At 38.5% G+C, this 69,833-nt stretch overlaps 1 long non-coding RNA gene across 1 annotated transcript; it reads right to left on the bottom strand.

Annotated features, from left to right (window-relative positions):
* Positions 1-27,718: 27,718 nt before the first annotated feature.
* LOC306651405 lies at positions 27,719-31,276 on the bottom strand. The gene is made up of 3 exons (XR_013761143.1): positions 31,200-31,276; positions 28,791-28,834; positions 27,719-27,781 (listed from the first exon to the last, which is right to left on the bottom strand). It is a non-coding gene; the product is annotated as an uncharacterized lncRNA (long non-coding RNA).
* Positions 31,277-69,833: the final 38,557 nt, after the last annotated feature.

A 69,833-nucleotide genomic window follows, 5' to 3' on the forward strand; every position in this document is an offset into this window, starting at 1 on the left:
TTAACATCTACAATTTTATAGTTTCCCCTCCCTTTTAATTTGGCTCCTTATTCGTACCAGAAGTCAGCCTCATACCCTATCTGTCCTAGATGTGATGGCTTATTGTCTCTAAATGACTCAGGTTATTCTATTAGAAGCAGTAATTCTGTAACAACACTAACAGGCAATGGCAAGTTTGACAAGGTATACACAAAATGAAATTAATAAGAGCAAAAAACATATTTAGTTAGTACAATAGCTTGAACCCAGAAACACAATTTTTATAATTGCTAAACCTTTTAAGTTAGGCATTCCATCCAATGTTTCTTTGGAGATCCCAGTCAACTTTACAATCAACAAATCGAACTTCAGGTAGGAGACAAAGGAGTTATTGTTGTTCAGTACACAGACTGTCAGATTTACTCCTTAGAAAGTAAAAAAGAGTTTGGCACAGATGTTTACAATATGACTTAGACATTCAGTGAGCCTGAGCAGCTGGCGACATTAGGAAGAGGGTCTGTCATCCATGGGATGCTGAAATCACAGGTTCAGGTGGTCACTCATCTTCCATGGGGGCAGATCCACTCCGACAATTACCACTGGTTATTCTCCCTGCTTGGGACTCTTTGAAGGAAAAGATCTATTTCCTTTTCTAGAGTATTTGAGAGTTTACCCTTGAATAACTGGCCTCTAAATAAAAGCCAGAGAAAGGAAAGCAGGGGGCAAGAAACTCCAGTTAGACAAAACATGACTCATTGATGCAGGACCAAAGATAAATTCATCAGAAACCTTGAGCTTGGAATAAGATAAAGACTTTGAAAAAAAATGACACAACTGTATTTATTCTAGAAAAGTAGCACATAGAACAACTTTATCAGAACAAAGTGTACTTTTGGATCAGAATGAAGTCAGCCCAGATATTTAAGGAATGTGGAATCCCATGAAGTGCTCGGAAAAAATGTGTTCAAGAAAGAGAAACCTTGTACCTATGGGACCTTTCCTGTTTTCTTCCCTGTGCCCATCAGAAGAGAAGAGAAAACGATTGAGGAAGGAACTTATTGAGAGAAAGACGCCAGGGTGCAAGAAAGGAGATAACAGTCTTTTATGTCCCACAGCAGCTTGGATTTAAAAGTGACACTTTTTTGGTCCCTCTCATCTTGAATCGGTTTGAGCACTTGTTTATGCAGCTTACAATTCAGATGGGTATTAGACAGGCAGCTAAAGAGAAGGGAAAGTTGATGTTTTGGGCAGGGGAGGCAAAAACATATCCATAGAGCACTTTTGAACAGTTTTCCCCTTTGTAAAACAAGTTTAGTTGTAAGATGGCAGTATAGTTTATGCTTTCCTCTGGTTACCACGTTTCCATCCCCCAGCTGTCCATGAGACCAGGTTTGGGTGCAGAAAATATCAAGTGTTTCCTTTTCCATATCTGCAGATTGAATTGATCCCAATTTTTCAAAAGACAGTCCAAGGTTGTATCAGCTGTAGAGGAAGTATTTCCCATCTCTAAAGACAAACAGGAGAACCCGGCATTCCTGCCATCTCCCTTGCCTCATCTGTGCCAGGGTGTCCCCTGTTATTCCTTCCTCTCTCATAGGCAGCCCTACGAAAGGTACAAGCCTCCAGACTTATCCATCCTTAACAGTGTGACTTGTAATACTGTGAAAGTGGGAACCCTTGGATGCCTTTCTGATCTCTTGCAATAAAAACTGGTCTGTCTTCGCTGACTCTACCATTAGTCAAAAAAAAAAAAAAAAAAAAGAAAGAAAAAGAAAAAAAACTTCAGGGAAGGGAACTGGGTCTCAATCAGAATGAAGGGACTCACTTATTGATAACTATTTGATTTAAGGGAGGACATCTGCCAACAGCTGTGCCTTTCAAAATTGTCTTAAACATTCCTTTGTCCTTTTGAGTTCTAATACACATAGGACTGCGTTTCTTAATATGTCCCCAATATAGTGAAGAAGCGCCTGTTAGTGCTCTTGGTGACATTCCCAATCGAGAAAATTAAGTCACTGTGCTCCCTGAAGTAGGACTAGTAGTAGGGTAGCGTACTCTAATTAACTGAGACAGAACTTCTGGTCTTTTCCCCTGCAGGATAAGGGTGAGTACGAAAAAAAAAAAAGGAAAAAGGTGTTTTGGGAGAGTCAAGAGAGTTTGCCTAATTTTAAAGCTAGGGGAGCTCTGTCTTGGTCATCCTTCTCAATGGGTACCTTATCAGAGGTGGATATCAGCAAGAGACTTGGGGTTTGAGTGTCAGAATGCATTCAGAAGCTTGGAGTTCCCTAGAATCATATTATGCACTTGAAGAGGAGAGGAAGGTATAAGAATCGAGGGGGGCGGAAGTAAGTAGTTGGAGCAGCCTGCACACGTGGCATACGAGTGGATAGGGAGAGAGACTCCTCAGTTCAGGCTGTGCGGATAATGGGTCACCTGTTTCCCACAGACCTCAGATCATACTCTAAGACTCCATCTCAGGGTCCAGAGTCATAGCTGGGTGCCCCCCACATTTTAGGACAAGCTCGTCAGAAACAGAAGCAAGATAGTTGTCAAATTTTGGTACCACTGGTCTCTGTGGGTCGGACTCCCGACAAGAGACTGTCATCCAGCACCAGGGCACTACTTGGGTCAACTGGCTGGCAGTCGTCTCAAGTGTTCCTATATCATAGCCCCAGCTTTCTCCCACAGAAAGGAACTGAAGCCAGTCAGGAACCAATGTGGACCAAAGTCCACACAAATGGATCCACCCACCTGTCCAGCAAGCCTGCTCACTGAGTGTTGTAGACCAGAATTCCTGCTATTTGCTCTTTAGTGGCTGAGAGAAGACCAAGGTTTTGTTTGAGAGAGAGAGGATTAAACATTTGAATGGAACTGAAGGCTACTGGAAAAGACATTGGTCCATTTACTCACTCATCTCTAGACTCCAGATGAGGCCCCGACAGTGTACCATGGAGAAGAGGTTGGGTTCTTGAAAGAATGAAATCCACCACTCAAGGGGGGGGGGGGCAAAGGCACAGAATTTACTCAAGTAGAAGGAAGGAAGGGAGGGAGGGAGGGAGGGAGGGGGGGGGGGGGAGGGAGGGAGGGAGGAAGGAAGGAAGGAAGGAAGGAAGGAAGGAAGGAAGGAAGGAAGGAAGGAAGGAAGGAAGGAAGGAAGGAAGAAAACAGAGCCCCCAAAAAGACGGCTCACAAAATAGGGATGCCAGAGGGTGGCTATTGTCTAGGAGTTGATACAGATGTCCAGGGATAAGGGAGTTAGCCCCCCACCCAGTCACGGGTAAGGCACTCAATGTCCACGTGCTCCTCACGCACCCTTTGGTCTAATCAGGCCACCCTGCCGTAATTGGTGGGGTTCCGGGTAGCTGGCAGTAGATGTCTCCCTATCAGTTAGTTCTTCTCTTTTCTTTTGTTCTCTGCTTACACAGGAATTGTCCTAACCTTGATGAGGCCTGACTTGGACCCTTAGTTTCTCAGCTCTTGCTGCAGAGAGACCTGCTCTCAAAGGAACCCAAGTTCCCTGCCTACTCATTTCAACCATTTCTCCTGCCTCAGTTTAATAAGCACCACTGAATAATTTTTCTGTCTAACACTACAAGCTGAGGAGCAATAAACATATTCAGAAATACACCTGACACTGGAAGAGACAAAAGAAGCCCTCCCTAATAATTTTCAGAGGGAGCATGGCCCTGTATGTACCTTAATTCCGGATATCTGCACTCCAGAACTGTAAGATCACTTCTTTCTCTTCGGTAACACAGTTTGTAGTACTTCATTACAACAGTCCTGGGAAATGAAAACATCTGACTGTCTCTTTAGGAAAAACATTCATTTCTCCCTAGTCACCTTGCTCATGACAGCCAGAGAACTATGAGAGGACTATTGTGAATTTGAAACTGAGGGCAATCATGGAGAAATAAGTACTTGCATCAGGGGAAGTGACCAAAGAATGTGAGTGTGGCATTTGGAACATTTGGTTCTAAGACCACCAAGATGGTGGGAGCTTCCATAGGCCAGGGATAGGGGTGAGGATCAGAGGCAAACTGACTGGCTTTGAGCACCTCAGGGCCCTCTTCTGAGTCGGGCCCTTCATTATCTTGCCCAGGGACTTCTCAGTCTGAGAGCCCTGTTCTCACCTCAGTAACAAACACCACATCCAAAACCAAAGTCTGAGCTCTCCCTCTACAGGCAGCAAAGCCCATGGCCCCAAATGTCTGGGTTTTGCCTACTCCTGTGCCTCTCTTTCTGCTCAATTCTTTCTCTTGAGGGAAACCTCAGCACATTTGAGTCCTATTTCTGCTGGGTTGGGAAAGGAAGGTCTGGTTCCAACTCACCCCATGAGTGCAGGAAAGGGAGGGCAAGTTTTAGGGGAGGAAGCATCCTCCACAGGCCTGTGGGAGGGTGCCTGGGCCCACCATCAGGTCGACAGGGCCCTTAAAGATGGGGTCTGGATTTCATTAAAAACTACACATCGCTGTTTCCTTCATGATCTTTTTAGAAGAGGAAGGTGTTTCTTTCATTTTTGTTTTTCTGTAGGTTGGCGAGTATCTGGATTTCCCCTAGAGGAGTGAGAAGCATTCCTTTCCTGTGTGGCACCCCGAAGCCTACACACTCGCACCTACAAACACCAATACGCATATACACACGCATGCAGGTGTCAGCCCTAAAACTGTGAATGCTCCAAGCATGCTGTTTACCAATTCAAGAAAAAGAGCTAGAGGACTCAGCAGAGAGTGTTTGGACAGTTTATTACTCACGTGCTCCTTGATGGCAGCTGGCCGACATGCAATGTAAGACCACTGCATGCGTACAAACGGAGAATATGTATAAATATGTAAGATAACATAATATAACATAATGTAATATACACACACATATTCAGATGAATTTGTTTAGATGTTCTGAATATTCTTTTAGTTTACAACCTAGGTCACTCTGTTTTGAGTCTCACCCAGAGACTGCAGATAGGGGAAGGGGACAGTTTCCCCTCAGCATTTCCTTTCTTACAGCATTCTTTAGGGGCCTTATCTTATTGCAAGCTTTCCTAGGCACTGAAGAGTGTTTTAGCTGGGAGCAGTCGTATAGGCGTACACAGGCCCATTGCAGCCCTACCCCAACTGACACAGATACATACTCCATGACATATGCATGCACACACCCACACGTACATAAATCTCATAAGCACACTCAACATGCAGGCTCAGACATACATGCAGAAACATCATCCATGACTGGGTCTCACCTCTGAGGCTACAGGGCTTGGAGGAAACCAGGAGAGGATCCAGGAGAAGCCTCGGTTGGAACCAGGCAATGGCGGGATGTAGAAGAACTCACATTTCCCAGGAGGATAGGGTTCCCCCTTCCCTGATCCAAGTCTGTGCTGAGACCTAGGTTTCTCTGTGTGGGACATGAATTGATTCTCCAATGGGCTAACCACGGGACTCCAGGGTTGTGACTTTCTGGGGACTGAATTCCTGTGGAGTCTTCAGCTTAGGGTAGGAGTTCTCTCTGCCTCCTGGACCTTCTGCCTTCAGTGATAAAGGGGGAAATATGGCACATGACTTGAACTTGGACATGTACAGAGACAGATTTTCTTCTTAAAGGATGCCAGGTAAACGAGGTGCTCATATGGGAAAACAAGGGGATCATGTGGGAGAACTAGGGGATCACTTGTGGCTTCTCCCAGAACTGAACATCTACTGAATTTTAAAGATCGTTTCCCCACTTTTCTACTGCATCCCTTGTCACAAGGTGGAACATTTGCTGAATCAGTTAATTCTGGTCTCTGCACTGTAGAGGAATATGAGGGCTCGGTAGACTTTCTCTGATACACACATGGAGCTGGGGAGTGCAGTCTGTCTCCAGGTTTGCCCAGTGCTTGTTGAGATGCGGTTCCATCAGTGAGGACTTACTCACCCTTCCCGCAAACATAGACCCCAAGCCCTACCCTCATCCACTTCAGTCAAAGCTGTGCACGTGTGCATTCTGCGTGGAGCCTGTCTCACACTCCGTACAAGCCCAGGGCTTCTCCCCATGTGTCCCTTCTGCCTAGGATGAGGTTTGACTCTTGACTACTTCCTTGCCCACATTTCTTGAACACATGTGGCCCCTCTCCTGTGTACACCTCCTTTTCAATTTTTTTTTGGTGGGCACAGATACTAGAAATTGAACTCGTGCACTCAATCACTGAGCCACGCCCTCGGCCCTACTTTGTATTTTATTTAGAGGCAGGATTTCACTGAGTTGCATAGTGCCTTGCCATTGCTGAGGCTGGCTTTGAACTCCTGATCCTCCTGTCTCAGCCTCCCAAGCTACTGGGATTGCAGGTGTGTGCCACCTCACCCGACCATTTCCATTTTTGATAAAAAAAAAAACATGCAGACGTTCTCAACATCTATCTCATCTGCATCACTCTGTGCTGCTTTGCTACCGTGGGAAATATTCAGTGTGAGGGGCAGACATTGCGGCCATCTGCCTACACCATCTATGTCAACCTGTGTTCTCACTACGTGCTTCTGCAAAGTTGACAGCGTCCTCTGCCATGTGCCAGAACCTCTGGTACCCGACTGTCCTTAGAGTGCTAGCTGGCCATTGAGTTCCTTTTCTGGTGGCACTATTTAGTGCCTGGCCACTCCTAAACCCCTGGGTCTCCTGGTGGCATTGTGACCCATGATTATACCCTGAATGACCCATTTGTGGGTCTGCTTTGTTCCAACAGGCCAGGTGCATGCAAGAGCCTGGGGGAAGGTCTCATTAGACCTTCCATGCTGGTTTCCCACTACATAGACTTCCATTCCATGCTCCCTGGGCAGGGCATTTTGAGGGGAAGAAAAGTGTCTGTGGGTGATCTCTCCTCCAAGGTCTGCCCTCTTGGTGTCCCTATGCCTCCCTCTACTCTGTTGGAAGGGGCAGCCCCTTCATCATGTGGCTGCAGTTTAATGAGCTGAACACATTTTTTCAATCAATGGGGATTCTATTTTGTTTGATTGCTCTCTGAAAATATATTTTGGGGTGTAAAAGTGGGCACCTGGTACTTGAGAAAGACCCCCTCTTCCCTGAAGGCCTTGTAACAACTGTCAAGAGGCTGAGCAGGGAGTAAATAGGCTGAGCAGCACAAAGGGTTGGGATGGCTCCCTGAATTGTCTTCCTAGTTACAGGCACCCAGCCCTTCTATACATAAACATCACACCTGCCAGTGTTTATCCAGACTTGGAAGTGACGCTGTGGTGTCCTGGTCATCTCTGTGGAAAGCACTTCAATGACAGGGTTATGGTGTGTGCAGTGCCTTCGGTGGGGGCTCATGATCCCAAAGAAGGTTCAGTTTCCTTTGGAGGGGCGTCTCCTATGGCCCCACAGGGTGCCTCGATTACCTCTCCTGTCTTCTGTGGGTGAAGTGGGTTCAGGCAGGAGGTTCCTGTTTTCTGTTGCTGTTAGAAGACACCAGGCAGCTTGCTGTGAGGGATTGGTTTTATCCTGGGCATTGATCATCCATCATCTTTACTCTACCTAAGGCTCCCATGACCAGCGTACCATGGAGTTGAGGAGGAGTGAATGGTCTGAAGGGACTCAGGATCCTGTGCTGAAGCTAGACTCACGGAGCTGAGGAAGAAGGATTGTTTGGGGTCTACATGGTACTTCAAGCTCAAACTCAAATTTAAAGTCAAATTCCTAGTTGAGTTCATGGTTAAATTCAAAATCAAGTTCAACCTAACATACAAAATAAAGACAGAATTTTCAAGGCTGTGAGAGAAAAGAACCAAATTACATTCAGGGGGAAACCAATACGCATATCAGCAGATTTTTCAATCCAGACCCTAAAAGCTAGAAGGTCCTGGAACAACATTTTTCAAACCCTGAAAGAAAATGGATGCCAACCAAGAATCTTATACCCAGCAAAACTTACCTTCAAATTTGACGATGAAATAAAATCCTTCCATGATAAACAAAAGCTAAAAGAATTTACAAAAAGAAAGCCAGCATTACAGAACATTCTCAACAAAATATTCCATGAGGAAGAGATGAAAAACAAAGAAGCAAATCAGCAAAGGGAGGAATTATCCTAAAGGAATTGTCAAATAAAGGAGGAAACAAGTTGTGTCAAACAAATAAATAAACAAAATTTTAAAAATGAACCAAATGACCGGGAAACCAAATCATTTCTCTATAATAACCCTGAACGTTAATGGCCTGAATTCATCAATCAAAAGACATAGACTGGCAGACTGGATTAAAAAGAAAGATCCAACAATATGTTGCCTGCAAGAGACTCACCTCATAGAAAAAGATACCCATAGATTAAAGGTGAAAGGATGGGGAAAAACATACCATGCACATGGACTCAGCAAAAGAGCTGGAGTATCCATCCTCATTTCCGATAATGTGGACTTCAAGCCAAAGTTAGTCAGAAGGGATAAAGAAGGTCATTTCATACTGCTTAAGGGAAGCATAAATCAGCAAGATATAACAATCATAAACATCTATGCCCCAAACAGTGGCTCATCCATGTATGTCAAACAAATCCTTCTCAATTTCAGAAACCAAATAGACCACAACACAATAATACTAGGTGATTTTAACACGCCTCTCTCACCACTGGACAGATCTTCCAGACAAAAATTGAACAAAGAAACCATAGATCTCAATAACACAATCAATAATTTAGACTTAATGGACATTTATAGAATATACCATCCAACCAAGAGCGAATACACTTTCTTCTCAGCAGCACATGGATCCTTCTCTAAAATAGACCATATATTATGCCACAAAGCTAATGTTAGCAAATACAAGAAGATAGAGCCACTAGCATGTATTCTATCAGATCATAATGGATTGAAGTTAGAAATAAATGAAAGAGTAAAACACAGAAACTATTCCAACATCTGGAGATTAAACAATATGCTATTATATGATGAATGGATAACAGAAGATATTAGGAAGGAAATTAAAAAATTCTTAGAGGTAAATGAGAACAAAGAAACATCATATCAAAATCTTTGGGACACTATGAAAGCAGTACTTAGAGGGAAATTTATTTCATGGAGCGCATTTAATAAAAGAAGTAAAACTCAACAAATAAACAACCTAACACTACAGCTCAAAGCCCTAGAAAAAGAAGAACAGAACAGCACCAAAAGTAGTAGAAGACAGGAAATAGTTAAACTCAGAGCTGAAATCAATGAAATTGAAACAAAAGAAACAATACAAAAAATTGACAAAATAAATAGTTGGTTCTTCAAAAAAATAAACAAAATTGATAAACCTTTAGCCACACTAACAAAGAGAAGACGAGAGAAAACCCAAATCACTAAAATTCGGAATGAACAAGGAAATATCACAACAGACAGGATTGAAATACAAAACATAATTAGAAGCTATTTTGAAAATCTATACTCCAACAAAATAGAAAATTTTGAAGACATCAACAGGTTTCTAGAGACATATGAATTGCCTAAACTGAATGAGGAGGACATAAACAATTTAAATAGACCAATTTCAAGTACTGAAATAGAAGAAGTCATCAAAAGCCTAACAACAAAGAAAAGTCCGGGACCAGATGGGTTCTCAGCCGAGTTCTACAAAACCTTTAAAGAAGAGCTCATTCCAATACTTCTCAAAGTATTCCATAAAATAGAAGAGGAGGGAATCCTCCCAAACTCATTCTATGAAGCCAATGTCACACTGATACCTAAACCAGACAGAGACTCATCAAGGAAAGAAAATTTCAGACCAATATCCTTAATGAACATCGATGCAAAAATTCTCAACAAAATTTTAGCAAATCGCATACAAAAACATATTAAAAAGATAGTGCACCATGATCAAGTGGGTTTCATCCCAGGGATGCAAGGTTGGTTCAACATCAGGAAATCAATAAACATAATTCATCATATTAATAGACTTAAAGTCAAGAATCACATGATTATTTAATAGATGCAGAAAAAGCATTTGATAAAATACAGCACTCCTTCCTGCTCAAAACACTAGAAAAAATAGGGATAGTGGGAACATTCCTTAACATTGTAAAGGCCATTTATGCTAAGCCCATGGCTAATATCATTCTAAATGGTGAAAAACTGAAAGCATTCCCCCTAAAAACTGGAACAAGGCAGGGATGCCCTCTTTCACCACTTCTATTCAACATCGTTCTTGAGACTCTGGCCAGAGCAATTAGACAAACCAAAGAAATTAAAGGGATACGAATTGGAAAAGAAGAACTCAAAGTATCCCTGTTCGCTGATGACATGATTATATATTTAGAGGAACCTGGAAATTCCACCAGAAAACTCTTAGAACTCATAAGTGATTTCAGTAAAGTAGCAGGTTACAAGATCAATGCCCATAAATCCAACGCATTTTTATACATAAGTGATGAATCTTCAGAAAGAGAAATTAGGAAAACTACCCCATTCACAATAGCCTCGAAAAAAATAAAATACTTGGGAATCAATCTCACAAAAGAGGTGAAAGACCTCTACAATGAGAACTATACAACACTAAAGAAAGAAATTAAAGAACACCTTAGAAGATGGAAAGATCTTCCATGTTCTTGGATAGGCAGAATTAATATTGTCAAAATGGCCATACTACCTAAAGTGCTATACAAATTCAATGCAATTCCAATTAAAATCCCATTGTGTACCTTACAGAAATAGAGCAAGCAATTATGAAATTCATCTGGAAGAATAAGAAACCCAGAATAGCTAAAGCAATCCTTAGCAGGAAGAGTGAAACAGGGGGTATTGCAATACCAGATCTTCAACTCTACTACAAAGCAATAGTAACAAAAACGGCATGGTATTGGTACCAAAATAGAAAGGTAGATCAATGGTACAGAATAGAGGACACGGACACAAACCCAAATAAATACAATTTTCACATACTAGACAAAGGTGCCAAAAATATGCAATGGAGAAAAGATAGCCTCTTCAACAAATGGTGCTGGGAGAATTGGAAATCCATATGCAACAGAATGAAACTAAACCCATATCTCTCACCATGCACGAAACTAAACTCAAAATGGATTAAGGACCTCGGAATCAGACCAGAGACCCTGCAGATTATAGAAGAAAAAGTAGGTCCAAATCTTCACCTTGTTGGTCTAGGACCAGACTTCCTTAACAGGACTCCCATAGCACAAGAAATAAAAGCTAGAATCAACCACTGGGATAGATTCAAACTAAAAAGCTTTCTCTCAGCAAAGGAAACTATCAGCAATGCGAAGAAAGAGCCTACAGAGTGGGAGAATATCTTTGCCAATCATACTTCAGATAGAGCACTAATCTCCAGAATCTATAAAGAACTCAAAAAACTCTACTCCAAGAATTCAAATAGTCCAGTCAACAAATGGGCTAAGGAAATGAATAGACACTTCACAGAAGAAGATCTACAAGCAATCAACAAACATATGGAAAAATGTTCAACATCTCTAGTAATAAGAGAAATGCAAATCAAAACCACCCTAAGATTCCATCTCACCCCAATTAGAATGGCGATTATCAAGAATACGAGCAACAACAGGTGTTGGCGAGGATGTGGGGAGAAAGGTACACTCATACACTGCTGGTGGGGGCTGCAAATTAGTGCAGCCACTCTGGAAAGCAGTGTGGAGATTCCTTAGAAAACTTGGAATGGAACCACCATTTGACCCAGCTATCCCACTCCTTGGCCTATACCCAAAGGACTTAAAATCTGCATACTACAGAAATACAGCCACATCAATGTTCATAGCTGCTCAATTCACAATAGCCAGACTGTGGAACCAACCTAGATGCCCTTCAATTGATGAGTGGATAAAGAAACTGTGGTATATATATACAATGGAATATTACTCAGCCATAAAGAATGATAAAATTATGACATTTGCAGGCAAATGGATGAAATTGGAGAATATCATGCTAAGTGAGATAGGCCGATCTCAAAAAGCCAAAGGACGAATGATATCGCTGATAAGTGGAGGATGACACATAATGGGGGGGAGGGAAGGGTTAGAGTTAGGGTTAGGGAGGGGGGCAAGTATGGAGGAAGGAACTACTGTATAGAGGGTAAAGAGGGGTGGGAGGGGTGGGGGGAAGGGAAAAAATAACAGAATGAATCAAACAACATTGCTCTATGTAAATTTATGATTACACAAATGGTATGCCTTTACGCCATGTACGAACAGAGAAACAACATGTATCCCATTTGTTTACAATAAAAAAAAAAATCAAGTTCAAAATAAAGTCCAAGTTCACATTCTGTTGAATCCTAGGATTTTCAACTCTCAGGAGCCTCCACGGTGAGGGCTGCCTGTTCAGAGAGCTGGATTCCTCTGCCCAGAATCCCAGGGAATCTCAGGTAAGTGTATATCCTGATGTTCCATGGAGCCTTCTAGGTGAGGGCTGTGCAAGCAGAGTGTCTGATTCCACCACCTGGTGGCAGGACCTCGGCTCTCAGAAGCCTATGCACGGCTGTTCTATTCCTCACTTTCTCATATTCTTTGCGAGATTTATTCTAAAAACACATCCCTTCCCTGAGACTTTGATGACTCATATAGTGACTCTATCTTTTTTCCTTGGGAAATCATGGTACAGAGGAAGGGGAAACATTGAGACAGCTGTGAGTGTCTCAATGCTTATACATCTGGGGCCTTCCAGGAAACTGAGTCAGTGTAAGAGCCCCCTTATCAAACCCGATTCTTGGGCAAGTTAGATAGATTTCAAACATGTCACTCAGAGTAATAGGACTGCATTGATTGAAGGGATTGGAAAAGGAAGTGGGGAGACTCTCAAGGGAGAAAGTGTCTCATCTCAGGAGAGGGACAGTGCACCTCTCCTGCACTGCAGTTCTATTGGAGATCCCAGAGCGTCCTGTCCATGTCCAACTCTTGACTTTTGACTGACAGCAGGGTGACATCGTGCTTTCAAATACCTGTCACCATGACAAATCTGTGTCACCTTGGCCTATGCTGACAGGGTCTAATTGGATTCTCAGTTATGTATTCTTGCATGTTTCAGGTTTAGGAGGAATTATCCTTTCCTTCTGGCATATGGCCTATTAAAAGTTTCACAAAAGTATCTCCCTTCAAAGTAACTTGGGTTCTTCTTATGCAGGTAATTTCCTGCCTGCCTTTCCTTGCAGATAACAGGACTGTGACATATCCTGTCCACTTAGGCCAGGTAGGGCTGCAGGTAAATTGTTTTTTGGCAAAGAAAACATATGGGGATCAGCACAGTGGGCCTATTTTATAGAAGTATTCTCTTAACCTTGTGTTCCCAACATTTACATCTTTCTGTTCCCTAACAGTTCGTGGGAAAGTTGTGATGAGCACCAAAGTGTCAGCTCTCAGGCCCACGAACAAGATCCCATGCACAGGAGGAGGGGCCACCCAGCAAGAGGCTTTGGTGCAGTGTGAGGGTCCCTGGCCCAGGCAGTAGTTCCGGACCCCAGGGAACATCACAGAGGAGGGCTTCCCAGAGAGAGTCTCACTCGCAGGGCGAGGCTCCCTGGCCCAGAAGGTAGGTCCATACCCCCGGAAACATCAAAGAGGAGGGCTCCCTAGCCCAGGTGGTAGTTCTGGATTGAAGGAAACTTCTCGGAGGAGAGGTGCCCAGTGACACTTCTCCATTGGGTGAGTCATCCCGCCAGGCGAGGCTTTCCCACCAGGGTGGTACAACCAGAGACACAGGCCCAGACTAGCCATGCCCCAGCCCGGAACCTAGTCCGCATTTTGACTGACCATCAGTCAACAAGTGGAGGTGCCTCTTCACCAGCAGAAAATATACCCCACCTGAAGGCCACCACCCCTAGAGGGGCAGCTTCCTTGTGGAGGACTGCATTATCAAGTTCCTCCAAGACTTCAGACTACTGAAGACTAGGAAGTTAATTATTGGAAATCTACAGGGACAGTATAAGACAATAGAGGAAATCTGCAATATCTCAGAGTTTCACTACCAGAGGGGTAGATACCTGAGCAATATGAGAAAACAAGGGAAGAAAATGTCCCAAACAAACCTAGATGCTACATCAATAAAATCCAGTGACAGCAAGGCAGAAGAAATGTCAGAAAGGGAGTTCAGAATGTACATAATTAAAATGATCAGAGAAGCAATAGATGAGATGAAAAAGCAAATGCAGGCTTTGAATGATTGTACCTCTCAACAATTAACAGAGCAAATGTGGAAGGCAAAAGATCACTTCAATAAAGAATTACAGATACTGAAAAAATACCAAACAGAAATCCTTGAAATGAAGGAAACAATAAACTAAATTAAAAACTCCCTAGAAAGCATAACCATTAGGATAGAACACCTGGAAGACAGAACCTCAGACACCAAAGACAAAATATTTGATCTTGAAAACAAAGTTGACCAAACAGAGAAGATGGCAAGAAATCATAAACAGAATGTACAAGAATTATGTGATATCATGAAAAGACAAAATTTAAGAATTATTGGGACTGAGGAAGGCTTAGAGAAGCAAACCAAAGGAATGAAGAACCTATTCAATGAAATAATATCAGAAAATTTCCCAAACCTGAAGAATGAAATGGAAAATTAAATACAAGAGGCTTATAGGACTCCAAATATACAAAATTAAAACAGACCCACACCAAGGCACATTATTATGAAAATATCTAACATACAAAATAAAAAACAGAATTTTAAAGGCTGCGAGAGAAAAGAATAAAATTACATTCAGGGGGAAACCAAGACAGTATTAGCACATTTCTCAACCCAAAACCTAAAAGCTAGAAGGGCCTGGAACAATATTTTTCAAGCTTTGAAAGAAAATGGATGTCAACCAAGAATCTTATACCCAGCAAAACTTACTTTCAGATTTGATGATGAAATAAAATCCTTCCATGATAAACAAAAGCTAAAAGAATTTACAAAAAGAGGGCTGGCACTACAGAACATTCTCAGCAAAATATTTCATGAGGAAGAGATGAAAAACAATGATGTAAATCATCAAAGGAAGGAACTACCCTAAAGGAACAACCCTAAAGGAGAAACCAAGTCATGTCAAAAAACAAAAATGAGCCAAATGACCAGGAATACAAATCACATATCAATAATAACCCTGAATGTCAATGGCCTGATCTCATCAATCAAAAGACATAGACTGGCAGGTTGGATTAAATGAAAGATCCAACAATAGGCTGCCTGCAAGAGACTCATCTCATAGAAAGAGATACCCACAGACTAAAGGTGAAAGGATGGGAAAAACATACCATGCACATGAACTCAACAAAAAAGCAGGGGTATACATCCTCATATCAGATAATGTGGACTTCAAGCCAAAGTTAGTCAGAAGGGATAAAGAAGGATATTTCATACTGCTTAAGGGAAACATAAACCAGCAAGGCATAACAATCATAAATATCTATGCCCCAAACATTGGCTCATCCATGTACATCTAACAAATCCTTCTCAATTCCTGAAATCAAATAGACCACAACACAATAATACTAGGTGATTTTAACATACCTCTCTCCCCACTGGACAGATCTTCCAAACAAAAATTGAAGAAACCATAGATCTTAATAACACAATCAATAATTTAAGCTTAACAGACATTTATGCAATATACCATCCAACAAAGAGTGAATACACTTTCTTCTCAGCAGCACATGGATCCTTCTCTAAAATAGACCATATGTGATGCCACAAAGCTACTCTTACCACATACGAAAAGATAGAGATACCACCTTGTATTTTATCAGATCATAATGGAATGAAATTAGTTATAAATGACAGAATAAAAAACAGAAACTACTCCAACACCTGGAGATTAAATAATATAATATTGAATGATGAATGGATAACAGAAGACATCAGGGCGGAAATAAAAAAATTCTTAGAGGTAAAGGAGAAAAAAGATACAACATATCAAAATCTCTGGGACACTATGAAAGCAATTCTTGGAGGAAAATTTATTTCATGGAGAGCATTCAATAAAAGAAGGAAAACATCAACAAATAAATGACCTAATACTACAGTTCAAAGTCCTAGAAAAAGAAGAACAGAGCAACACCCAAAGTAGTAGAAGACAGGAAATAGTTAAAATCAGACCGGAAATCAATGAAATTGAAACAAAAGAAACAATTGAAAAAATTGACTAAATAAAAATTGGTTCTTGGAAAAAATAAACAAAATTGATAAACCCTTAGCCACACTAACAAAGAGAAGAAGAGAGAAAACTCAAATTACTAAAATTTGGGATGAAAAAGGAAATATGACAGACACCATTGAAATACAAAATATAATTAGAAACTATTTTGAAAATCTACACTCCAAAAACATAGAAAATGTCAAAGACATCAACAGGTTTCTAGAGACATGAATTTCCTAAACTGAACCAGGAGGACATACACAATTTAAATAGACTAATTTCAAGTAATGAAATAGAAGAAGTCATCAAAAGTCTACCAACAAAGAAAAGTCCGGGGCCAGATGGGTTCTCAGCCGAGTTCTACAAAACCTTTAAAGAAGAGCTCATTCCAATACTTCTCAAAGTAATTCATGAAATAGAAGAGGAGGGAACCCTTCCAAACTCATTCTTTGAAGCCAATATCACCCTGATACCTAAACCAGACAGAGACACATTGAGGAAAGAAAATTTCAGACCAATATCCTTAATGAACATCGACCCAAAAATTTTCAAAAAAATTTAAGAAATCATATACAAAAATATATTAAAAGGATAGTGCACCACAATCAAGTGGGTTTTATCCCAAGGATGCTAGGTTGGTTCAACATCTGGAAATCAATAAATGTAATTCACCATATCAACAGACTTAAAGTCAAGAATCACATGATTGTTTCGATAGATGCAGAAAAAGCATTTGATAAAATAGAGCATCCCTTCATGCTCAAAATAGGGATAGTGGGAACATTCCTTAACATTGTAAAGATCATCTATGCTAAGCCCATGGCCAATATCATTCTAAATGGTGAAAAACTGAAAGCTTTCCCCCTAAAAACTCAAAGAAGACAGGAATGCCCTCTTTCACCACTTCTATTCAACATTGTCCTAGAAACTCTAGCCAGAGCAATTAGACAAACCAAAGAAATTAAAGGGATACGAATAGGAAAACAAGAACTCAAACTATCCCTGTTTGCTGATGACATGATTATATATTTAGAGGAACCAGGAAATTCCACCAGAAAACTTTTAGAACTCATAAGTGAATTCAGTAAAGTAGCAGGATATAAGATCAATGCTCATAAATCTAATGCATTTTTCTACATAACTGATGAACCTTCAGAAAGGGAAGTCAGGAAAACTACCCCATTCACAATAGCCTCAAAAAAAGTAAAATACTTGGGAATCAATCTAAAAAAAGAGGTAAAATACCTCTACAATGAGAAGTACAGAACACTGAAGAAAGAAATTAAAGAAAACCTTAGAAGATGGAAAGATCTCCCATGTTCTTGGATAGGCAGAATTAATATTGTCAAAATGGCCATACTACCAAAAATGCTATACAGATTCAATGCAATTCCCATTAAAATTCCAATGACATTCTTCATAGAAATAGAAAAATCTATCATGAAATTCATCTGGAAGAATAAGAAATCCAGAATAGCTAAAGCAATCCTTAGCAGGAAGAATGAAACAAGGGGTATCGCAATACCAGAACTTCAACTATACTACAAAGCAATTGTAACAAAAACGGCATGGTATTGTTACCAAAATATACAGGTGTATCAATGGTACAGAATAGACGACAGACACAAACCCAAATAAATACAATTTTCTCATACTAGACAAAGGTGCCAAAAATATGCAATGGAGAAAAGATAGCCTCTTCAAAAAATTGTGCTGGGAAAACTGGAAATCCATATGTAGCAGAATGAAACTAAACCCTATCTCTCACCCAGCACAAAACTCAACTCACAATGGATCAAGGACCTTGGAATCCGATCAGAGACCCTGCATGTTATAGAAGAAAAAGTAGATCCAAATCTTCAACATGTCAGCTTAGGATCAGACTTCCTTAATAGGACTCCCATAGCACAAGAAATAAAAGCAAGAATCAATACCTGTGATAGAGTCAAACTAAAATGCTTTCTCTCAGGAAAGGAAACAACAACATTAAGAGAGAACCTACAGAGTGGGAGAAAATCTTTGCCACTTATACTTCAGATAGAGCAGTAATTTCCAGATTCCATAAAGAACTCAAAAAATTCTACAGGAAGAATACAAATAACCCAGTCAACAAATGGGCTAAGGAAATGAACATTCATAGAAGAAGATCTTCAAGCAATCAACAAATATATGAAAAAATGTTCAACATCTCTAGTAATAAGAGAAATGCAAATCAAATCTACCCTAAGATTCCATCTCACCCCAATTAGAATGGCGATTATCAAGAATACAAGCAACAATAGATGTTGGCGAGGAGTGGGGAGAAATGTACTCTCATACATTGCTGGTGGGCCTGCAAATTGGTGCAGTCACTCTGGAAAGCAGTGTGGAGATTCTTTAGAAAACTTGGAATGGAACCACCATTTAACCCAGCTATCCCACTCCTTGGCCTATACCCAAAGGACTTAAAAGCAGCATATTACAGATATGCAGCCACATCAATGTTTATAACTGCCCAATTCACAATAGCCAGATTGTGGAACCAACCTAGATGTCTGTCAATTGATGAATGGATAAAGACACCGTGGTGCATATATATACAATGGAATATTACTCAGCCATAAAGAATAATGAAAATATGGCATTTGCAGAGAAATGGATGAAATTGGAGAATATCATGCTAAGTGAGATGAGCCAATCTCTAAAAACCAAAGGACGAATGATCTCACTGATAAGTGGATGATGACACATAATTGGGGGGTGGGAAGGAGGGAGGCAAGAATGGAGGAAGGAGGGACTGTATAGAGGGAAAGGAGGGGTGGAAGTGGTGGGGGGGGAGGGAAAAAAAGAATGAATCAAACACCCTTACCCTCTCTAAATGTATGATTACACAAATGGTATGAATCTACTTTATGTACAGAGAAACAAGTTGTATCCAATTTGTTTACAATAAAAATAAATTTAAAAAATAAAAAAGAGGGAAGAAATATTTGCAAGAAAAAAAAAGAACCTATGCACAGCTTTAGAAGATTTTCCCTGGATTTTAATGGTTTGGTTGTTTACAGGGTTAAAGCAGGAGAAAAAAATTTGAAAGTCTAAAAAGTAGGTTTAGTAAAGGTCTCAGGGATTTTAATATATTCTTTCTTCCTTCCAAAGCCAGAATTTATTAAAAGTTTATTCTCTGGCTTTCACAGAAGGAAAACCATCATCAGTGTTTTCTGTTGAGAAAGTCACAGTTCAGTTAGCAGTGTGTTTGTAAAGAGCACACCACATGGGGTCTGTTGCATGCACACTGACTGACATTTCACATCAAGTGAAATGTCTTGACTCTATCAGGCTTTGATACGTCTACCAAGAAATAATCGAGGAAGGACACTTCTCTGTTCCTTCTAGATTATGACCATTTTAAATAAAAACAAAACTTGTTACAGGTCAGGTAACATGCAGGTGAGGAAACCCTATGCCCCTAGGGCGTTTTTGAATACAAGGTCTCTAAGCATCCTTCCAAGTGTTCCTCTGCTAATTGTGTTGCCAGAATCCTTACTCTTGGGTTCCCATAAACCTGTTCTAGCCACTGGCCCTGACAACCAAGAAGCAGAAATGGTAGTGGTGAAAAGCAGGAAGATCGCTTGAATCAATATGGCCATATTGGAAAGGCAAAGTGAGATCAAGCCTCTCAGCCCTGTCTTTAGGAATCTGGCATGAGCCATGGGTTTAGAGGGAGAGCTGGGTCAGTGAGAGAGAGGTATTCATAATTAAACAGTCTTGATCAAACTGTGGTCAAGTTGATCTTTATTTCAGTTCTGGTTCTCTGAGGTGCCTCTGGAAGCAGTCCCTATCTCTCCAATGGACAATCTCCATTTTGCTGCTCAGATTGTTTACCTCCAGACTCCTGATCCTGGAAGAGAGAAATCCAGGCTCCAGAAGATGCTTGTTTCTGCTTAGGGAGAGGGTATCATCTGGTGTGATGTGCCTGCAAGGCTCCATTTTTCCTGGATGGTGTGGGGCAATGAATGGAGACTTCTAAAAGCGCCATTCCAGAAGCCTGAAACAGAATGCTCTAAATACCCTGACACTCTTGCCTCGGTCTTGAAAGGAGGAGACAGGTTCAGGTAAAGTGAGGGCTAATACACCTTGCATTACTAGTTTGTAGAACAACACTATTTACAGGTTCAACATACCTGCACACAGAGCTGAGCAAGTCACAAGAACCTGAAGGTAATAAAGGAGACAGGCACAAAACAAAGACAGGGATGCCAAGTTTTGCCCTGCTTTTAGTTCCAAATCAGGCATCTTTGGACCTAAATGAAGAGTCACTCTTTACAGCAAAGCAGCCTCTCCAAGTCCCTGATAAAGTTTCTGTTTGTAGTTTCCTTCCTTTAGAGTCCTTAAGGTGTGTGTTCACAAGGCGATCACCTGTATCCTCTGGGTTTCCACTTGGATGCAATAGGTTTCTCATGGGTGACTCTCAATTTCCCCTCACTTTCTAGTTTTCTACAGAATTCTGAATCCTTTCTATGTCTGCTACTTTTCATTATGATATTTTAATAATATACTTCTTGGTTTACCTTCTTTTTCAAGGAGAGAATTGTTTGAGAGTGACTTATAATCTTTTAAGTGATTTTTCATTATTTTTTGCACAATCACATGTCTTCGAGGGCTTGGGCTGTAGCTCAGTGGTAGAGCACTTGCCTACCACACAGGAGGCTCCAGTTTGAAAATGAGAAAACAAAAAGATGCTTTTGAAAGTACCCAACTGTGAGGGGCATTCTTTTAAGAGCTTAAGTCGTTATATATAGACACAAACCCCCCGACCTCTTCCAAATTTGGATAAGATTCCTCTATACGAAATTTCCAAATGGGACTAAAATAGAAATAGGATGGTGATGTTTTTCATTCCAACTATTGATATTTTGTGATGCCTTGAATCATTTGGAATGAAATTTCTTCAAGACTCAAATCATTAGAATATGTAAGAGACTACTGAGTAGCTGATTTTTGTAAATCAAATACATTTATTAGCAATGAATTTCCTCATGTTAAGGAGACAAAATTGCTTTTACTTTTTTTTTTTTTCAAATTTAGAAGTCACGTTCACATGTTTTACTATAGTTTTACATGCCTCAGAAAGTTACTTCTCTCATTTCTTGCCCACAAAGGGATGAGCCTTCTAATAAGCATGGTGTTTTATACATTGTCAGAAAATGGGAGAAAGCCTTATTAACTACCTCCCTCTGTTCAAAATATCATTGCAAGAAGTACCAGAGTTGTTTCAATTCCACTGATTTGAATTTCTTCTTTTCAGATTGTATAGGACATACAGTATTTAGTAGATGTTGCATTGTGTGGGAAATGCCCTGACTGCATGTTATAATGTCAGTGCCACCGCATCTTTATCAGGTATTTTTAGAACAGAGTCAAGACTATCTCATGTTTGTTTAATTTGCAAGAAGTTTGATTTCTACTGTATTTTAAAGGTTATCATGTTTGAATTAATAGAAGCAGAAATTCAACATATTAAGATTGTGAACTGAACAGAGTGTGGACTTCATTTAGTCACTTTGAGGAGGTCACCATAAGGCCTTTAGCCTTTCCTACAGCTGCCATATTTGTTTAATAGTCTGTGTCTTTCAGGAACATTGTTATGTCTGTATGATATATTTGCAATCAATTGGTAATTTCCTAAGCTAGACCATACCAGTTTCTTTTCTTTCAAAGGCAATACAACTTTCTTCTGTTGTTATGACATTGTGTTTCATGTGAATATTCTTTATGATGTGCCACATATGTTTTTGATGGCTTCCTTTAAAAAAAAACAGGTGATAGCATTTTTATAAGCCTTCATTATATTTATTTATTTTTATGTGGTGCTGAGTGTCAAACCTGTGCCTCACACATGCTAGGCAAGTGCTCTACCACTGAACTCCAACCACAACCTCTATGATGGCTTAGTTTTGTCACACAACTCATTATAATGAGAATATTTTCATCCTGATATTCTCAATGGTGTTTGGGTCTAAAATGCTTTCCTAGCAGCAGTCATTCTTCATTTTCTAATTGATTATGCAAAGAAGGTACACATCTTTTTATCATTAGCTACATAACTAGTTATATTGACAATGAAATTCCTTAAAAGATCAACCAAATGTGGAAGCATTGGAAAGTTTGACTTCCAGTAATCCTTCGTGATCTCTAAAAGGTGAATTATATTTTCCTATAAAACGTAGCAACATCAACAACAACAAAAAAAAACCCACTCACAATCTATGCTGCCTTTCTTTCTCTAGTTTCACTACTTTCTGTAAAACATCATTGAGGAAATTGACTTCTCATGCTTTATTAAACTCTTCTGTAGGACTGGGATTGTGGCTCAGTGGTAGAGCACTTGCCTTGCATACATGAAGCCCTGGATTTCATCCTCGGCACCACATAAAAATAAAATAAAGGTATTGTGTCCAGTTACAACTAAAAATATATATATTTAAAATAACTTTTTTTGTATTAGAAAGCATTGTGATGAAACACTGAATAGTTGTGATCACAATTTCTGTTTACATTTTCCTTTCCTTTGAATAATTTTCTCTATTGGCAAATATTTGTTTCTGCCTCTTGCTGCTAAGAGGTATGCATAGAAACAAATGAAAAGAAGGATTCTTTGGAAAATGTGATTTAGTCATGAGTCAATTTGCCCCTGGAATATATTTTTACAAAGTCACTTTTGCAAATGTTCAGCTGAAAATTGAAATTGGGTCTCCAAATTGACATTTTTCTCTAAGGTGAGCAGCATTGTAGAGAGCGAATTAGCACATAGTCACAGAATAAGAAAAAAATGTATGTATGTTATTCCTTCAACATAAAATATGTAAAAGGGACACTTACCTAGAATTGCTTAGTTTACACTATGTAGGTTTTGTGTGACAGTTATGCTTATTGAAAAAAAGGACTAGTTAAGTAGCCAATTACTAATGACTAACAGCTTGAATAATTAAACATTATTAAAAAAATAGAGCCATTTTAAAATTTTATTCTAGTATTATATTTATAAAGAAATTGGAAAGGAAGCACATAGTTTTCCATATAACCTCAACCTAGTTTCCTCTGTTAACATTTTACATGAGCTCTATCAGCTGGATTATAAATATCTGATGTCATTTGTCATAATGCATTAATCTTGACATGCTGTTATGAGCTAAAGACTGTTTTTTCTTTGGATTCCCTTAGTTCTACCTTTTTCAATTCAGAACCCCATCCAGGATCCCACACAACATTTAGCCATCATATCTAGAGTCTTTGTCTCTTCTTGTCAGTAACATCTTACTAACCCTTAGAGCTGGGGATGAAGGTCTGTGCCACTGACTATGGATATTGTGCTTAATTGCTGGTTACCATTCCTGAAAAGGTAAAGTCCAAGCCCTGCCCAAATCTGTTTCAGCCAAAGCTTTGCCCGCATGTCACCTATGTGAAACTTCTCTCACACTCTGCAGGGTTAGGGCCTTTTCCCTTAGCGGCCCCATGGCTGTATGATGAGGATTGATATAGGGCTCAATCTTTACCTACACTCTGTGCAAACGTGTGGCTCCTTCCTTGCTTGTTATCTCCAGTTCCATTTTTGGTGGAAAAACTGTAAACTTTCCGAGGACTCATCTGTCTCCTTTGCTCTGCCACTGTGGGAAATAGTTTAAAACCTAAACTTAGACTGTCTGCACTCACAAGCTGTTTCATGCTGTTTTCTCCGTACCTCCTTTCCAAATTTGTTTATGTCCCATGCTTTGGGGAAATTTTTGTGGTGCTTATGCTGTCCTTGCAGCCTTGACTGGGCCCTGGCTTCTTTGTTCTTATTTTGGGACTTACGGTTTCACAGGTCTTAGTTCATAGACAGCCAATTCCATTGCTCTTTTTCTGAGATGAGGCAGAACATAATGGTAGAAGAGTGTGGCAGAGGAAGGCAGATTAGGACATTATAATCAGGAAGCAGAGAAAGAGCTCCCCTAATCAGGACAAAATATAAACTCCAAAGGCATGCCCCCAAAGTCTCACCTCCTCCAGTCACACCGTACCTGCCTATAGTTACCACTTTGTTAATCCCTAACAGTGGATTAACACACTCATTAAGTTAAGTCTCTCCAACACAATCATTTCACCTCTAAGCTTTTTTTTTGCATTGTCTCATACATGAGCTTATTTGGGGACACCTCATATATAAGCCATAAAATAGCAACATTTTAATGCCTGATAGGGATTAAGGTGATCTTTCAATGGCAACTTTTTGTTAATTAATTTTTTAAATTTTGAGATTAAATATAGATTCAGATGCAGTTGTAGGAGAGAATACAGAAATAGCTTGTATGTCCTTTGCTTAGTTTCTCTCAGTGGTAACATTCCGTAAAACTATAGTACAATATCGTACCCAAGGTATTGGCTTTAACACAGTTCACTGATCTTGCACAGATTTCTTCAGTTTTATCTCCGTATGTGTGTCTAAATATGTCTGTAATTTTTTTTTCATTTTATTCAATTTTGTCACCTATGCAGGTACATGTATCCACCACCAAAGTCATGATGCAGAATATTTATATCATCACAAGGATTCCACATGTTATTCTTTTACAGTCAACACCGACTTCCCTATCCCCTATTCCACCACTAACCACCGGCAAACATTGTTGTTCTCCATTTCAATAACTTTGTCATTTCAAGAAAGTTGTATACATGGAATAATGTATATAAATAAAGAGCACAGTATGTGCTCTTTTTATTTGCATTGTGTATAAAGTCCTTGAGATAAATCCAAGTTGTTGCTTATGTCAATAGTTTATGCCTTTTATTGGTGACTAGTGTTCCATGGTATGAATATAGCACTGTTTGTTATGATATTCACCTATTTGGGTACATTTTGATTATTTCTAGTTTCTGATTATTGAAAGCAATGCTACTTTAAATGTGTTCAGATTTTGTGTGAACATAAATTTCCATTTGTCTCAGATAAATGCCCAAGAGAGCATTTTTTGGGGGTCAATATGGTATTGTAATATGGAGGGTGAATATTAGGTGAGGTGTCTCGTAAATTTGAAGAATAAAATGCACAAATACAAGGGTGAGAGAGAACAAAGTAACAGGATTTGTTAGAGTAATAGAAATAAAGCAGAGCTCCTGAAGAGGGAGGGGTCCCAAGCAAGGGATTCCAACAAGTGTCTAGCTTGAGCTGTCCCTAAAATTGCTTTGTGAACTGATAGGATTCACAAAGGGCCAATCAACTGTCTCTATTTTGTCTTCTTCAGCAAATCTGGAGAAAAGTGATTTCTAGCCCTTTATCAGCACAAGTGTGAGCGAAAGGGTCTGCTGGCACAAGAGGAAGTACCTTTTGCAGTTGGTCATGTCTAGGGGCTGTTACAGAGCTGTCCTGTGGCTAGGACCAACTTGGGTCAGAAGCTTGATTTCCAAATCCTCTGTTCCTCCTTTCCTTCTCTGAGACCCTTTTCCTGGCTGACGAAGGGTAGTCTATCTGTCTCAGTAGCTGAGAGTTACTGTACCATTTTATGTTCCCACCAGCAATATATGAGTGATCCAGTTTCCCTGTTTCTTTGTCAGCATTTGTCATTGTTAAAATTTTTGTTTTTGCCACTGAAAGAAATGTGCAGTGGAATCTCACTGTGGTTTTAATTTGCATTTTCCTAATAACTAATGAAGTTGGACATCTTCATAGTTAACATAAAGCAAGATGTCATAAACCATACAGATTTTTTTTATCATCTGTATATCCTCTTCTGTGAAATGTGTGTGTATGTCTTTTGTATATTTTTAAATTGGAGTATTTTTATTATTGATCATTGAGAGTTTTAAATATATTTTAGATATTAGTCCTTTTTCAGATATGTGTTGCAAATCTTTTTTCTCAGCCTGTTTATTTTCATCCTCATCATAGGGTCCTTTATAGAGCTAAAGTTTTCTATTTTGATTGATTTTTAATGTTAAGCTAATCCTGCATTCTGGGCTAACGTTTACTTGTTCACAATGTATTATCCTTTTTATGTAATATTGAATTTAATTTGATAATAATTTGTTAAGAATTTTTGTATCTATGTTAATAAGCAATATTGATCTGTAGCTTTCTTTTAATATCTTTGTTAATTTTGTTATCAAGGTAATAATGGCCTCATAAAGTGATTGAAGATGTGTGCCCTCCTCTATTTTCTCATAATGCTTTTGTATGATTGGTTTTATTTTATGCAATATATTGATTGAATTCATTAGTAAAATTCCATGCAAAATATTGTGGGATGCCTAAGAATATTTCAGCAACATTCATGATTTCATCAGATTTTACAAAGGATTTATTCCTTGTTCTCCAAATTTTGTAAAATATTCTTTCATTTATGAATTTGTACGTAACAAGTGACTGATTTGGGCATCTGCTCTTGGTTTACTTACCTCTTGTCAGAGATCAGAAGAAATAGACTTTGACTTTAAAAAAGGTATTACAAGCAATGATGTTTACCTAGACTTCCACTTGTTGAATGCCTTTTGATAATATTAATTAGTAAATAATACATGTTCACTCTGGAGTATTCTAAAAATTCCTAAAACAAATTCTCCAGAGGCCTCACTCAGGTGTGTGGCATTTAGGGTCAATCAGTCATGATCAAACATGCTTCCTCTTTCTTGGAAAATATTATATTCCTTTACCCATCAGGGTAATAAGGAGAGGAAAATCATGTAATATGAGAAAGACCAACAAGATTCTGAGGGAGGGATGCTGTGTTATTGAGGGTAGAATGATAATAGTTGTGAGCTGATTATAATAAGATTCAGGCCTTTCTCCAGGATTCTGAAACAACTTCACTTCTAATAATGCCCTCAAGTCACTGCTCATCTGCCTTCTATATGAGGTGTTGGTATTAGAGAGCTGAGGGTTAGGGAAAGAGATTGTTTCTTCTCAATTCCCACGTGAAATAATTCCTCTCAGGGTAAGTGCCAACATCTGTGTGGAAAAATAACACTGTCTATTGGTGATAGTCCTATTTAAGAGGCAGTATTCAGTCCCAAATTATATTGTTGTATTGTGTGCATGTATGAATATGCAACAACAAATCTCATCATGATGTACAACTATAATGCATGAATAAGATGTGGGAATAAATATATAATAAGATTAAAAAAAGAGGCAATCTCCACCTGGATAGTGGTATTACAGCCTCATAGGGCTAAGTAAAGTGGTAGTTTACTCTGGTGAATCCCCCACCCCTACTAACCCTAACAATATCCATCCCATCCAACGTTTCTGCCTGTGTGCATAGGCACTACAAAAATAAGCAAGCATCCAAGCATTTATTATAAAACAATCAACAGAGTAACAACAAAGGGGGAAATGTTGTAGTGGATGGGGTGTTTATATCCATTCATTGCTCTGTGTTTGAAGCATGCATGGTCTCAGGACATGGAATTTCTCCTACAAAGAAAAGCAAAGGGTCAGCTTATCCTGGGAGAACTCTGAATTAGTTCTGGTACATCAGGAAGGGGAAATAATTTGGAGGGGAAAATCAGAAGGTGAAAAATTGGAGACTAGTTCTTACCCAAAGCATCTTACAAAACAATCCAGGATTCTTCTAAATGGGGACTTCCAAGGCTCACGGGGAGCAGCAGTTTGGCTTGGTATACCACTGTCTTCAAATTGGTTCTGCATAATATCAATCAAGACAACAAAGGCTACAGGTTCATCATCCAGGTCATTGATTGACTGTAGAAAGAAAGGAAATTTCCTTACTTTAGTAGTCCCTATCAGATCTGTCATTTTCCTCTTCATCTATCCCTTGGAAGCATTCTCAGGATCTTTCTCTCAGAAAAGCTCTACTGTGTGAAACAGATCTGGTTAAGTAAGGGTTTCTGAATCCTGTGATAGGAACTAAGGTAGGAATATCTGTTCTCTCTCAATACCCTATCAACACCAGGTCCTTGAGCTAGGAGAGTTCACTACCATTGGAGACTGGGTTATTTTAGTTAAAAATTATCTTTAGAAAACAATCTACACAGTGCTGTACCCACTAAGCCTAATCTCATAAGTGACAATCTAATTACCACATTCAATAATTTAATCCTATTTCTATACTTTTAATGGGAAAAGTCCTTATGCTATTTCCCTTGGCACAGATCCTATCTGAAAAATAAGTAGAAACACTGATTTCTGTAACAATTGTGGGGTCTGCCCACCAAACAAACACATTAATTTGATAATAAAATAAATCATTGTTAAAGAATATTCACCTACACATCTCAGAGTTCTTTAAATGATCTAACATCATTGGTTCAATTGATAATCTCTGATCCACTTAAGGTGTCTCCTGAACAGAACTACATGGAAACTGCTGATCTTGGGCCATCCAGTTGCCATTGTTTTACTTTGTGGGCTGTAGGTCTATGACTATTCCAGTTCTTTCTATCCACACAAGGAATCTCCATGATTTTAGGGAATTTACTTAGCTAGATCCCAAAGTTCATCTTGTATTAAAACAACAATGTGCCATTTTTCTCCAAAAAATTAATTAAAAGGAGAAAATGGAGAATGGTTCCATTTTTCTATTTCTCTCATCCACTAATAGAATAAGTCCGAAACTGCAAAATCCAGATCACAAAATATGAAAGGAAAAATTGCCATGAATAAAAATAATAAAACACCACATCCTAAGTTAAAACAGAAAGAACACAGTTTAGTCTTGTGCTCTTCTATCCCATTCTTTAACCTTTTCTACCTTGGAGGTCCATGAATTGCGCGGAAATCCTCTCCCTCCAGCTCCTGAAACACAAGATACTAATTAAGAAAGCCAGCACCCCTTTTCTTTTAATGGTATGTGCCTTTTTTGTCCCTCAATATTACCTCCTATTTTGTATGTGAGCACTAGCAAGTCAAGAAAATGAAGAGTATAAAAATAAGTCTACTAGCCAGAAGATACGGTCAAAGTCAAGAGATGGAATTTCCCAAAGCACAGCTGATCACAAACCACAGCATCTTAGATAAAAAAAAAAGTATCACATCAGCTAGCTCTTTCAACTAACTTCAAGAGGAATTGGTTTGCCATCCTTACATTGTTATACATAAACGTACACTAATCTTGGCACAAGGCCTGTTAATAGAAACGAAATACAGGAAACTGCAGCAAAGTCACACAAATATTAGTGAAATGATAAATAACATACTTTAAATAAGTGGGAGGGTCAGTATTATTTCAGTGAGTGGTTTTATAATAACTGTTTTGGGAAAATTAAGGTGACTTCTCAATATCCTTATATGAACTTGAATAGGCATCACAATCAAAACATTTTTTTTAATAATTAAGATCTCAGTTTTTATAGGTGCACACCAGAAAGAAGAAAGCATGCCAATATCTTTATGGCAATTCATTTTTCATGTATGTTGGGGAGGATGAATAGGTGATTTGTTTATTCCTATTCAAACTTTTTGATGTTTTTCTAATAAAAGGGAAAATGTAATTTGTATATTAATGATAGGTGAAGTAAAGTGGTTTCTATTTTATATTTTCCCATATTTTCTTCTGTTATAAAGATTTACTATCTCTCAGCTCTTAACAAGGAAATTTTTGCCTGTTAAACTGTGTGCACTAGAGAAAAAAAAATAGGTGAGCAAATAAAAATCCCCTGAATTGCACAGTTCAATAATATGGCTATCAATCTTCTTTACTACCTCATTGTCTTTCAATAGCATTTGCATATATATTGTGAAATAAGACTTTATTCATTGAGGTCTTAATTCATATATAACATAAAAATCATTTATGAGATTTTTTAAAAAACATAAATCATTTAGTTGATCTCTTCACATCAAGTTAAACCTCTGTTTTTTTTTTAATAAAAATGCTACATAGGGGCTGGGACTGTAGCTGAGTGGCAGAGTGCTTGCCTAGCACATGTGAGGTACTGGGTTCAATCCTGGGCACCACGTAAAAATAAAACAAACATAAGGCATGCTACCCATCTACAACTATGAAAAAAAATTTAAAATGCTACATATTCTGTGTTGGAATGCTTTAGAAACCAAGAGATAATATAAATATGCTTAAATAACCAGTATTCCCAATTTCTAGCCAGTGGCCTTCTCAAGTAATGACTATTAACAGGTAACTGTGACCACCCTGAATGTGGAGGTAAGGCTTCCCCACTCATTCCTATCTAGTCTAGGTTCTGGTTATTCTGGTGGGACAGTGATTCCATGCCAATGTTTTCACACTGACTTTTTAATCATGATGACTAATAGGCACAGCCAACTAACCTTTACCTAAACAGGAAGGTCAGAATTTATGAAATCAGTGTTCACAAATTGTGAACTGTTGTTTCCCTCAGAGTTGTATCCTTGGCACCTCAATACACTTCACTCTTTATATGAGCTTGAATAGGTACCACAGTTAAAATATTTTTTAATAATTAAGGTATCAGTTTTCATAGGTGCACACCAGAAAGAAGAAAGCATGCCAATATCTTTATGGCAATTCATTTTTCACGTATGTTGGGGAGGATGAATAGATGATTTGTATATTCCTATTCAAACTTTTTGATGTTTTTCTAATAAAAGGGAAAATGTAATTTGTATATTAATGATAGGATTTGAGTATTAGAAAGGTCATTTAAGAAGTGTGGCCTACTGACTATACTGCTTATATCTCTCTGTGTCAGTCCTGCTGAGGCTTGAAAATGTTTCTGGATCACCTTTACTTTAAACTAGTTCTGGTAACATGTACCCAAGAAATCTTTGACTAATCCCAAGACTTTCTGGAAGATCAGACATGGTTCATAGGTTGACAAGACAGCATCAGTAAAACAGATGTCTCTGCCTAGATGTTAGATATCAGTGCATTTTCTGGCAGCTGAAGGGCTGTGTGTGGTCTGGTATGGTCTCTAGTAAATATTTAGAGTTCTGAATTTCACCTAATTCCTTTGGGACATTTTCACATATACTGTTGTCTGTGTACAGTATACCCAAATTTACAGCTTTCATAAACAAATATGTACGAAAGCTAAACTTCCCCTATTCTGTTCTGTTGGCTTCAAGGAAGAACATGTATGGCTGAGTGGGTTACAGAATGGATCTGGGGGTTTAAGTATTCCTTTAATAAAATTTAAAACAATTCTGTTGTTTTCATACTTACCCCATGCCCCTCTCCTCAGAGATGGCCGATGTCTCCACTTCCTCAACATGTCTGAGATTCCCTGGCTCCAATCTGCCTGCTCCTCATTGGTTGTAGAAGAACATTGCATCATAGTAGGACTTCTGGAGAAGACACAGCAGTAATTCTCAGAAGATGTGGATCTCTGTGCCAGACCTTATGTTAATACTATGATCTTGGTTCAGTTGTATCCTTTGTCCTGATCGCCTCTGTAACAGAATAATATGTTTCTCTACCACACACCTAGAAATATAGTGAGGCATAAAGAGAGTTCCTTTGGGAAAGTCTGTGTTTATAAAAGGGAATGAAAGTCAAATGCATTCACCATCAACAACAAAAAAAAATAATAGACTAGGTATATTGATGGAACACAGGACTTATTCATTTCTTACATATTTCACTGTAGGGTTGTGTCTGTGACACAGGATTTTTTTTTTTTTTTTTTGTACTGGGGATTGAATCGAGGGTTGTTTAACCACTGAGCCAGATTCTCAGTTCTTTTTTTAATATATTTTTTTAAAAATTTTGAGACTGGGTCTCATTAAGTCCTTAGGGCCTCATTAATTTGCTGAGGCTAGTTTTTACTTGCAATCCTCCTGAGCTGCTGGGATTACAGGTGTGTGCCACCACAACTGGTTGTATCACAGGATTCTGATATATCATCAGTCCTTTTGTTCCTGCCTTATGTGTCTACATTATTCAGTTTCGAGGTACTATGACAAAATACATATCTATGTACGCATTTGTGTTCATAGTAACTATTCCCCAGTAGCTTGCCAAGTGGAAGTAAATTCTGTGGCAACATGGAATTTTATTAGTTCTTTCTAGTTATATTTAACATTAGAATTCATTTTGACACAATTATAAAAGCAAGGAATGTAGTTCCTCTAATTCTTCCCTGGTATTTTCTCTTTCCCTCCCTCCTCCCTGCCCCTGTTCCCTTCATTCCACTCTACTGATATTTCTCCTATTTACTTATAGTTTTTATTTTAAATTAGTGCTTCATGGAGACACATAATAGTGAGACTCACTGTGGTATATTCATATATGTACATAGTAAAGCTAGGTAGAATTTATTCCACTGTTCTTCTCTTATTCTATCCCTCCTCTCTCCCCCTCAATTCCTTTCCTCTACTCCACTGATCTTTCCACTATTTTAGAGAATTCCTCCTTTTCTTTTCCTTTTTCCCCTTGACTATCTGTGCCTGGCTTATTTCACTTAGTATGATGGTCTCCAGTTCCATCCATTTAATGGCAAATGCCATAATTTTATTCTTTAAGTCTGAGTAATACTCCATTATGTATGTGTATGTGTATAATGTATATGTGTGTATAATATCACATTTTCTTTATCCAGTCATCAGTTGACAGGCACCTAGTTTGGTTCCATAGCTTGGCTATTATGAATTATGCTGGTATAAACATTGATGTGGCGGTATCCTATATTATGCTAATTTAAAAATCTTTTGGATATATACCAAGGAGTGGGATAGCTGGGTCATATGGTGATTCCATTCTTAGTGTTTTGAGGAATCTCCATACTGTTCTCCAGAGTGGTTGCACAATTTGCAGTCCCATAAATAATGTATGAATGAACCTTTTGCCCCACATCCTCACCAACACTTATTTGTGTGTTTAATAATTTCCATTCTGACTGGAGTGAGATGAAATCTCAATGTAGTTTTGATTTGCGTTTCCCTGATTGCTAGAGATGTTGAACATTTGTTCATATATTTATTGGTCTTTTGTATTTCTTCTTTTAAGAAGTGTCTGTTTTTCTAATGGGCATGCTGCCCAACTGATGACCTGAGAGTGCATGTGGGAGGGGAAGAAGTTGCCCCCCATCAGCTCTGACACAGGTGTGGTTGCTGGAGGGAGGTCCTCACATCTGTTGCACTACACCTTGCTGTTCTACAGCAGGCATGATGGATCCAACCAGCCCTACTCATCCAAGGTTGCACCTAACCCCAGGAGATTTTCCAGCAGAACAAGCTTAGCTTTGGGGGTGAGGGGTGATGACAAGGCCAAGAGCCAGCCACAGAATCTCAAGGACTGCCTAGGAAGGGTCAGCAGTTTGGGGTTATTTTTACCAAGAAAGGAAGTTAGTTTTATAGAGATAAATGTAGCTAAATGATACTGTATTTAATAAAATATTAGTTTGAAAAGAAAAGAAGTGTCTGTTTAGTTCTTTTGCCCATTTATAGACCAGGTTATTTGTTCCATTGGTATTAAGATTTTTTAGTTCTTTATTTATCTGGATATTAATCTCCCGTCTGAGGAGCAGATGGAAAATATCTTCTCCCACTCCATAGACTGTCTCCTCATGCCTTTAATTATTTTCTTTGCTGTGCAGAAATTTCTTAATTTTATGCTATACTACTTACTAATTTTTAAAATTTTATTTCTTATGCTTTAGGAGTCTTGTTAAGGAAGTTGATGCCTGTGCCAATATGTTGGAGTGTTGGGCCTGCATATTGTTCTAGCAGTTGCAGAGTTTCTGGTCTAATTCCTAGGTCTTTGTTCCACTTTGAGCTGAAATAGGGGTCAATCTTCATTCTTCTACATATAGTTTTCCAAGCACCATTTGTTAAAAAGTATCTTTTCTCCAACATAGCAACATGGAATTTTTATGGAAATCTTCCTCTATAGGTGATATATTCCTGAAGCCAGTATCTCAATTAGAACTATACCAATAGGCAAAGATGATACAGTGAGACCCCCACATAATTGATCTCCTACATATAACCTGTTTACTTTCTCTCAATGTATTGCTAATTAAAGTGTCTCACACACAGTTGGCCTTCATGAAATGTTGTTCCTTTCCAGTTCTCCATAAAGATATAATAAAACATAATTTTTCTGAATTAAATTCCAGAGTTAATAGAGAGCACTTGAGAATATAAACTAAAAAAGTGAAGTAAAATATATTAAAACATTATACCTGTTCCTCTATCAGGCACTAGGATTGAAACCCAAGACAGACCTGTTTTAAAGGAACCCAGTTTAATGAGCCTTCCTGACTCTTTCTTTCTGTTCCAGCTCTCCTCACAAGGCATATACATGATTGCCCAGTATATTGCACAATAGACTGAATGACTACTTGAAATATTATTTCATTCTCTTCCAGATAAAAGGCAACCCAGTCTCAAACAGGTTGTACCAACCTTTCCTTAAAGTGAAGATTCAACTGTAAATGTGAATATGCACCAAATTTCTGTATATGTCAAAGCAGAATCAGATTCCCAAACTTTGGTTTTCCTTATTAAAATGCATACATGAAAAGAAGGAGTGAAACATGTTACATGGTGTTGAGTGTAGATTCCATCTACTCTGATGTTGCTTCAAACTAATGGTTCTGCATCAGCTGCCTGCTGTGTGCCAAGCAATGTGTGATCTTCTTTTCTTTCATAAACTCACTTCCTCTTCACAACCCAATCTAGAAGGCATTCGTATCCTTATTCACTTAATCAGGATGCTGAGGTTCATCTTTATGAAGCAGCTTGCCTGGTCAACCTGTAATAGTAAATGTCTGAGCCAGAAATTATCTAAAGGACTTTCTGACTGCATGTAGTGGTCTACTTGAAGGATGAATGAGTCTGAGTGGCAACTAGAAGAAATCTATCAGTCCAGAAAGACATATGGGACCTCCATTGTCACCATCTGCAAGAGGTGGTATTAAGTGGGAGTTCATACTTAAGCGCATGATCCAGTGTGGTCAGAGGGAAAGTGACATGATTTGAAACTGCTGGTAGAACCCAAGGCTATACATTCAAATAATGTTGAAAAGAGCAACAGTACAAGTATTCTCATTTAGAAAGTTTTAACAAAAATACACTCAGCATTTCATAATTTGGAAGAATGTTAGCCCATGGATTCTGGGAAGTATTTCCATCCTGATGACCTACCTGATCACTTGAGAGTTTCTTTAGGATTAACCACTGGATGTTTTCCAGAGAGAAACTGCAATACACTGTTTAGATGCACAAACACTGAAGCTGGGCTACTTGTGCAGAAATGCTAGAATCTGCCACTTACCAACCGTGTGGCTTTGGCAAGTTACTTAATTCTCTACTCTTCTATTTCTTTATCACCAAAATAAAGATAATAATATTACTTCCCTTCAAGAATTTCTGGGAGGTTGATTGAAATTAATATATAAGTATATAGTGCTTACTAGAATGGTATAAAAATGTTATGGCCTCATTGTAGACACATACATGTGATTCCCCCACTTTGTGTGTTAGTCAAGTGATTTAGCATTCATGATTTCCAAATGTTCTTCCATGCAGTGATTTCATAAATATATATCATGTATTAATATTACCTAGTTGGTAATACTGAAACTAGAAAAAATAGCTCTTACAGCACTGAGAGGAAAGGAAGAACCTACTTATAAGACTTTTACTTAGCATGACCTTGGACATCAGGAAATCAGTCCAGCTTATTATAACAAATATTTTTAGGCATTCTATATTTCAGGCATTCTTCTGGCACTTGAGGTAGAGTAGGGAACAAAACAATAGACACAGAACACTGACCTCATGGGTCTTACATTTTAATGTGTGTAGATTAAATCACAAACAAAATAAATCAGTAAATTAACTAGTTTAAAGAAGGTGATCAGTGATATGGAGGAAAGAGAATAGTTAGTCTTTTGGAGGTAGAGAAGAGTATCTTCCTAAAGCTCCTTGAGGTCTTGCCTATTTGATCACAAGGTATATGTTTTATTTGAATGGTTTAAGGCAGCAGCGTGGTGAGACAATGAGAGAACCATCAATGTGAAAAGCCTATATGATTATTACTTATCTTTTTGAGGGGGGGATCAGAATGCTTTGCATTTTGTAAAGACAGTGTGCTCTTAATCTGCAATGAAAAATCAAATGGACTTAAATAGGGTTCTAAAAGTGGGGTCTTCCTGAAAGTGTGATGTCAGCAGGAGGCCATACTAGGAAGTTCCAGACTCTTACTCCCCCATAGAAACATTCAGAAAAAATATAAACCAAAGTAATTTTTTAGGAACTCCAGAAACCAGTTAAGGACCTGCAGTAACCAAATGAATCTCCAACCAAAAAAAAAAAGTCACATTCAAAATAGTAGAAAAATCAGTGGCATTTTTGCTCTATAAATTTAGTGAGAATCTGCCTCTGGAACCTACTTGACAATTGCATTTCACTACTGTTCTTACAAACCCCTGTGTCCCACCATGTCCCTGATGCAGTACAACATGAGCAAGAGGGAACCTCCCAATTGCCAGTTCCTCCTTTGGGATGGAGGGGAAAGAGTGAAACTTGTTGCAACATTCCAACTGGCTTGGGGACTATCCGAGGTACTGTCTTGCTTGGCCTGGAGCACTAATGGGATGGTAACAGTTTGAATAGCAGTTTGGAGGCCACTGAAAGCAGTGGCAGGTACTGTGTTACATGTGAATTGCAGGTGGACTAAAGAAAGATATGTCCCTGGGAGTAAGAGATTATGGGCAGAGGAATATGGCTTTGAGAAAAGCCTGACCATATAAGGCCCTGACAGACCAGCAGTCCTAACACTAGGAGAAATCCATGGTACTTATAAGTTGTAAACCTAGGATGAATATTTGATGTTAAAATGTCTCCTCTTATCCAAAGAAGGTACACATTTTGTGTGTCTCCAAATTCCCAGAGCTCAAACCACAGAAAGAGTCATTGCTGTACTTATTGGCTTAATGATTATCAACTGAATATGGACCATGCTGGAAACCTGGGTCAGTACACACTTCACTGGCCAAAAATCAGCACCCTTAGTATCCTGTAGCTTTGAGATCAGTAGCTGCCATAGTTACAAACCTGATGCCCACCCAAAACCACATCCCAGGAGTTGGAGAGGATCTCCTCTCCAGAACACAATTTTGGGACTATATCCACTACTGTAAAATCCTGATTTCACCCACACCTGTTTATCTAGGACTGGAAGAAGTCCTGCCCAACTTTTATGGTTTGGGAAGCTCAGCTGCTGGTGGTCTCAGCCATCGCCAACCAGTACCTGTGCTCTCACAGGATTATCTAGGGGAAGTTCTCTTCCTACCCTATATCCTTGAGATGATGACCACTGCTGAAAGATCCTGGTTTCACTCATGTCTATGCATTAGGAGTTGGGAGGGCTCAAGTTCCAGTCCCACAGCTCCAGGAACTCAGCTGTTGGCAGCCCTAGCTCTCATCCACAACTGTATTCATCTGATGTGAACTAGAGGGGGTCCTCTTACAAGTCACAACCTTCGGACTTTAGACATTGCTACAAAACTCCAGTTCCACCTACATCAGTGAATCAAATCAGGGAAAGTTCTCACCTTGGCTCCGATGCTCCAGATACATAGCAAGCAGTGGTTCTGAACCCTGCCAATGCCTGCTGCACTCAACTAGAGGGATATGGGAAGGTCTAAAAGACAGCCTGCAGCCTTGTACTGCAGCTCCTGATGCAAAAAGCCTTGGCATCATTCAAGTTTGTCCCTGGGAAGCAGGCGAAGGGTCCATCCATATTCTGAAACTACAGGACTATAACTGTCAATGCACAAACCTCACCCCCCACCAAAGCTTCCCCTACTGGACCTACAAATGATCTACAGAGGAAAGGCAAGTTGTAAGTGGTTTCATTGTTTAAAGGTTTTCCTCAACAAATAGAAGCTTACATTAATGATGAGAGGGAGACAACCCATAAAATGAATTAATTAAATTGCATATTGAAATGTACTTCCTTCTGGGTTGGAAAATTAAAACAAAGCAGGACTATCAGTATACAGTGATTTTTCACATTGTATGTGTATATGTACCCCTTGATGTGAATATAATTTTAGCAAGGTAGTCAGGGATGGCATCACTGAGAATTTAATGACTTATGGAGGTTAGGGTTTTCATACTCACTGAATTTGAGAAAGAAGAAGAAATTCAACATGACTTTTATAAGTATCAGTGAGAAAGTAGTAGAACATGCAGCCACATGCTGTGAATTTTTGTAGAACATGGTATGGGATGCATCCAGATAATTTAGCCTGCATCCATGCTGAAAGATGGGTCTCCAAACAGTTGTGTGTGACATCAGCACATATCAGGACAAGTAATGACTTCCTCTTATCCAAAATTAAACAGATAGAAAGATTTCTGTTCACAGTTTCTTATAAACATTTTAATAGTGTGTATATTCTTTTTATTAAAATAATTACTACTTACCACCTTTTAAAATTTGTTCTTTTCATTTCATATATCTTAGACATCCTACGATGTCATTTCCTGTACATATATATCATTCTTTTTAACAGTTGTATAGTGTTTCATAATAGGGATATGCTAAAATTTACTTGAGATGTCTGTTGATTTAAAATGTTTGAATTTTCTGATATTATTGCCATAAATATCTTTGGACATACACTGTAGCATAGTCTATCTGTGAGAGGAACTACTTAGTGAAAGGTTAAATGTGTTGTTTTCATTTTGAAATTTCTCTTCACCCCCCTCCAAGTACAGTCATTGATCTCTGATCACACTTATGAAAAGACTCACCCAGCTCCTCAGGTAAAGAGACAAAAGAGGTCCTACAGACTGATTGACTGGTCTCACAGGGAAGCTCAGTTCCTCCAAAGTAATCAGTGCAGAGAGGATAGGTAAGGCTCTTATTGAAGTGGGATTGAAGTGGGTACTCAAGATTATGTTCTCCCCTTGACAAGCTGAGACATTAGAGCTACTCACCCTGCACAGCTGAAGGTCCCATTTAGTACCCAGTGAGATTCATCCCCTAGTCATACTATATGTACACCATCTGTAATGGTTTGGATGTGAGGTGTCCCCCAAAAGTTTATGTGTGAAACAATGCAAGAAGTTTTAGAGGAAAAATTTTTGGATTATAAGAGCTTTAATCCAATTAGTTAATTAATCCCCTGATGGGGATTAACTGAGTGGTAACTGAGGGCATGGCTGAAGGAGGTAGGTCATTGGGGGAGTGGCTATGGGTATATATTCTGTATCTCGTGAGTGGAACCTCTCTCTCTGCTTTCTGATCATCATGTGAGCAGCTTCCCTTAGCCACACTCTTATGCAAAGATGTCCAAATTCACCTTGAGCCCTGAGGAATAGAGCTGGCTATCTATGGCCTGAGACCTCTGAAACTGCGAGCACCCAAATAAGCTTTTTTTTTTTTTTTTTTTTTTTTTAGCTGTGGCTGAAAGATCTGATCATCAGTGATCACTGACTAAACCATCTTAGTGTGATTCAGTGGAAGTCCCAATGTGATCCCCTACACATTGTCTAAAAACACTTCCTCCTTTTCCTTTCCTCCTGTATCCCCTTAAACCCATTCCTATCTATTTCCCTATCACTCCACTGAAAGTTAGGAGTTGATTGACCAATAGCTAAAGAACAAATGATATTGGATTTTCTTGATTTCACCTATGACTAGATATTTACATAAAATTATAGGTTTTATAAGTTGCATCACAACTTAAGAAAATCAAGGCTTTCAATTGAAACTTGAAGAATTAAAGTCATATACACACATACACACACATATAAATCCCATATAACTTCTGTTATGGTTTAAATATGAGGTGTCCCTCCAAAGCTCATGTGTAAGACCATGTAAGAATGCAAGAATTTTAAGAGGTGAAATTATTAGATTATGAGAGATATAACCTAATTAGTGGATTAATCCCCTGATATAGATTAACTGAGCAGTAACTATAGGCAGGTAGGGTTTGGCTAGAGAAAATAGGTCACTGGGAGTGTACCTTTGGGGTTTATATTTTCTCCTTGTTGAGTGGAGATCTCTCTACTTGGTGATCATGTCCTAAGGTACTTTCCTTCTGCCATGATGTTCTGCCTCACCTTGAGCCCAAGCTATGGGGTCAGTTGGTCATGGACCAAATCCCTAAAACTGTGAGCCAAAATTAACTTCCTCCTCTACATTGTTCTTGTAAGGTCTTTTGGTCACAGTGATGAATAAACTAAAACACCTTCACACTGGCTTTCACCTGCACAACCTCTGTTTTAATATTCATAAACTCAATTAGTCTCTTCTAAAACACCAAAAAATGTTCACATCTTCAGGGAAAAAAGCCTGCATGTTCCTGAGTGTTAGTTTTGTATACTTGTGGAAGTAAAGCTCTACCATCAGGCAACAGTACAGAATTAGAATATGACCGCACAAAGAATTTGAACACATTTTGCTTCAGTTTTCCGGAGTTCATTTGGGGTTGGACTCAGCTCTTGGGAAGCTTCCCAAGACCCTACCCTCTAGGATGTTCCAGGGGTATGTCTAGGGCTTGTGTTCAGGGTTCTCAATTTGGTGGTGCTGTTTAAATGTAGGGAAATATGTTCAGAAGGGATGGGGTACCCCTGTCCCTCTTTGTATCTTGCAGCAGGAGGAAGCTTTTTGCAGGAGGAGAGGCAAATTTTATCTTTCATTTTCCCAAGATGGCGACATCTGTGATAATAAAGGGGCATTTTGTCAGTAGGGGAGTGGGGATACCAGATATATCAGTATAGCACTGGACAATTTTGCTAATCTTGAGATCTTGCCAAGAAACAATTGCCTGAATTGTCAATTCTGCCAGGTCATTCTCACTCCCTAGCCCTTTGCAGGGAATGCTGGTAGCCTTGCACTATCTGATGGGAAATTTCTTTTCTTTCAGAATCTACTTGCTCAAAAAGATAACATGAGTCTCTGAAAGTGCAATTAACCAAACTCAGTCTTCATTTCTGTTCATTTTCTAGGTCAAGGTAGTTAATAGCATAGGATTAAAAATTGTATTTCATAAGGGCACAACAGGAGTTGCAAATTTTTCCAATGTCTCATAGTTACAGGACAATGGAATTGTGACAGCTGGATATGGTGTCATTTGTTACTACATCCAGTTATTTGGTTTTGCAAATGGGAAACTGAGACCCAGAGATAAAGGAAACTACCTAAAGTTGCACAAAATTGTACAAAGTAGAACTGGTTCACCAGCTCTGTAAAAAAGTGTTTGTGAGGCTCTATTTTATTGAATCCCTTAAAACTTTTCTTTTTAACACTTATACCAGGTTTGTCCCCTGCTTACCCACCAAATCTCATAATACTATTTCTTCATACATCTTTATATCTACTCTTCTACACCAGAGGATCTCAACTGAGGAAATTTTTGTTCCCTGGAGGGCATTTGGCAATATCTGACATTTTTGGTTATCAAAATGGAGGCAATAAATTACTGGTGTGTAGTGGTTAGAGACAAGTGATGCTGCTGAACATTCCTCAATACACAGGTTTTCACTCAAAGCAAAGAATTATCTGTCCCAAAATGTCAAGAGTGCCAAGGTTGAAAAATCCCTATCTACACACACCAGCAACCACACACACATAGCTTCAGTCATCCACATGCTTTTATTTGCACAGCCTAACTCATCCCTGTCTTTATGATTTTGCACATGTCAGAAGAAAGCAAAGAAAAAAGTATGGAAATATTTGCAAAACATATGGCAGACATAATGTGAAAAAGTGAGCTATTTCAAAGAGAAAATCTGAGCCAAGAATAGAAAAAGGCAATAAACCAAAAGGAAAAGAACAAATAGGCAATAAAAACAGATTAAGAATAAATGCTATCTGTCTGTTAATCAAAGAACTGGAATGTCTATTACTGTTTAGTATAGAGGTGAGGGAGGCTGCTAATGACGTGGATACACTGCAGTGAAAAACTTTACTCTGCCACCTAGCTTTTACTTTCTGCTCCCTACCTCAACCCTGCTTACCCTCCACTCCCATAAATGTGTTTCATTTTTACCCAGTAGCTCCCCTGATTCCACCACCTTTAATCTCCACCACCATTAGGCCCTGAAGCAACTTAAAACTACTCCAAGTCCACTGGGAAGTATGCAGTTTTCAGCACATGCTTGCCTTGCTTCTGTTTTTTATTGTTGTTGTTTGTTTGTTTTTGTGGTGCTGGGGATTGAACCCAGGGCCTCATGCTAGACAGGCATGCACTCTACCAACTAAGCCATATCCCCAGCCCTTGCCTTGCTTCTTGTGTCAACCTCTAACACTAATTAGAAATCAACCTAGGAAATGTATTTGGAGCATATAATTATAACATTACAATATAGTGATCTTTCAAATAAAAAATATGAAAAATATGGCTACCCTGGTAAGAAATTGAGCAAAGGACACAAAGAAGTAATTGACAAAAGAAACGAAATATCTGAAAATGCTTGGGGAGTGCATAGATTAACTTAGATCAAATAAATGTTAACCAAAACAATGTTAACAAATCAGAATGCAGCCTGCCAAGTAGGAGCTAAGTGATGACTTTTGGCAACTTATGGGAATGTGCAACACAAGTAGCTGGCTGAAAGGAACAGCAAAATTGCAGAGTAGTCAGATCTCACTTCTTGTCCTCCACAGAAACATCAACAAAGACAACTGTTTCAGATCTCCTGAAAACAGTCAAAGTCAAGTTTTGTAGCTACCAAATGGGTGTCAAACCAAGGAAAAGGCAATTCAAATTGAAAGCTATAGGAAAATTTTGTGACATTTTTACTTGCCCTTCCTTGCCTCACTCCTTCTCTGTCTTGGTGACAGTCTTAAAGATGGTAGGTAGCATGGGCTGGGAATGTGGCTCAGTAGTAGAGCATTTACCCAGCATGAGTGAGGTCCTGGATTTAATCGCCAACATTGCAATAAAATATTTAAAAAGATAGTATCATGTTTTGTCTCTGATTATTGACAGAGCAGATGAGACCTTTTAATAATTTACTGTATTTATCTCTTCTAACCTGTCTAGGGATACCTGAAGGACTGATACAAGGTACTTTTTATCTGTTTGCCTAATTCAGAATAATTCAAGGTAGAAAATGATGAGCATTGCTCAAAAATATTATAAGGCAAAGGAAATTCTGATGTTTGTAATATATGGTTGGGAAAAATAATAGCCTAAAGCTGAAGGTGGAAAATCTGAGGAGAAGGGACTGTGGGTACAGCTCAGTGGTATAGCATGTGCCTAGTGTGTGTGAGGCCCTGGGTAAAATCCCAGCACCACCAACTAAAAACAAAAACAAAATAGAAAAAGAAGAGAAAAGCTGTGGAGTTTCTTTAGGATATTGGGGGTTTAAAAATGCTTGCATATTGGGCTAGGGACATAGCTCAGTTGGTACAGTGCTTGCCTCACATGCACAAGGTCTTGGGTTCAATCCCTAGTACCACAAAAAATAAATAAATAAGTAATGCTTGCATACACTGGAGAAATTAGGAAGCCACTGCATTCAGGCTAAACAAGATATGGGAGGACACTGTCCTTTCAACTTTAGCTGCGCACTAGGCTCAATGCAAACATAAATATAAACTAAAGCAGAGTGGTATACACCCTGGCTAAAACTTGAATGAATACACCAGCACAGAACCAATCTGTAAATACATATAGCTATGCTTTGTTTGTATGTGTAATTTTTAGCTCCTGGCATCCAAGATATCTCTGACAAAATAGTAGCTGAACAGAAGATAAAAGAACACAGACATAACTGACCAAATACAAAAAAAAAAAAAGGAATATTCTTTGCCAAAACAGTTCAGAAAAATCACTAAAAAATGGATGAATAAATATTTCTATAATCCAAAGGCAGGAAAACCTGGAGGGAAGAGAAATAAATAATCTGATTTTTGGAATTAGCACATTTTAATACTCAAATGTCCACTTTTCAATAAAACTTCAGAAAGTATATGGTGAAAGAAGAAATCATGACCCACTAAAAGTAAGAAAACAAATGGACAGTAAATATCCCTAAGGAAGCCCAAACCTTGGGTATCATACATCAAAATTTTATAAAAAAATGTCTTAAATATGATCCAAGGGATAAAGGAAAACACGGATAAAGAACTAAAGGAAATTAGGAAAATGATTTCTGAAAAAAATGAAATTATTAATGAAGACCTAGAAATTATAAAAAGGAACCAAACATAAATTTTGATGATAAAATTATAGTAAGTTCAGTGAAAATTTTATTAGAATATTATAATAATTAATATTAACAGGTTAAAAAAGTATTCTACAAGCTTGAAGATAGTGCCAATGGAATTATCCAATCTGGAAAGCAAAGATTTTTAAAAAAGAACAAAAAATGTAAATAGAGATAAAAGAACCAGTGTGACATGATCAAGTGGAATGATATATGCATTACGGAAATTTTATTAGGAGGAGACAAAGAGAAAGAGAATGAAAGAGAGAAAGAGAAAGAGAGAGAGAAGGGATAGAAGGAACCTTGGGGAAAATAACATTCAATAGCTTCTGAAATTTGATAAAAGATATGTATCTGCACATCCCAGTAATTTAACAACCTCCAAACAGGATAAATTCAAAATAACCAAACTAAGACACATTATAAACAGATTATCAAAAATCAGACAAAGATAAAATATTGAAAGCATCAAGAGAGAAGTAACTCATTATAGCAAGGAATTCTCAATAAGATCAACAACCAATTTCCTGTTAAGAACCCACAGGGGGAACTCGGAGCAACCACTGGGGCTCCGGGGGGCTGCCCAGAGGAGGAGCTGCGCAGAGAGCTGTTTGGACTCAAAGCGACCGCTCCTGAACGCCAGGGCCTGCACTGAGGAGGAGGAGGAGGAGTGCAGCAGGTCGCTTGGACTTGGAGTGACTGCACCAGAGCTACAGGCAGTGGCCAGAGGAGGAGCTGCACGGCGAGCTGTTTGGACTCAGAGAGACCACTTCTGAACAACGGGGGCTGCCCGGAGGAGGAGGAGGAGGAGTGTGGTGGGTCGCTTGCACTCGGAGTGACTGCATCAGAGCTCCAGGCAGCTGCTCAGAGGAGGAGGTGAGTGGTGAGTTGTTTGGACTCAAAGCGACCACTCCTGAACACCGGGGGTCTGCCCGGAGAAGGAGCGCGGTAGGTCACTTGGTCTCGGAGTGGCCGCACCAGAGCTCCGGGCGGCTGCCTGGAGGAGGCATGCAGCGGGTCACTTGGACTCAGAGCGACCACTCCTGAACACCCAGGGGGTGACCCGGAGGAGGAGGAGGAATGGGGCGGGTCACTTGGACTCGGAGTGACTACGGGCAGTTGGTGGGAGGAGGAGGCACGCAGTGAGTTGTTTGGACTCCTAGCGACTGCACCAGAACACCGGGTGGCTGTCCAGAGGAAGAGGAGTGTGGTGGGTCGCTGGGGCTCAGAGCAACTGTACAGGGCTCTAGGTGGCTGCTCAGAGGAGGGGCTGCATAGCCAGGTGATTAGGTGCAGAGCAGGGTCCCAGGAACTAGGAGGCTTCTTGGTGGAAGAGCCGCACAGAGACATGCTTAGGGGTGGAGCGAAGGTTCCAGGACTGCGGGCAGATTCTCTGAGGAGAGGCAGACTAAGGAGATTCGTCTGTGAAGGGTGAGGCTCCCAGGCCCAGGAGGTAGGTCCGGGACCCTGGGAAAGTTGCAGAGGAAGGCAGCCCAGCCGAGGTGGTAGTTGTAGATTGAGGGGAACCTCTAGGAGGGGAACTGACCAGCGAGACCTCCCCACCGGGTTAGTCTTCCCTGCCAGGGGAGGTTTTCCCACAAGGACGGTAAAACCAGAGACACAGGCCCAAATAGGCCTTGCCTCAGCCCACATCCTAGTTCCCCTTTGGATGACCATTGGTCAACAAGTGGAGGCTCCTCTGCCCACTAACAGGGAATATACCCCACCTGAAGGCCATCACCCCAGAGAGACAGCTTCCTTGTGGAGCACCACACTATCAACTTCCTCCAAGATTTCAACCCACTGAAGGCTAAGAGGGGATATACTAGAAATCTTCAGGGACATTATACGTCAATAGAGGAAATCTGCAATATCTCAGCGGTCCACTGATACCTGAAGAATATGAGAAAACAAGGGAAGAAAATGCCCCAAACAAATCGAGATGTTACATCAATAAAACCCAATGACAGCATGGCAGAAGAAATGACAGAAAAGGAGTTCAGAATGTACATAATTAAAATAATCAGGGAAGCAAATGATGAGATGAAAGAGCAAATGCAGGCACTGAATGATAAGATGAAAGAGGAAATGCAGGCATTGAATGATCGCACCAGTCGAAAGTTAAAGGAGCAAATACAGGAAGCAAAAGATCATTTCAATAGTTAGAGATATTGAAAAAAAAACAAACAGAAATCCTTGAAATGAAGGAAACAATAAACCAAATTAAGAACTCCATAGAAAGCATATCCAGTAGGATAGAACACCTGGAAGACAGAACCGCAGACATTGAAGACAAAATGTTTAATCTTGAAAACAAAGTTGACCAAACAGAGAAGATGGTAAGAAATCATGAATAGAATCTACAAGAACTATGGGATATCATGAAAAGGCCAAATTTAAGAATTATTGGGATTGAGGAAGGCTTAGAGAAACAAACCAAAGGAATGAACAATCTATTCAATGAAATAATATCAGAAAATTTCCCAAATCTGAAGAATGAAATGGAAAACCAGATACAAGAGGCTTATAGGACTCCAAATACACAAAATTACAACACACCCATACCGAGGCACATTATAATAAAAATACCTAACATACAAAATAAAGACAGAATTTTAAAGGCTGTGAGAGAAAAGAACCAAATTACATTCAGGGGGAAACCAATATGGATATCAGCAGATGATCAATCCAGACCCTAAAAGCTACAAGGGCCTGGAACAACATTTTTCAAGCCCTGAAAGAAAATGGATGCCAACCAAGAATCTAATACCCAGCAAAACTTACCTTCAAATTTGACAATGAAATAAAATCCTTCCATGATAAACAAAAGCTAAAAGAAATTACAAAAACAAAGCCAGCATTACAGAATATTCTCAGCAAAATATTCCATGAGGAGGAGATGAAAAACAAAGAAGCAAATCAGCTAAGGGAGGAATGATCCTAAAGGAATTGTCAAATAAAGGAGGAACCAAGTCGGGTCAAATAAATAAATAAATAAATAAATAAAATAAATGAACCAAATGACCAGGAATACAAATCATATCTCAATAATAACCCTGAATGTTAATGGCCTGAACTCATCAATCAAAAGACATAGACTGGCAGATTGGATTAAAAAGAAAGGTCTAACAATATGTTGCCTGCAAGAGACTCACCTCATAGAAAAAGATACCCTTAGACTAAAGGTGAAAGGATGGGGAAAAACATACCATGCACATGGACTCAGCAAAAGAGCTGGAGTATCCATCCTCATTTCAGATAATGTGGATTTCAAGCCAAAGTTAGTCAGAAGGGATAAAGAAGGACATTACATACTGCTTAAGGGAAGCATAAATCAGCAAGACATAACAATCATAAACATCTATGCCCCAAATAGTGCCTCATCCATGTATGTCAAACAAATCCTTCTCAATTTCAGAAACCAAATAGACCATAACACAATAATACTAGGTGATTTTAACACGCCTCTCTCACCACTGGACAGATCTTCCAAACAAAAATTGAACATAGAAACCATAGATCTCAATAACACAATCAATAATTTAGAATTAACAGACATTTATAGAATATACCATCCAACCAAGAGCAAATACACTTTCTTCTCAGCAGCACATGGATCCTTCTCTAAAATAAACCATATATTATGTCACAAAGCTAATGTTAGCAAATACAAGAATATAGAGACACTACCTTGTATTCTATCAGATCATAATGGATAGAAATAGGAAATAAATGAAAGAGTAAAAAACAGAAACTATTCCAACATCTGGAGATTAAACAATATGCTATTTTATGATGAATGGATAACAGAAAATATTAGGAAGGAAATTAAAAAATTCTTAGAGGTACATGAGAACAAAGAAACATCATATCAAAATCTCTGGGACACTATGAAAGCAGTACTTAGAGGGAAATTTATTTCATGGAGTGCATTTAATAAGAGAAGTAAAACTCAACAAATAAACGACCTAACACTACAGCTCAAAGCCCTAGAAAAAGAACAGACCAGCACCAAAAGTAGTAGAAGACAGGAAATAGTTAAACTCAGAGCTGAAATCAATAAAATCGAAACAAAAGAAACAATACAAAAAATTGACAAAATAAATAGTTGGTTTTTCGAAAAAATAAACAAAATTGATAAACCTTTAGCCACACTAACAAAGATGAGAGAAAACCCAAATCACTAAAATTCAGATTGAACAAGGAAATATCACAACAGACACGAGTGAAATACAAAACATAATTAGAAGCTATTTTGAAAATCTATACTCCAACAAAATAGAAAATTTTGAAGACATCAACAGGTTTCTAGAGACATATGAATTACCTAAACTGAACGAGGAGGATATACACAATTTAAATAGACCAATTTCAAGTAATGAAATAGAAGAAGTCATCAAAAGTCTACCAACAAAAAAAAGTCCGGGACCAGATGGGTTCTCAGCCGAGTTCTACAAAACCTTTAAAGAAGAGCTCATTCCAGTACTTCTCAAAGTATTCCATAAAATAGAAGAGGAGGAAACCCTCCCAAACTCATTCTATGAAGCCATTATCACCCTGATACCTAAACCAGACAGAGACACATCGAGGAAAGAAAATTTCAGACCAACATCCTTAATGAACATCGACGCACAAATTCTTAACAAAATTTTAGCAAATCGCATACAAAAACATATTAAAAAGATACTGCACCATGATCAAGTGGGTTTCATCCCAGGAATGTAAGGTTGGTTCAACATCCGGAAATCAATAAATGTAATTCACCATATCAATAGACTTAAAGTCAAGAATCACATGATTATTTCAATAGATGCAGAAAAAACATTTGATAAAATACAGCATCCCTTCATGCTCAAAACACTAGAAAAAATAGGGATATTGGGAACATTCCTTAACATTTTAATGGCCATCTATGCTAAGCCCATGGCTAATATCATTCTAAATGGTGAAAAACTGAAAGTATTCTCCCTAAAAACTGGAACAAGGCAGGTATGCCCTCTTTCACCTCTTCTATTCAATATCATCCATGAAACTCTAGCCAGAGCAATTAGACAGACCAAAGAAATTAAAGGGATACGAATAGGAAAACAAGAACTCAAACTATCCCTGTTCACTGATGACATGATTATATATTTAGAGGAACCAGGAAATTCCACCAGAAAACTTTTAGAACTCATAAGTGAATTCAGTAAAGTAGTGGGATATAAGATCAATGCACATAAATCTAATGCATTTTTATACATAAGTGATGAATCTTTGGAAAGAATAATTAGGAAAACTACCCCATTCACAATAGCCTTGAAAAAAAAATAAAATACTTGGGAATCAATCTCAAAAAAGAGGTGAAAGACCTCTACAATGAAAACTACAGAACACTAAAGAAAAAAATTAAAGAAAACCTTAGAAGATAGAAAGATCCCCCATGTTCATGGATAGGAAGAATTAATATTGTCAAAATGGCCATACTACCCAAAGTGCCATACGGATTCAATGGAATTCCAATTAAAATCCCAATGACGTACCTTTCAGAAATAGAGCAAGCAATTATGAAATTCATCTGGAAGAATAAGAAACCCAGAATAGCTAAAGCAATCCTTAGCAGGAAGAGTGAAACAGGGGGTATCACAATACCAGATCTTCAACTCTACTACAAAGCAGAAGTAACAAAAACGGCATGGTATTGTTACCAAAATAGAAAGGTAGATCAATGGTACAGAATAGAGGACATGGATACAAACCCAAATAAATACAATTTTCTCATACTAGACAAAGGGGCCAAAAATATGCAATGGAGAAAAAATAGCCTCTTCAACAAATGGTGCTGGGAGAATTGGAAATCCATATACAACAAAATGAAACTAAACCCATATCTCTCATCATGCACGAAACTAAACTCAAAATGGATTAAGGACCTCGGAATCAGACCAGAGACCCTGCAGATTATAGAAGAAAATGTAGGTCCAGATCTTCAACATGTCGTCTTAGGTACAGACTTCCTCAACAGGACTCCCATAGCAGAAGAAATAAAAGCAAGAATCAACAACTGGGATAGATTCAAACTAAAAAGCTTTCTCTCAGGAAAGGAAACTTTCAGCAATGTGTAGAAAGAGCCTACAGAGTGGGAGAAAATCTTTGCCAATCATACTTCAGATAGAGCACTAATCTCCAGAATCTATAAAGAACTCAAAAAACTCTACACCAAGAATGCAAATAATCCAGTCGACAAATGGGCTAAGGAAATGAATAGACACTTCACAGAAGAAGATCTACAAGCAATCAACAAACATATGGAAGAATGTTCAACATCTCTAGTAATAAGAGAAATGCAAATCAAAACCACCCTAAGATTCCATCTCACCCCAATTAGAATGGCGATTATCAAGAATACAAGCAACAACAGGTGTTAGCGAGGATGTGGGGAGAAAGGTACACTCATACATTGCTGGTGTGGCTGCAAATTAGCGCAGCCATGCTGGAAAGCAGTGTGGAGATTCCTTAGAAAACTTGGAATGGAACCACCATTTGACCCAGCTATCCCACTCCTTGGTCTATACCCAAAGGACTTAAAATCAGCATACTACAGAGATACAGTCACATCAATGTTCATAGCTGCTTAATTCACAATAGCCAGATTGTGGAACCAACCTAGATGTCCTTCAATTCATGAATGGATAAAGAAACTGTGGTATATATATATAATGGAATATTACTCAGCCATAAAGAATAATAAAATTATGGCATTTGCAGGCAAATGGATGAAATTGGAGAATATCATGCTAAGTGAGATAAGCCAATCTCAAAAAACCAAAGGACGAATGATATCGCTAATAAGTGGATGATGACACATAATGGGGGGAGGGAGGGGTTAGTGTTAAGGTTAGAGTTAGGGTTAGGGAGGGGGGCAAGAATGGAGGAAGGAAGGACTGTATAGAGGGAAAAGAGGGGTGGGAGGTGTGGGGGGAAGGGAAAAAATAACAGAATGAATCAAACAACCTTACCCCATGTTAATTTATGATTACACAAATGGTATGCCTTTATGCCATGTACAAACAGAGAAACAACATGTATCCCATTTGTTTACAATAAAAAAAAAATATATATATATATATAAAAAAAATATATATATATATAAAAGTATATATATATATAAAAGTATTTTATATATATATATATATATAAAAGTATAAAAGTACCCACAGGGGTAAAAAAAAAAAAAAAATAACCTGCAGGGGTAAGGAACGGGTGACCTATTTAAAGTACTAAAATAAAATACTATAAACCAAGAATTTTATATATATCAAAATTATATATATATCAATTTATATATATCAAAAGGAAGCTATTCTCAGATAAATAATAGTTGCCTAAGTTTGTTACTTGTGAAAAATCATAAAGGGTATCCTTGCAGTTGAAAAATATGACATGAAACTATAACTAGATGTAATTTATGAGGACAACAATATAAGAGGAAGAACTGTATAGGAGCAGAGTTTTCTAATGTTATGAAAATAAATTGATATTTATTCAAATTATATTGCTAAAATTTCATGTTAATGATAATTCCCATGGTAACAAACAAGCAAATATCTAAAGATTGCATCATAAAAGTAAATGATATTAACTGATTCACCCCAAAAATATATATAAAAAAGAAACTAGCAATGGAATAAATAAGGGGCAAGTAAGCGGGCAAAAATAAATGACATATGAAGAACACATAAGAAGATGGCAGGAAAAAGTTGTTTTACTAGCTATTTTAAATGTAAACAGATCAATCAAGAAGGAGATATTGGCATAATAGAAAACATGATATAATAACATGCTGTCCTATAAGACTCACTTTAAATCTAAAGACAAATACATTAAAAATGAAAAGATGGAAAAAGATATTTCATGCAAATTTTAAGCAAAAGGGAGTTAAGGTAACTATACAAACATTCTCCATTTTACAAAATTTGACTTAAAATTTTTTGACTTTATAATGGTGAGAATATTATATACATTCAGTAGAAATAATACTTTTCAATTTTGAATTTTGATCTTTTCTCAGAATGGCAATACAATACTCTCTCAAATGTGGGGCAGCAGCAGCAAGCCACGTATCCAGTGAGTTATGCAGTCATGAGTGTGAAAAATCAGTACCGTACAATGTACTTTGTTACTAAGTTATGATGTGTGGTAGGTTAGGTGTACTAAATGCATTTTTGATTTAGGATGGTTTTATTGAAATGTAACCCCATTGTAAATTGAGGAGAATCTGTACTAAAATCAGACAAAATAGACTTCCAGTACAAAACTCCCACAAGAAATGAAGATGGTCATTATATGTTGTTAAAGCTGTCAATCAATCAAGAAAATATACCCATTAAAAACATATGCACCAATTATTGTTACTTGTATTCTTCATAATTGCCACTCTGACTGGAGTGAGATAGAATCTCAGTGTAGTTTTAATTTGGATTTTTCTAATTATTAGAGATGAACATTTTTTTCATATATTTTTTGACCATTTTTATTTCTTCTACTGTGAAGAACTTCTTCAGTTCCTTAGCCCATTTATTGATTGGGTTATTTGCTTTTTTGGTGTTAAGTTTTTTGAGTTCTTTTTATATCCTGGAGATTAATGCTCTAAGTTCACTGGATTAAACAAAGGGGAATTAAGGGAGGGGGCATGGGAACAGAAAAGACAGTAGATTGAAGCAGACGTAACATTCCTATGTTCATATATGAATACATGACCAGCATAACTCCACATCCTGTTCAACCTCAAGAATGTGATCAATATTGTAATGGGTTGCACCCCATGTATGTATGATACGTCAAAATACACCTTACTGTCATGAATATCTAATAACAACAAATAAAAAAATATGCACCAAAGAAAAGAACTTCAAACAATTTGTTGTAAAAACTGACAAAATTAAAGAGAGAAATAGGCAATTTTACAATAATAGTTGGAAATTTCAATACCCGATTATCCTAGTTAGAAGATTATTAAGGCTCTCACTGGGCGGTCTGCTCCTAGAAGCTAGCCTAGAAAGGCATTTCCCGCTGGAGGGAGCCGGGCTGCTTGGGGAAGTCCCTGGCTGCCCTGTCCTGGTCTCTGAAGCAACCTGTGGGTGGGCCAGAGCTCACCGCGTGCTGGCTCAGGGACTTGCTGTTGATGAATGGATAAAGAAACTGTGGCATATATATACAATGGAATATTACTCTGCCATGAAGAATGATAAAATTATGGCATTTGCAGGCAAATGGATGAAATTGGAGAATATCATGCTAAGTGAGATAAGCCAATCTCAAAAAACTAAAGAACGAATGATCTCGCTGATAAGTTTATGAGGACATATAATGGGGGGTAGGAGGTGTTAGTGTTAGGGTTAGGATTAGGTTTAGGGTTAGGGATAAGGAGGGTGGTAAGAATGGAGGAAGGAAGGACTGTATACAGGAAAAGAGGGTTGGGAGGGGTGGGGGGGAAGGACAAAAAATAACAGAATTAATGAATCAAACAACATTGCCCTATGTAAATTTATGATTTTTAATTAAAAAAAAAGAAAGTCAATGAGAGGGAGAGAAAGATGGGGGGAGGGGAGGGAGAGAGAAAGAGAGAGAAGAACAGAACACAGGATCCTTGTTCACTGTCTATGCTCCACAGATGCCGTCATTATAAGTTCTAAGGCCAAATTCAGATCATCTAACTTTGGGTCAGATTGAGTTATCTGGGTACCCATGAGTACCTGGAAGAGTTCAAAGTGTTGAAGTAGCTGAGGATTTATGTGTGTATGAGAAGCGTGGGGTTTGGGTAAGGATATTGCCAAAGCATCCCTGGTAGTCAAAACAGATCTTTTGAGAAGTCAGTGAGGATGCATATCATAAGAACTAAGGAGAGTCCAGAGCACCTGTTGATCAGTTCAGGGATCAGAAAGGACAGAATACTCTACAGGTAACTACTCCTTAGAAAATATTTAGGGGGGGGGAAGGAAGAAAAAATTAACAGGGAAAGGAGAAAAAGAAAAGGAAGATGATGTGAAGGAGGATGGTGGAACTCATAGAAGGGACAGTAATACTGGACATGATCTCCTGAAGGGGAAAGTCAACTATCCTCACATTTCAGAAGGGAAAAACAAGAGAATGAACATTGAGCAACTGCTGCTCTGAGGTGCTAAAATCAATCATTTGCTTTTTAAATATATTTACCTGTTGTCAACAACAACAAAAAAAGAAGATTATTAAGGATGGGGGTGGGGTTGTAGTTCAGTGGTAAAGGCAGAGGGTTTGCTCCTCAGCACCACATAAAAATCAATAAATAAAATAAAGATATTGTGTCCATCCACAACTAAAAATAATTTTTTAGAAAAGAAGATAATTAAGGATATAAAGGTCTTGAATAACACTGTATTACATCTAGACTTAATAGAAATATAGAACACTACAACAAACTGTAGAATACACATTCTTCTCCAATGCACATTGAATATTCTCCAGGACAGATTATATGTAAGCTCAAAAATCAAGTCTCAATAAATTTTAAGAAGCTGAAATTATAAAAAGTATCTTCTCCAGGTAATTGAGAAAAAGCTAGAAATCAACAAAAGAAGTAAAATTGGAAATTGATAAATGGAAATTAAACAACACATTCTTTTATCATCATTACTGAGGAATAATTGACAAATTAAAGTTGTATATAGTTACGGTGAAAGGTTTGGCATTTTGATATAAATATGGCACAACCAATATAATTAACATATTATAACCTCACAGATTCATCACTTTTTTTGTGGATTTGTGTGTAGTAAGAAGGCTTAAGTCTGCTCTCTTAGAAAATTTCAAGTATATGATACAGCACTGTTAACTAGAGTCACACTGCTGATCATTGGGTTTCCAGAATTTATTTCTCTTACATGACTAGAACTTTGAACACTTTGAATGACATCTCTGCATTTCCTTATCTCTTCAGCCCCTGTAAACCACCATTCTACTTTCTGCTTCTATGAGTTTGATTATTTTAAATTCTATTTATAAGTAAAACTATAGTATTTGTCTGTGTCAGGCTTATTTCACTTAGCATAATGTCTTCCAAGTTTACCAATACTATCACAATTTTGGGATTTACTTCTATTTCGAAGGTTGAATAATATTCCATTTTTTCCTTTATCCATTTATATATCAATGGACACTAATGTTATCTATATATCTTGGTCACTGTGACTTATAATAAACGTGAGATTGCAGATACTGTCTCAAGATACAAATTTCATTTTGTTTGAATTTTGTAGTGATTTGCTTTGATTTTTATGATCATTCATTTTTAATTGATAACAACATTAATTGCATATAAAATTTTATGCTTTGACTTCCTTTCATCCACACAGATTTTTGTGTTCTTACAGTCAGAGTTTTCTAGTTTTTATATTGTGCATCCATTACTAAATTTGCAAATTTGAACTTCTATATCAGGGTTAAAAGTAATTTACTCACCAAGATTACAGTTTCATATTATTCTGCAGTTGTTATTTTATATTTTTATATATTTATAGTTTTATATTATATTATGTGAATTATTTTATATTGTATTTATATTATTTTATATTACTTTATTTATATTATATTATATTTATATATTTATAATTTTATATTATTTTGCATTATTTACCTTTACCATTGAACTATATGCTTGCATATACTTTTGCATTACTGCTTAGGGAAGTTTAATTTCAATTTGAAGTTCTCCCTTGAATATTCCTTGTAAGGCAGTTCTTTTTTTTTTATTATTGGGAATTGAAACCAGGGGTGCTTAACCATTGAGCCACATTCCCAGCCCTTCTTTTGTATTTTATTTAGAGACATTAGAGACAGGATCTAGCTGAGTTGCTTAGGACCTCGCTAAGTTGCTAAGGCTGGCTTTGAATTTTTGATCCTTCTACCTCGGCCTCCCAAGCCGCTGGGATTACAGGCGATTGCCACAGATCCCAGCTCCTTATAAAGCAGGTCTAATGGTGAAAATCTCATTCAGTTTTTGTCTGGGAAAGACATTATCCCTTCTACAATTTTATAAAGATAATTTGCCTGGTATAGTACAGTCACATATTGGTTAATGACAAGGATACATTCTGAGAAATGTGTCATTAGGAGACATCATCTTTGTGTAAATATCATAAGATGTTCTTACACAAACCCAGATGGTACATGTCAATTACTCTACATGGTGTCTTAATGCAATCAAGAGTCACAGTCAACACAAGATGTATGAAGCTGCTGCTAGTATGACACACTATACTATTTACAGTAAACTTATTTTTATTAGGTGTTTACTCTAAATTAATGATAAAACATACAGTACAATATGTACATAAACCAGAAAACAGTTACTTAGTATAATTATTAAGTGTTATGCACTGTGTATTATTTTATTCGTTAAACTTTTATGTGTGTGACTGGCAGCACAGTAGGTTTTTTTATATGAGCATCACCACAAATCAATAAGGGGTTGGGCTGTGACATTATGACAACCATCATATCATTTGACAATAGGAATTTTTCAGCATCATTATAGTCTTATGGGACCACTATCTTATATATAGTCCCTCATTAACCAAAATGTCATCATGTGGTGCATGAATGTATTCTTGGCTGATGATTTTTTTTTTCTGTAAGTACCTTGACTATGCCATCTCACTCTCTTCTAGTATGCAAAGTTTTAGCTGAGACTTTTCTGATAGTTTTTATCAGGGTTCTTTTATATGTAGTAAGTCACTTTCTTCTTTCTATACTTATTCCCACTTTGCCTTTGACTTTGGCAATTTGATTAAAATGTCTTAGTGTAAATTTCTTTGGGTTAATCCTACTTGATATCTTTGTAGCTCATGAATCTATGTGAATGTCCATCCCAGAATTTAGAAATTTTCCAGTTGTTATTTCTTTAAATAAGATTTCTGGTTGGTTGATTACTGGATATTTGGTTGTCATATTCCCTGATTTTTCATGTTCCTTGTAGTTTTGCATTGGTTTCTTAGCATTTGAAAGAGCAGTCATCTTTTCAAGAGTTTCATTCTTTGATGGGGAAAGACCTTCACCTAATTGTATATGCAAGGATACCACTTTGGTAGTGTGGCAACTCTGATTCCTGGTGGGGGGTGCAATGGCATGAATTCCAGGCATATCCATCAGCTGAGATCAGCATCAGTGAAAAGTGTAATCATTCTCAGCAGCAAAGTCTATTGGGTTCCTCCTATTTTCCACTTTTACCCTTTGGGAAGTTGCAGGTGAGGGGATCTCTTTTGGTATCAGGGTTCAGGTATAGACACATGGACTGTGACAATTGGGTTTGTGGGACATTGGAGAGCAGTGGCCCAAGCCCCAGGGTGGTATAGTAGCATGGATCCATGCAGTTCCTTCAGCTTGGATAGGTGCTATCAAAGACTGCAGAAATCCTGGGTGCTGAAAGTTGGGGATGTCCCCAGTGGCAACAAGGACTGCTGAAATCCTCCTTATCATCTTTTTACCCATTGAGAGGAGACTGAGATGAAGGGATTCCTCTTGGTACTCAGCTGTGACAGGAGGGAAGATGAAGTAATACAGATAACATGCTTTTGACACTTTTCCAAGTAGACATCTTCTGTTTGTTTGCTCCAGTAGGATAGTGAATGGGATAGTGAAACTTCTTAATTGTACACCAGATCTCTGCAAGAGCTACTTTCACCAGTGGGTAGTTGTTAAATCATTTTTTTGTTGGTCAAAGATGAGAGATGAGAACTCTTCAACTATCAGCTGTCTGATGTCACTCCTTTCATGAACAATTCTTTTTTTTCTAATATTTATTAATTTATTTTAAAATTTTCATACATGTACATAGGGTAATAATGTCTGTCTCATTCTACCATCCTTCCCATCCCCACCACCCCACTCCTCCCCTCACTCCCCTCTGCATAATCCAAAGTTCCTTTATTCTTCCCTACCCACCCCCCACTATGGATCAGCATCCACTTATCACAGATAAAACAGCCTTTGTTTTTTTGGGATTGACATAATTCACTTAGCATGATCTTCTCCAGTTCCATCCATTTACCAGCAAATGTCATAATTTCATTCTTCTTTAAGGCTGAGTAATAATCCATTGTGTATATGTACTACATTTTCTTTATCCATTCATCTGTCGAAGGGCATCTAGGTTGGTTCCATAGGTTAGCTATTGTGAATTGAGCTGCTATAAACATTGATGTGGCTACATCACTGTAGTGTGCTGACTTTAAGTCCTTTGGCTAAGGAGGAATGGGATAGCTGGGTCAAATGGTAGTTCCATTCCAAGTTTTCTTAGGAATCTCCATACTGCTTTCCAAAGTGGTTGCATCAATCTGCAGTCCCACCAACAATGTATGAGTGTGTCTTTTCCCCTACATCCTTGCCAACACTTATTATTCCTTGTATTTTTGTTAATTGTCATTCAGACTGGAGTGAGATGAAATCTTAGGGCAGTTTGGATTTGCATTTCTCTAATTGCAAGAGATGATGAACACTTTTTCATATGTTTGTTGATCAATTGTATTTCTACTTCTTTGAAGTATCTGTTTGGTTCCTTAGTCCATTTATCGATTGGGTTATTCTTGTTTTGGTGTTAAGTTTTTTTAGTTATTTGTATATCTTGGAGATTAGTGCTCTAACCGTGGTGCATGTGGTAAAAATTTTTTTCTCATTCTGTAGGGTCTCTCTTCACATTATTTATTATTTCCTTTGCTAAGAAGAAAAGCTTTTGAGTTTGAATCCATCCCATTTATTGATTCTTAATTTTACATCGTGGGTTTTAGGAGTCTCGTTAAAGAAGTGAGATCCTAAGCTGACATGATGAAGATTTGGGCCTACTTTTTCTTCTATTAGGCGGAGGGTCTCTGTTTTAGTGCCTAAGCCTTTGATTCACTTTGAGTTGATTTTTGTACAGGGTGAGAGATAGAAATTTAATTTTGTTTCATTACAAATCAATTTCCAGTTATCCCAGAACCATTTGTTGAATATGCTGTCTTTTCTTCAATTCTTGGCATCTTTGTATGCTATGAGATAACCTTATTTATGTGAGTTTGTCTCTGTGTCTTCTATTTTGTACCATTGATCTACATGTCTATTTTGGTGCCAATACCATGCAATTTTTGTTACTATTGCTCTGTAGTTTAGTTTAAGATCTGGTAATGTGTTGCCGCCTGCTTCACTCTTCTTGCTAAAAATTGCCTTGGCTATTCTGGATCTCTTATTTTTCCAAATGAATTTCATGATAGATTTTTCTATTTCTATGAAGAATGTCATTGGAATTTTAATGGGAATTGCATTGAACCTGTATAGCACTTTTGGTAGTATGGCCATTTTGACAATATTAATTTTGCCTATCCAAGAACATGGGAGATCTTTCCATCTTCTAAGGTTTTCTTTAATTTCTTTCTTTAGTGCTCTGTAGTTCTCATTGTAGAGGTCTTTCACCTCATTTGTTAGATTGATTCCCAAGTATTTTATTTTTTTGGAAACTATTGTGAATGGGGTATTTTTCCTAATTTCTCTTGGATTCATTGCTTATGTATAGAAATGCATTTGATTTATGGGTATTGATTTTATATCCTGCTACTTTCCTGAATTCATTTGAGTTGTAGATATTTTCTGGTGGGATATTTTGCATCTTTTAAATATAGAATCATATTGTTAGCAAATAGTGATAGTTTGAGTTCTTCTTTTCCTATTCATATCCCTTTAATTTCTTTTGTCTGTCTGATTGCATTAATCCTCTAATAGGGATTTACTGGGTGGTAACTGTAGACTGGCAGGGTGTCGCTGAAGGAGTTTGGTCATTGGGAGCATGTGTCTGGGCTATACATTTTGTACCTTGTGAGTAGAGTCATTCTCCCTGCTTCCTGGTAGCCATGTCCTTAGACACTTCCCTTCACCACAGTCTTCTACCATCATGGTTGGCCACACCTCAAGCACAGAGCAATGGATTCAGCCATCTGTGGACTGAGATGTCTGAAGCCATGAGACCCAAATTTTCCTCCTCTAAAATTGTTCTTCTCCAGTCTTTTGATCACAGTGGTAAAAACTCTGATTAGAACAAAGATGATTGTCATTTTTGGAGGATTGTTTTGTATTTTCTTTTTATCATTTTTCCCCTTCCTTCTCTTAAATCGGTAGTTTTTTTTATTTTTTTGCATTTCTCCCTGTGCAAACTAAGACAATACAGTTTGCATTTCTGTTCTTTTGATGGTTGCACTTAGGGGCGTTTTTGTTTTATTTTGTTTTTGAAACAGGGTCTTGCTAAGTTGCCTAGGCTTGTCTCCAGCTTGAGATCTTGCTGCCTCCTCCTCCCAAGTTGATGGGATTACAGGTATGCTCCACTCTGCCCACCCTGACTTTAGATTTTAATGTGTATTCTCAGCTATAAAGTGTTTTAACACATGTGAAAAAACCTAGTATTTTTTATTGTTCCTCCAAACATGCAACGTTTTCTGATGTGGTTTATCAACTCAACAATCAACCCATCATTTTTTCATCCTGCTATTGTTTCCTGGAATTTTAATTTCATCTTTATTGCATTTTTCCTTCAATTGATAATGTAGTTATATCATTCAAAAACCCAAATAGTTAAAAGATATCTAGTGAAAATTCTTGCCCCTATTCCTTCCCATCTTTACCTTCAGTTAATCTCAATAAATACATGTTTTTCCAGAGATCTTTCTTTTTTCTTTTTGCTACCTGGGTTTGAACCCAGGGACAGTTAACCAGTGAGCCACATCCCCAGCCTCTTATTTATTCATTTTTCAATTCTGAGACAGGGTCTTAATAAGTTGCTCAGGGCCTTGCTAAATTGCTTAGGCTGGCCTTGAATTAGCAATCCTCCCACCTCAGCCTCCCAAGTTGCTGGGACTACAGGCATGTGCCACTGTGCTAGATTTCCAGAGTTCTTTACAGGGTGATAAATATAGACACTTATTTTACCTCCTTTCTTACAAAGTGGAGAATACTGCACAATCTGTCTGGTACCTTGATCTTTCCGCTTAGTAGTACATCTTTACATGTCAGTACAAATAAAGATTCCTTATTCTTGTATAAGTCATAGAATTCTGTTGTTTGCATGATCCTTGATTTATCTAACCCTACCCTGTTGATAGATACTTGCATTGTTTACAATCTTGTGTTATTATAGGAAGTTGCAATTAACCTTGTACCTATTTTATTTTCTATATATTCAGGTATGTTGGTAAATGTTTGGAAGTTGAATCATGAGTTCGATGGAAAAAGTGTTCATAATTTTGACGTGTATCACCAGATTGCCTTTTGTGGGGAATGTATGAGAGTCTCTAGTATCCTACAGCATTACTATTAAAGTGTGTTATCATTTGGAGGAGTGCCACTTTTATAGTTATATTTTAGCATCATTAAGGGCTGTTTATACTTTCTTTTCTGTCATTTGTGTGTCCATGAGGTTAACCCATTTCTTCCTTTGGTTAGTTGATCTTTTATTGAATTCTAGGGCTTCTTTATGGCATTTGGATCTTGAATCATAGTTATGAAAACTTTTCCTGAAAGTCCAAGGTTAGAAAGTTATTCTCCCATGTATTCTTCTAGTGTCCTTCGCTATTTAATTGTTTAATATTCAACTCTTTGATTCATTTACAGTTCATGGAATAGAGTGTGAGTAGAAATCTATTTTATTTTGTCACATGGCTACCCAAGTTGGGGAATTTGTTTATTGAACTTGTCCTTCTTTTCTCCAGGGATGTGTGATGCCATTTTCATCATATCCTAAACTTTAATATTTCTCCTATTCTAATCATGACCTCTCTAGTCTACTTAATTGATCTGCATGTCTATTTATTTTCCATTACTCTTTGTTCTCAATTATTGAAGCTTCAAAATGTTTTAATTTCTCATAGGTTTCCCACTGCTATTTTTCCTTTTCAGGAGTTCCTAGCTGTTTTTTAAATTTATTTTTCAGGTGAATGCAAAGCTAGTGTGTTTAATTAAAAACTAGTCTCTGTTGACATTCTTACTGAGATGACTTCAAGTTTATAAAGTACCATAATGTACAGGATAGCATTGAAATTCAGAAACATAGGCAATGGCACATAGTAATGGTTTATTGGCATCGCATTATAATTCATGATATGTTGAATGTTTTTTCCATTGGCAATAGGTACAGTTCAGTGCCCTCTGCAGAATTTCAATGAACACACTGCACCAATGCAGCATAGCCAGCAGTTCCTGCACATTCCTTGTCTGATATGCATAGCCTCAGCTGTTTTGTGTCTTATTTTGACTGAACTACTTGTGCCATCAGCACACCTGAGCAAGGGCAACGGAGGAGGTTTAATCTGTGAACTAGATGTAATATGACATTTATTATATGGAATATTTTTAAAAATTCTGCTTCCAGCAAAACTAGAAAAGACTAAGAAACTACCACTGATCAGAGGCAAAAGGGAACCCAGGATTAGATACTAAAACAGAAAAAGGGTCTGAACAGAAATGCTGGTGAAGTGCAAATCAAGTCAGGGTTGTAGTTAATGGTCATATACCTAAGATGGGTTCTTAATGTTGATAAATATACTACCTTGATATATGTGACTAACACTAGGGGAAACTGGCACTGAGCAAGGAATGCCCAGTTCCCTCTACTACCTCTCCAACATTTCTGTGAACCCAAAACTATCCGCAAGACCAAGTTTATGTGTACAAGTTATGTTTACTGACTTTATGGACACCCTGTAATATAATTATGTGTTTCTCTCCCTCACTGTACTGTGAGCACTGCCACAACCCAGCCCATTTGGCACCAGCCCCATGCCCTGCAGCAGTTGTGGAAAAACCCAGGATGCTGAGGAGAGAACAAGGCACCTAGAGGTTAGGAAAAAGTACCAGGTTGTGGCCTTCCCTACATTACATATCATTCAATTTAATAAACCAACTAGGTTGCTGATAAATGTATTTGTTATCTGCCACACAGGCAGGCTCAAAGAAAACTGCATTTGGGAAACCTGTCCTAAAAATTGGATGGTCTATCTTTTCCACATCTACTGGCCTTCATGTGCTTTTGGAAAATACTCTTTCTCTTTGCCCCAAAGACTTTGGCACAGCAGCTTTGGAGAGGTGGAATGAATGGTGAGCGTGAATCAGGGAATAGAGATCTGGTCAAGACACTCACATGCTGGCTTTACAATCTTGAGTGAATTATCTGATCTCTCTGAGCCTGTTTTCTTTTTCTAAAAAGTTTTTAAAAATATTTTTTAGTTGTAGATTGACACAATGCCTATATTTTATTTATTTATTTTATGTGGCACTGAGGATCAAACCCAGTGCCTAACACATTTGAGACAAGTGCTCAAGCGCTGAGCCACAATCCCAGCCCAGAGCTTGTTTTCTTCCACCTCCCTAATTATCAGATTAGAAAGCAAACCTGTGTGTGATACATGGTATAAGCATAAGGTGCTGGGCTACGGTCTTCACTTCTTGTGAGTGTGTGATTATTTCAGTCCAACCATGCTCTTGTCCCACTCTCTGAATGGCACCGGTCCCTATACACATGCCCAAACCACAACCTGATCATCCTGCACTCCTGCCTCTCTCTAACACCTCCTTCCAACATGTCGAAGCTGCCACCAAGTTCTAAAGACTCTACTTCTTAATATTTATCACATCCATCATCTCATCATTTTTCTTTTCCTCTTCAAGTTTTTGCTTTCTTTCATTGGTGCTGGGGATCTAACCCAGGGTCTCACACATGCTAAGCAAACATGCTGTCTCTGAGGCACATCCCCAGCCCCCATCCTCTCCCCTTGGTCCCCATGTCACTGCCTTAGCATCTCCCCAGACTATCCTAACAGCCTCTTAACTAGTCTCCTTGCCTTCATATTTTTCCCCATCTTTCATTCTGCTGTCAAATTGATTTTTCAATGCAAATGAGCCTATGCACCTCCTGAGTTTCCATTTCTCACATGGATTTTCGTAACCTTTAGGATACATTCAAAACCCTAATTAAGACATGGGACATATACATCTGGAGGCATTTATTCCAGCTCCTGCTATGATCCTGCTTTCGCTCACTTGCAGTTGCCTGAAACTACTGTGCGTTCTCAAGCTGCTTACTCCCTCTTCCTAGAGGATTTCCTTTCACCCAGTCTACATGGTTAAGCCTGTTAAATCTAGTGGTCATGTCAGTCATCATCCTACCTGACATATCAGGAGTCTTTGACAGCTGCACTTCATCACCCATTCTTTGATTTAATTTCTTCACTCACGTCCAGAATTCCAAGCAATCCTGATTTTCCTCCAATTACACAGCAGTTGTCTTTCTTATTCTCCTACATTCGTCTCTCCTCTTTGCCCCAAACTCCTAAAGTTGAAGTTGACCAGTCCTTACACTTGGAATCATTTATTTCTTCTCTAACTAGAGCAATCTGTGGCCTGGTGCTCACATTCTATCTCAGATATTAGATACTATCCATTTGACGACAATTTCCAGATGTATTATTGCAGAAGAGACCTATCTCAAATTCCAGATCATACATCCAATGTCTTACTTGTCTTCCCCTCCTGAAAGTGAAATACACATCTCAAATTTAGTTCACTCAAAATTCAACTCCTGATCTACCCTCCTTGAACCTGCCCTGTACACAGAGTTCTCATTGAAGTTGATGGTGACACCATTCTTGAATTATTCAAGCCAAAATTCTCGGTGTCAGTTTGTCTGCTCTCTTTATCTCCCACCTATGCACAAATTCTTCAGAAACCTGACAATTTATAATTTAAATATGTCAAGAAACAAGCTTTTTATTACCTTTATTGATATCACCTTGCTTCAAGCCAATACCATCTGTCATTTCTATTACCTTGTAACTGGTGTTCAAGATTCCACACTTATCTCTTTTCCACCAGCAGGACACACTGGTATCCAGGAGCCAGAATGATGGAACATTAAATCTTACCATATTAAAACATTAGATAATACATAATTTCTTGTCTCAAAGTCCTGCAGAGATCCTCCCACCTCTAGTCATCCAGAATACATACATACAGACACAGAGAGAGAGAGAGAGAGAGAGAGAGAGAGAGAGAGAGAGAGAGAGAGAGAGAGACCTTGTGTATGTTTTGCCCCTGATAAAATAAAAGCCCCAAATGGGGCAGGGATCTCAGTCTGTTATATTCAGTCATGTATCACAAGTGCCTAGAATAGCACTTGGCATGTGGTAGGCTTTCGGAAATCATTTGTTGAATAAAATGTTCAGGTCAGGGCAGAGCAAGATGGCATCTGAGATCCCCAGTGTTCCTATTCTTATAGATAAACCAAGTTGAAGAGCTTCTACCCACTAAATTTCACAAGGGCTAAGGAAGCCAGGGGAGTGAGTATATTGCCTGCTTTTGGCACATCAAAAAGAAACAAAATCCACTGAAGAAAGCAGAGAGGAGTTTGCCCACATCAGCGCCCCCCTCTACTCCAAACATCACTCCTCTCCTTGGGGAAGCAAGAGAGAATTAAGCTCAGGGGTTAGGCTTGAAATTCAATTTCAGGACCACCACAGTGAAAGCTGCTCCAGGACAGATCACCACCAGGCAATACCTATGGATTGAGCCACTGGAGCCGTGAGCACAAGAAGGCCAATTTCCTCCATCATATCCCCTCCAACCTTGGGCTACAGAGCTAGGAACAAGACTCTTCCTGTTGGGGAATAGGGCATGAAAGTTAGCATAGATCTTTGTCTTGGAGCTCAGTGCCAAGTCTTATATGGTGAGACCCAGCACTGGGTAGAAACCAGAGGCCCCCTACGTAGGCCAGGGCTCACAGATGGAGCCTATGGACATGACCCTATGTCAGGCAGAGTCCTGCATGCCCGTTTGAATAGACTCTGCTTCAGCTACATCATTGCCAGCCTTGAGGGGGACCTGGGGCCCACACGAACCTCCCCAGTACTGTACTGGTCCCTTCAATTGTGAGACTCAGGTGGAATCCAGCTAAGCATCCACCTTGGTGTGCCACGGTCCTATATCTACTACTCATTGCCCCAACCACCAACTCCACATGTATCATCATGTCAGGGCTCCCAGATGGAGCTCTAGAACTACCCTGGCACAAGAAAGAGACCTGCACTGTGCTTGCACAGAGCTGCGTTTTGGCCTGTATCAGGGCAACCTGTGGCATGGGGCACAGTATGCACTTCAAAATGTGAAGATCCTTGCAGCTGTGCTATCAGGGCAACCTGTGGCATGGGGACTCAGTGTGCACTTCAAAATGTACAGATCCTTGCAGCTGTGAAATTTGGGCATGGGCCTAGCATCACTCTTTGTGACCATGGATCTGTTTTCATTAGTTACTACCCCAATCTCAGGTAACATAGCATAGAGCAAGAGCTAATTCACTCTAGTAAAGAGAGGGACGTAAACTGGCACCTTGCCCTGGAATTCCCTCAGTGCTGGCCTGCTGGAAACTAGCACTGAGCAGATCCTCATGTCTACATCCTAGGTCTGCTTGAGATTCTGGAACAGCTCCAGTAACAGGCAGTTCTAATATCCTGAACTTCCATTCCATCTAGCATCACCTGTGTCTGGCTGCAGCTGTCTTAGGCTGCTAGCCCACCTTAGCAATAGGCAGACCATAGCAATGTGGGCCTTGGTTCTTCCCCAGGGCTGTGTTGGTCTTGATGGGCTCTGGGCTTATGGTTTGATGCCAATCTGACAGTCACAGGCATGGCTTGTGTGCCAGGGACTGGTTCATCCAGTGTGACTGTGCCCAGTGCAGGCAGAATCATGGAGTGCCTGACCCAACATGGATGTGGTATCTGGGTGTACCCTGGCCCCCACACCACAGAGAGCAAGAGGTGATCCATGCACTACTCTTCTATGTGATGCTGGTTCTTTCTGAACGACACAACTCTGGTCAGGGGGACAACCTGGTATTGGATCTCCCTCTACTGTGGAAACAGTGATAAAGCACCAGTGGCAAGTTCCCACCAAAACAGGACCCACATGCCATCCAGCCCTGAAACAGGTTCAGAGAAAATAGGCACAGCCTGCTTAGAACTTCTGCAAAGAAAGGCACAAAACTAGAATAGCACTACTTGTAGATATATCAAATTTCTCCATGCCCAGACAATGTTGCATACCAATTAGAATTAACAAGGAATTGTCAGAGAGTATTAGTACAGGAGATAACTCAGAAGAGAATCTACAACAGTAATTTTAAGGAAGTTAAATCAGATTGAAGGAAACACAGAGAAATAATACAGTACCCTAACAGAAGAAACTTAACAAGGAGAAAAATGGATAAGGAAGATGTGGTACACATCCAAAATGGAGGGACTATTCAGTCAGGAAAAGGATGAATCCTGTCATTTGCAAAACACAGATGGGAACTGGAGATCATTGTGCTAAGTGAAATAAGGCACACCCAGAAAAAAAAAGTGCCATGTAGTCTTTGTGAAATTTAAAGAAGTTGAGCATAGAATTGGGACGACAAGAGGTGGGGAGGGGGTAGAGAAAGGATGACCAGTGGGTACTAAGTTACAGTTAGATGGGCCCAAGAAGTTCTGATGTGCTATTATGCAGTAGGGTGAGTGTAGTTAACAATAACACACTGTGTGGGAGGTAGGCCCAGAGACCCAGACCAGATCAGCCTGGACCCAAGCTGCAGTCTAGCGCCTCTGTGGTTGACCTTCTGTCAACATGTCAAGGCAACCTCTGCCCACTAGCAGGGAATATACCCCACCTGGAGGCCACCATCCCTAGAGGGGCAGCATCCTTTTTGGGTCACTACATTATCAATTTCCTCCAAGACTTCAGGCTACTGAAGACTAGGAGGTGAGTTATGGAAACCTGAAGGGCACTATAAGTCTATAGGGGGGAACTGCAATACCTCAAATTTGCACTCCTAGCGGGATACATGAGTAAGTAATATGAGGAAAACAAGGGAAGAAAGTGTCCCAAACAAACCTACATGCTGCATCAATAAAATCCAATGACAGCATGGCAGAAGAATGTCTGAAAGGGAGTTCAGAATGTACATAATTAAAATGATCAGAAAGCAAATGGTGAGATAAGAGAGCAAATGCAGGCATTGAATGATTGCACTAATAGACAGTTAAAAGAGCAAATGCAGAAAGCAAAGGATCATTTCAATAAAGAAACAGAGGATTCTTAAAAAAAACCAAATTCTTGAAATGAAGGAAAAAAAACTAAATTAAAAACTCCATAGAAACACGAAGACGAAGAAATGAAAAACAACAATGTAAGTCAGCAAAGGGAGGAACTACCCTAAAGGAATAGCCAAAAAAGTAGAAACCAAGTGAAGTCAAAAACCAAAAATAAGCTAAAACGACCAGGAATACAAATCATATGTCAATAATAACCCTGAATGTTAATTATCTTAACTCATCAATCAAAAGACACAGGACTGGCAGATTGGATTAAAAAGAAAGACCCAACAATATGCTGCCTTCAAGAGACTCATCTCATCAAAAAGATATTCCACAGACTAAAGGTGAAAGGATGGGAAAGAATCATACCATGCACATGGACTCAGCAAAAAAGTAGGGGTATCCATCCACATGTCAGATAAAGTGGACTTCAAACCAAAGTTAGTCAGAAGCGATAAAGAAGAACATTTCATACTGCTTAAGGGAAGCCTAATCAGCAAGACATACCAATCATGAATATCTATGCCCCAAACTTTGGCTAATTCATGTACATCAAACAAATCCTTCTCAAGTCCAGGAACCAATTAGACCAGAGCACTATAAATTAAGTGACTTTAACACACCTCTCTCACCACTGGACAGATCTTCCAAACAAAATTGAACAAAGAGACCATAGATCTCAATAACACAATCGATAATTTAGACTTAACAGACATATATAGAATATTCCATCTATCAATGAGTGAATACACTTTCTTCTCAGCAGCACATGGATCCTTCTCTAAAATAGACCATATGTGATGCCACAAACGTACTCTTAGCAAATACAAAAAGATAGAGATTCTACCTTGTATTCTATGAGATAATAGTGGAATGAAATTGGAAATCAATGACAAAAAAACCCAGAAACTACAACAACACTTGAAGATTAAGTAATACGCTATTGAATGTTGCATACATAACAGAAGACATCAAGGGGGAAATAAAAATATTCTTAGAGGTAAATGTGATGAAAGATACAACATATCAAAATCTCTGGGACACTATGAAAGCAGTACTAAAAGGAAAATTCATTTCATGGAGCACATTCAGTAAAAGAAAAAGTCAACAAATAAATGACCTAACACTACTGCTCAAAGCCCTAGAAAAATAAGAACAGATCAACACCAAAAGTAGTAAAGAGAGGAAACTGTAAAATCAGAGCTGAAATCAATGAATTGAAACAAAAGATACAATTGAAAAAATAGAAAAAATAAAAGTTGGTTCTTCAAAAAAAAAAACAAAATTGATAAACCCTTAGCCACACTAACAAAGAGAAGGAGAGAGAAAACTCAAACTACCAAAATTCAGGATGAAAAAGGAATATCACGACAGACACTTTTGAAATACAAAACATAATTAGAAGCAATTTTGAAAATCTATACTCCCAAAAATAGAAAATCTCAAAGACATAAACAGGTTTCTAGAGACTTATGATCCAACCAAATTGAATCAGGAGGATATACACAATTTAAATAGATCAATTTCAA

Source organism: Sciurus vulgaris (assembly GCF_902686455.1).
Source record: "Sciurus vulgaris genome assembly, chromosome: X".
Classification (NCBI taxonomy): domain Eukaryota; kingdom Metazoa; phylum Chordata; class Mammalia; order Rodentia; family Sciuridae; genus Sciurus; species Sciurus vulgaris.